Raw genomic sequence first — 63524 nt, 5'->3', positions numbered from 1 at the left:
GGTGACTATGTACTTTTAAAGGTATCCCCTTGGAAAGGTGTAGTCCGATTCGGAAAAAGAGGGAAACTTGCGCCTCGATTTGTTGGACCTTTTAAGATTCTGGAAAGAATCGGAAAAGTCACCTACAAACTCGAATTACCGGAGGAACTCAGCAATGTCCACCCGACTTTCCACATATCGAACCTTCGGAAGTGTGTAGCCGACCACGACGCAATAATACCGCTTGACGATCTTCGGGTCAACGAGACACTACACTTCGTGGAAAAGCCTGTCGAAATCATGGACCGACAGACCAAGCAACTCAGGCGCTCTCGCATCCCGATTGTGAAGGTCCGATGGGAAGGCAAACGAGGCGCGGAGTTCACTTGGGAACTCGAAAGTGACATGAAGGCCAAGTACCCGCAGTTGTTTAGATAGATCTGAAGCATCAAATTGGTAAAATCACACGGCGATGTACGACTCTCAGCCTAATTTCGGGACGAAATTCCCTAAAGGAGGGGAGACTGTAACACCCCGTGTTTTCCAAAAGTCAAAGTCAAAGACAAGTGTTGACTGTGATTGGAATTAAAGATAAATGAAGATTATTTTTATTTTAGTTTCATTTTGATTTTCATATTTTGTTGAGTAAGTGTTGTATAATCAAGCTAATCGATCGACCATTTAACCGCGAATCAATGACCGACAGTGAATAGTAGGAAGTAACAATGCAATAAAGCTAATCAATCAATAATCAAGGCTAATCAAATCAATCATCGAACTCAAGTGTGGGGATTTTAGTACTTTTATACGTGTGCGTGTGCCTTACGTGTTAATTGTGCATGTTTACTTTTATGTTAAAGTGTGTGGTGAATCAATCAAATCAATCGAGACTCGAAGGATAATCAAACTCAATCGAAACCGACTTTGAAAATAGGTTGTAAGGATGCTTGTATGTTAGATATAGTAGTTGGAACTAAAAGTAATTTGAATAGAAACTCTATCCTACTCTACTCCTCATCCATCGAAATCGAAATATCGAAAATCGTCGCGAAACGCTCAAAATAGGAGACTCTGATCGAACAGGGCAACCTGATCGAGCAGGCTAGCCGATCGAACAGGCTGTTCGATCGAGCAGCCCACTCGATCAGGAATGCTGCTCGATCAGGAGACCCTTTCCTCTTTTGGAAGCCTATAAATAGGGCTGTCTTTGTCAAACTTTCCACTTTTGGAAAAGCTCTGACCGACCAGCCTCATCTTCTCACTAAATCTCAGATTTCTCTCAATCCGGTAAGTGTTTCACTCAAATTCTTGTACGTTTTTGTTTATTAATCGATTCTACACCTTTCTATCTTTCAAAACTTGGATTTCGACCGTGAAATCACCAAGATCTAGGAGTTCTTGGGTGATGTCATCATGGTATTCTTCAAGAACACTAAGTTTTGACAACATTCCACTATGAAAAGCTTAGATCTAACCGATTTCCACATAAATAACCTAAAATCTACCAAAGATCTTAACATTTCACGGTGGAAAAGGATTGGAAGATGGATTTCCATTTATCTTTCAACTCTTTTACACTCAAACTGGTGAAAACGAAGCTTGAACCGATTTATAAATCGTTCTAAGCAAACACATGGTTCAAGATTCGGATTCTACCACGAGATTTACCGATTTCGGGTTAAACGTTAGACTTAGGTTCTGAAACACCCACTGACCGGACTTGGGTGATTCCTGCCCGAGTCAGTGAGTCAAGTAAGGACTAAGGCTTTATGGTTCAACCGTAATCAAACTATCTCCAAAATCACACCAAGTAACGGGAATAACCAAGTGTTAAGAGATAGGCTAACCAGGTCAGAATGCTGGCCGAACGGTTAGGCTGTCCGATCGGACAGCCCAACCGAACGAACTATACCAGCCGATCGACCGGGCTAACCGATCGACTAACACCTGGGCCCACAAACTCACAAGTGTAATATTGACGAAGTGATGTTCGACCGATCGAGCCACTCAATTGTAAACATTACTCATCGAATCATGAGATATTACACTTTAACACTTAACCTTTTCGAAACATTGGAATGTCACCCGATCGAGCATGCCACCCGATCGAGTGACACCTGTCAAGTCCTTAATGCTAACCGATCGGTTGGGCCAACCGATCGAACGAACTGTTCGATCGGCCAACTTGAAAGGTAATGCTGCAAAAACTTCAAAAGTTCAAGCCATCATACACAAACACATCCTTCTCATTAAAGGAAGAAACAATCCACTTGAAATAACCAGCTGATCGAGCCAGCCGGCCGATCGAATGGGGATGTTCAAACGGACTTTCAAACCAGTCGAACAGCTCATCCGATCGAACCAGCCGTCCGATCGAATGGTCTACTCGATCCAATACCCACTGTTTACTTTTCCGCGTTACTCATCGTTATGTTATCGAACTATTCAGGCTAACCTATTCTCAGTGCTCCCTTCAATCCACATCAATCACTGTGAGTATACTCGATCCCTTTTTGCTTTCAGCACTTTTGGGTGTTACATACGTAAACTATCAAAATCACAATCAACACAAACTATTTGAACGCTAACCTATTTGCATGTGCTACTTGTCTAAATGATTGCTGTTTATTATGTTTACACGTGGAGTGCTATCTACCTGCTTTAGCAACGTAGTACTATAGGTTGGACTCAGCACCCGTTCACACGGGGGTTGCTAAGGACAATTACTTGCATGGATTACGGTGGTAATCATGTATTGCGAACTGTCTCGGACAGTCAACCCGCAGTCGTTGGTACCGATGGTCCCATGTCGATAATTTACATGCATCGTTTTCCCTTGTGTACGTGCTTGGTTATGCGTAAACTATTCGAATTCTATATGCTATATCAAACTTGTGTACTCACCTTTACATTATATGTATTGACTTTTATTTTAACGTATGTGACAGGTGTTTAATGTTTTAGCTTGCTAGGGAAGCGAGGCATTAATAAGCTTCTAGGAGCCCGCAACCTATGACCCGTGTCCACGAACCTGATCCGGGGTTATAGTTATCTGTAGATCTTGCCACTGGCACCTGTAGCCAGAGGGGTCCACAAATAGGGGTCTTAGAAACATCAAAACAATATTTAATTCGGTTTGTACTAAGTAAAATCTGAGTTTCGGAACAGTGCTACTTGTTTAGTTGTTTTCTGTAATGATTAATTTAGATATTTGGGATACGGTATGGGACGTATCTATAACTGAATATTATGAATAGTTGTTGTGGAAACTCCTGAACAATCTGTTTCGCTCAGTGCCGCGCCCCGATGATTCCGCCATCGGTTGGGGTGTGACAACGGCCCCGTGTGGAATTTAGGGATTATGAAGTTTTGTCTAATTTTTTAAGGATCGCTTTATTATCAGGGGAGGGGGTTCTTTACTGGTCGGACAACACCGAAGTGTCGTATGAACCTTAGGCTCTTGTGTGGGATATGAAAACGCAAGAGGTTATCGAAAATGAAGAAATCAAAGCTATAAATAGGTAGGCGGAACCAACCATTATTTGCCATTTCCAGACTCTTGTTAAAGAAGGTGTGAGTCGACTCGCTCTGGTCCATAAAGTCGTTGGCGTAAGCCGCTGTAAAGTCCTTCACTGCGTGGTAGATGTAGGGACGACTATGGTCCTCGTGTTCACAAGGGTTTGAGGTAGATGCGATAAGCTTGGTGTTGCCTTCTCCTGAATGTGTTTCCATCGAATCGTTTTTTGATTCATCCCCCTCTTTATTGTCCTCTGATGAATATCGTGCCTTCATCATGGATTCTATTTTTTTAGTTTTTGGAGAATTCTCTCTTCTATTTGACCTAATTCTTCCAAAGTTATGTCTTTTAGAAAAGAGGGTTGATGGTATTCAGGTGGATGGTAATTATTATTTAAACTCCCGTCCAACTTAAGGTGATTGTCACAGGAAAACGATGGGTCTATTATGTACTGAGGATCAAAATTTAGAATGAGACATTCTAAATCTTGACGGAATCCACCACATAATTGGCACCATTCACCGCAAAAGTGGCGGGGGTAAAAATAATCATTAACATCCATATTCACCGGACGAGTTTTTCACCGTTTGGGTCGAACGGTCCTGTTTTCTAGAATCTGCTCATAGACACGGCCTCATGCTGCAGCTTCAGTCTGGCAGAAAACAGAGTTTTATGTTACTGGAGTGAAGCACGGTCCCGTGTGTGATCAGGCATGGCCCCGTGCTGTGTAACGCTCCGCATTTTTGAACCTTTCTTATTTTAGCAAGTCGTGTTGTACCTTCCATATTTAGACACTTGAACTCTCTTTGTAATCTACTTTCGTTTCATTTGTAATTCGAGACTATTGATCATAATGAAAACGAAGGTATTTTATTCATGTTTGTGTTACACTTATGTGCGATTTTCACGTTTGAACGATATATTATCATAGACTCTCGATTCGTTATTACGCTCAATGCTCGTTAAACTAGTTGAAACTCGTAAAATAGTGAAACTCGAAAGTTTCGTGAAATGAATAATCATTTAAAGATTTTTATTCGTTATAAATAATTATTCAAATTTTTTAAATTAATTAAATTAATTAATTTTGTGTTATTTAAAAATTTTATTTTTATAGTAATCTAGTTAGACTCGTTAGATTTTAAAGTTAGTAAACTAACATAGTTAGTTTAAACTATATAGTTTTTTTTTTTTATAATACATAACTTGGTTAGTTTAAGTTAAGAGGTTATTTGAGTAAATAACTCAAACTTTAATTATAGGGACTGTTGGTGTAAATTCATGAAAGTCCCTTGTCTCTAATGCAAAAATGAATTAAAACATAAAAACGTGAAGACCGCGGGACTCGAACCCGGGTACCCCGCCTCACATGCACACGCCTAACCAGCTGGGCTGGGACTTCTTATTGAAATTAACCCAGCCTAGAATTTATTTAACATCTCATCAAAACAACCTGATCAGCGCGCACAAGGGAGATCAGACTCGTTCCAGACGCGATTTTAAGCGGGAATTGTGATTTTTTTTGTGTTTTAAACATGATTTATCATTAATTAACCAACCACCAACTAACCCAAACCTTCTCCTATAAATACCACACTAATCCAAGTTCTAAACACTTTACAAACTCATCTAAATCTCTCTCAAATCATCCAAAAACGTAGCTGCAAATTGGTGTTCGAGCAGATTCATCCTACTTCACAAAAGTGAGCATATCTCACTCGTTTCTTGTCCGTTTTTGCTCATTCTTTTTCCTACTTGCTTGGTTAATCATGTAGTTTGATTCCTTGACTTCTCATTGGAGAAATCAGACCTGGAATTGCTCCGAAATTGACCAAAAACTTTCTGTTTTGTTTCAAACTTATGCAAACTTCATCCAACTTGTGTGAAACACATCTCAAACCAATGTCCTAATGCTTACAACCTCTCTTATGGTTGGTTAGGCTTAAAAACATGGTTGAGACATCTAAATCAGAGGTTAAAACCTCATAAACTTTCTGTTTTAATTAGGGTTTTACCCACAAGTAATGTTCAAGTGTGAAACTTGTTGAATGTGAGATGGTTGGATTAGCTTGGGCTATCCTTCATAAGAATCCACTCATTACTTGATGTTTTACTATAGATTAGTTGTTGTTAATACCTTGATACTTGTATGTTCATGACCCTCCTTGTTGTTTATAACAACAAGTGTAGTGGTGAACAATAGAGGTGCCTAAATGGAAGCTTGTTCTTCCTACCTCATGTATGTATTCTATGACACAAAGAGGTACCTAAATGGAGACATTAATCTCCTACCTCATGCTTGAATCTTAAGACTTGTAAAACTATATAATATCTAAGTTATTCTATATGTATACATCTAAGTAACCAAGACTTGATGATGACTTAATAGTTACATGTTAAGTGGACGTTACATCATCTATGACCATGCCCTTGTTACGACTCTAATGGATCTTAGAATCCATGAAATCATACCAACTCTTTTGAGTTTCAATAGTGTCAAGAACAAGAGTTATGTGTACAAGATGATTATTTTCACCTATGTTACTTTCTATATATTTTAAAAACTCCGAATCTATAATCTTCCGTTACGCCAAACTCACACACCTACGTTTCCTTGTGTAGAAGGACAAGGTGCTCCGAACTAATTCATCCACCAACCTACTCTCGGAATCTCAAGTTCAAGACTTGTAAACCGTGAGTATACTCGATCCCTTTTTCCCCTTTACACTTTGGGATGCAACATGTATACCTATCCAAAACAACTTTTATGCTTAAACAAAACATACTCTATCTATGAACGTGACATGAAACTATTGTGAATATTTGTTATGCTTGTATGCTCTATGAACGATTTGGAACGTTATATGCTCATTAACTTTGCTAGCCCACCTTAACAAATATAGCGCTATAGGATTGACGCCCCGCCCGTTATTCTTGTGGGTTTTGTTAAGTTAAACTTTACCATCCCGCTAAACTTTTGGGATTAGGCTTTATGCGTTGTAATCTTGGGTTTGATCATATTGTACGCCAAAAATTGCATTACTAGTAAACTTATTCATTATGTAACATGTTGGATATGAGTTTTTATTCTATTATGCTATGTAGTCAAACTTGTATACTCGCCTTTGCTTTTGCATTGAACTCTATTTTAATACATGTTGCAGGTTAATTGTTGAGGTGATACTTCAAGATGAAACGAGATTTAGGGTGGATTAGATACACACCTAGATTAATCTATCTTTTATTGTTATGCTTTGTTATGAAACAATGTTGTTATTTCCATTTAAATCTTGTATGACGTTTAGTATTGAAATGAAATTTGAATTTAATTAAATATTGTCACATAGTGTTATGAAGTCTCTTGCAATCTATACACACTTCGTCTCATCCCGATGTTTCCGCCATCGGTTGGGGTGTGACAGATTGGTATCAGAGCCATAACTATAGGGAATTAGGAAAATTGCCATGCTTTTGCCCTAATCTATAGTTCTAGGAATTTTGCCTCTTATTTGTTGTTTAAAACTTTGTACTCTACCATGCATGCTTCCTAGCTATACTTTTGATTAAATTTATGTGCCTTTCCTAAGGCTAACACGAATACACTTATGCTATTTCTATACTCTTGTAAGACCAACGAGAAGAATTTACCAAAATAGGCGTGAAACCCACAATTTGGTAAACGACTCTCATTCTACCTCTAATCTATTTTTGCACGAAATTTCACCATTAAGCTAGGAGTGACATCCACAACTTAATGGTAATTTCCATTTCAACTCTAGTGGACCCTCGTCAAAGTGTCGAAATTTTATTTTGGCCGACGAGTACCAACCACATTTAGGGTACGAAATTGTCAAGTTAGGGGTGAAACCCGCATCTTGTCGATTAAGTCCCATTCCTCGATTTTTATTCTCGCCAAAGTCCCGAATGTTTCAATCATTTAGAGATGTGCAGTAACCGGAAGGGTAAGATACCGTTAGTCGCTTCTCGATGAGAGTATCTTACTTATAGGCCAAAGCACAATATCTCTAAATCGAAAGAACTTTCGACCCACTTTGGAATAGTCGACGTTTCTCTACCCGAAACAATCCGATGTTTTATTGAGCCTCTCTTTTATGTATCTCAATTTATATGTGATTTTATACTTGAACGTTCATTCATTTCAAAATGTCGTTTTAAACATTTCGCACGCTATCGCAATCACAAACAATAATAATCCCTCGTGAACAAACTAAATTTACAATGCCTTCATTCATTCATGTTATGCTATGTGGAATCCATGATTATGCTATATGAGATGTTTAAACATTTATGCTATGAAACTTTTATGCAATGAGTCTTTTGTGCCATGAACTCTATATGCTATGTGAATAACTATGCTACGTGAACAAATTTATTTTCTTAATCAAGCATTATGACCAAGTCTCACCTATTCGTTCTTTTGAATCTTAGATGTCTTCTCGTCTCTCCAATGCGTCTAGGAAGTCAAAATCTCGCTCTACCAAGAAGATGATGGCTTTCATGGCCGATCAATTTGCGCGTGTCGTTCCAAAGGTCATTTCCGAGATTCGTGCCTCTGAAACTCCTCATTCTTCCGTCGACTCTAAGGTCGAGATACGCAAGCCCGCCTCGTTCAACTTTAAGCACTTTTCTTCGTGCAATCCCAAGCCATTTACTGGCAATGATGGGGTGACTGCTATGCTTGAGTGGTTCGACAGCATAGAGGTCACATTCATCAATAGCGATTGCCCTGACGAGCTCAAGACGCGCAGCGCGACTGGGGTATTCCAAGCCCGAGCTCTCGAGTGGTGGTCCAATGAAAGAAACATACGTTCGAACGAGCTGGCTTATGCGTTGACCTGGGAGGAGACTAAGGCCCTAATGATGGATGAGTTTTGTCCTCCGCATGAGCAAAGAAAGTTAGAGGAAGAATTTTGGGTTCTAAAGCAGATTGGTGATGACAACCTAGCCTACACCACCCATTTCAAGCAACTTAGTTTCATTGTCCCTCACCTTGTTTCAACCCCTGATCGCAAGAATAGCAAGTATATCAATGGTTTGCCCCCTACCATGCGAGACACCATCGAGGCAGCCAAACTCGATAGCATCGAAGCCATTTACCGATTAGCCGCGTCTTTGAACAACAATTGCGTTCGCGATAAGCAAGCCGCAAACCCCGTTTCTTCTAAGCCAGCCCATCAAATTACCCAACAATCAAATAGCAATAGGGGAAAGAAGCGAAAGCAATCCAACCCCGTTTGTAACGCGATTGTGCCGCCTGTTAACCCAAATCCTGTTGCTCCTGTTGATGCCCCCAAGCCGTACACTGGGATTCACCCCAAGTGTGCCACTTGCAACTACCATCATCCCGCCAATGCTAGGTGTCGTCGTTGTGGCAGTTGCCATCGCTATGGGCACGATACCGCTTTCTGCCGCCTTTACCAGCAAGCTCCTCCAGCGCCTCCAGTTCCACAAGCTCAACAAGCTCTGCCTGCTCCTCAGAACACAAGACCACCTAGGGCATGTTTCAAATGTGGGGATGTTAATCATCTTCGTCCCCAATGCCCTCAATGGATCCAAGAGCAGCAGCAACCGCCTCGTGGACGCGTCTTCAACCTAAACGCAAATCAAGCACGCAACGACAATGATGTCGTTAACGGTACGTTTCTTGTTAACCACCTTTATGCTTCGATACTATTTGATACTGGTGCGGACAAAAGCTTTGTGTCCTTAGAATTCGAATCATTGTTAAAATGTGCACGCTCTAAGCTACCTAAGTCGTTTTCCGTTGAAGTCGCCAATGGCAAGTCTATCCTAGTCGATTCCATTCTCCTCGATTGTCGTCTTATTCTTAACGAGCACGTCTTCTCTATCGACCTTATACCCATGCAACTGGGTAGTTTCGACGTCATCATAGGCATGGATTGGCTTCAAAAGAATCATGCTGAAATCGCTTGTCACGAGAAATTCGTTCGCTTACCTCTTCCCTCTGGTGATGTTTTACACGTTTATGGAGACCGACCTTCAAGGGGACTAAAGCTGATGTCCTGCACACAAGCAAACAAGTACTTACGCAAACAGTACTTTGCCTTTTTAGCCCACGTTGTGGAAGAAAAAGGCAAGGGAAAGAGCCTAAGTGATGTTCCAGTGGTGCGCGATTTCCCTGACGTCTTCCCTGAAGATTTGCCCGGTCCTCCTCCTCCTCGATCCGTTGATTTTCGTATTGATCTCGTACCTGGCGCAACTCCTGTTGCCAAGGCTCCTTATCGTCTTGCACCTTCCGAGATGCAAGAATTATCTTCGCAACTTCAAGAACTCCTCGAGAAGGGTTTCATTCGTCCAAGTACCTCTCCCTGGGGTGCTCCCGTGCTCTTCGTTAAAAAGAAAGATGGTTCCTTTCGCATGTGTATCGATTATCGTGAGCTCAACAAACTCACCGTCAAGAATCGTTACCCTCTTCCGCGTATCGACGACCTCTTTGATCAACTTCAAGGCGCTACCTGTTTCTCCAAAATTGATCTTCGTTCTGGTTATCATCAACTTCGAGTCCTCGAAGAGGACGTTCCCAAAACCGCTTTTCGTACTCGCTATGGACATTACGAGTTCGTAGTTATGCCTTTTGGCTTAACCAACGCACCCGCTGTGTTCATGGACCTCATGAATCGTGTTTGTAAACCTTACTTGGATCGCTTCGTGATCGTCTTTATTGACGATATCCTCATTTATTCTAAATCTCGAGCCGATCATGAGCGTCATCTTCGTCTTATACTCGAACTCTTGCGTAGTGAACGTTTATACGCTAAGTTCTCTAAATGCGAGTTTTGGATCAAAGAAGTTCAATTCCTTGGGCACGTTGTTAGTGAAAAAGGAATTCATGTCGACCCTTCAAAAATCGAAGCCGTGAAGAATTGGACCGCGCCTAAATCTCCTTCTGAAATCCGCTCTTTCTTAGGATTGGCGGGTTACTACCGTCGATTCATCTCGAATTTTTCGAAAATCGCTGTTCCTCTCACTTCGTTGACTCAAAAAGAGAAACCTTTTGCTTGGGGTCCTGAGCAAGAGGAATCTTTTCAAACTCTCAAGGACTTGCTTTGCAACGCTCCTATCCTCGCTCTCCCTGATGGGAATGATGATTTCGTGGTGTATTGTGATGCATCGAATCGTGGTCTTGGTTGTGTGCTCATGCAACGAGACAAAGTCATCGCTTACGCCTCTCGCCAACTCAAAATACATGAGAAAAATTATACTACCCACGACCTCGAGCTCGGCGCAGTTGTTTTTGCGTTAAAGATTTGGCGACACTACCTATATGGTACTAAGTGTGTGGTTTTCACTGACCATAAGAGCCTGCAACACATCTTTGACCAAAAAGAACTCAATATGCGACAGCGACGTTGGGTGGAATTACTTAACGACTACGATTGCGAGATTCGCTACCATCCTGGTAAGGCGAATGTCGTGGCCGATGCACTTAGTCGTAAAGCTCATGTAGATGTCATTCGTTGTTTTCATATCTCGAGCGATCTTCACGATCGTATTCGTGAAGCGCAATACTCGTCTATCAATGAAGGTTCCATGGCTGTAGAAATACGTGGAGCTTCTGAAAGTCAACTCGTTTCGAAACCTGATGGTCTTCTCTATTGTTGTGATCGCGTCTGGATCCCAGATCGCGATAATCTTCGTGATCTCATCATGAACGAAGCACACAAATCTAGGTACTCAATTCATCCTGGCGCTGACAAGATGTATCATAATCTACGTACATCCTATTGGTGGCCCGGCATGAAGAGAGACATTGCTGTGTACGTTTCCAAGTGTCTTACCTGTTCGAAAGTCAAAGCCGAGCATCAACGATCTTCTGGTCTACTCGAACAACCTGAAATCCCCGTTTGGAAATGGGATAGCATTGCGATGGACTTCATAACTAAACTCCCTCGTACACCTGCTGGTTACGATAGCATTTGGGTGGTCATTGATCGTTTGACCAAGTCCGCTCAGTTCATTCCCATTCGTGAGGATTTCAAGGTTGAACGACTCGCTCGTATCTATACCAATGAAGTCATACGCCATCATGGTGTTCCTCTCGACATCATTTCTGATCGTGATGGTCGATTCACTTCGCGTCTCTGGCAAACTTTTCAATCCGCTATGGGTACTTATTTAAATCTCAGTACGGCCTTTCATCCTCAAACAGATGGACAGACTGAACGTACTATCCAAACCCTAGAGGACATGCTCCGTTCTTGTGTTATCGACTTTGGTGGTAGTTGGGATGTGCATTTACCTTTGATCGAGTTCTCGTACAACAATAGCTACCACTCTAGTATTCAAATGGCTCCTTTCGAGGCATTATATGGTCGCAAATGTCGTTCTCCTTTAAGCTGGCACGAGATTGGTGATAAGCATTTTTCTGGCCCTGAGATCATTCAAGAAGCAACGGATAAGATTCTCCAAATCCGTGACAATCTACTCAAGGCTCGAAATCGTCAAAAGAGCTATGCTGACAAGGGACGAAAACCAATGGAATTCAACGTTGGGGACCATGTCCTACTCAAGATATCTCCTTGGAAAGGAGTGGTTCGTTTTGGTAAAAAGGGAAAACTTGCCCCTCGCTATGTTGGTCCTTTCAAGATACTCGAAAGGATTGGTAAGGTGGCTTATCGACTCGATTTACCTCAAGAGCTCAGCAATGTTCATCCAACGTTCCACGTTTCGAATCTAAAGAAATGTCTCGCTGATGAAGGACTTCAAGTTCCTCTCGAAGATCTTCAAATCAACGATACTATGCATTTTGTGGAAAAACCAGTGGAAATCGTTGAGCAAGAAGTCAAGCTATTAAGGCGCAGCAAGATTCCTATCGTCAAGGTTAGATGGGAAGGAAAACGTGGCGCTGAATTTACATGGGAACTCAAAAAGGATATGAAGTCGAAGTACCCTCATCTCTTCCCTACGTCTTCCTAAATTTCGGGACGAAATTTCCTAAAGGAGGGGAGACTGTAACGCTCCGCATTTTTGAACCTTTCTTATTTTAGCAAGTCGTGTTGTACCTTCCATATTTAGACACTTGAACTCTCTTTGTAATCTACTTTCGTTTCATTTGTAATTCGAGACTATTGATCATAATGAAAACGAAGGTATTTTATTCATGTTTGTGTTACACTTATGTGCGATTTTCACGTTTGAACGATATATTATCATAGACTCTCGATTCGTTATTACGCTCAATGCACGTTAAACTAGTTGAAACTCGTAAAATAGTGAAACTCGAAAGTTTCGTGAAATGAATAATCATTTAAAGATTTTTATTCGTTATAAATAATTATTCAAATTTTTTAAATTAATTAAATTAATTAATTTTGTGTTATTTAAAAAGTTTATTTTTATAGTAATCTAGTTAGACTCGTTAGATTTTAAAGTTAGTAAACTAACATAGTTAGTTTAAACTATATAGTTTTTTTTTTATAATACATAACTTGGTTAGTTTAAGTTAAGAGGTTATTTGAGTAAATAACTCAAACTTTAATTATAGGGACTGTTGGTGTAAATTCATGAAAGTCCCTTGTCTCTAATGCAAAAATGAATTAAAACATAAAAACGTGAAGACCGCGGGACTCGAACCCGGGTACCCCGCCTCACATGCACACGCCTAACCAGCTGGGCTGGGACTTCTTATTGAAATTAACCCAGCCTAGAATTTATTTAACATCTCATCAAAACAACCTGATCAGCGCGCACAAGGGAGATCAGACTCGTTCCAGACGCGATTTTAAGCGGGAATTGTGATTTTTTTGTGTTTTAAACATGATTTATCATTAATTAACCAACCACCAACTAACCCAAACCTTCTCCTATAAATACCACACTAATCCAAGTCCTAAACACTTTACAAACTCATCTAAATCTCTCTCAAATCATCCAAAAACGTAGCTGCAAATTGGTGTTCGAGCAGATTCATCCTACTTCACAAAAGTGAGCATATCTCACTCGTTTCTTGTCCGTTTTTGCTCATTCTTTTTCCTACTTGCTTGGTTAATCATGTAGCTTGATTCCTTGACTTCTCCTTGGAGAAATCAGACCTGGAATTGCTCCGAAATTGACCAAAAACTTTCTGTTTTGTTTCAAACTTATGCAAACTTCATCCAACTTGTGTGAAACACATCTCAAACCAATGTCCTAATGCTTACAACCTCTCTTATGGTTGGTTAGGCTTAAAAACATGGTTGAGACATCTAAATCAGAGGTTAAAACCTCATAAACTTTCTGTTTTAATTAGGGTTTTACCCACAAGTAATGTTCAAGTGTGAAACTTGTTGAATGTGAGATGGTTGGATTAGCTTGGGCTATCCTTCATAAGAATCCACTCATTACTTGATGTTTTACTATAGATTAGTTGTTGTTAATACCTTGATACTTGTATGTTCATGACCCTCCTTGTTGTTTATAACAACAAGTGTAGTGGTGAACAATAGAGGTGCCTAAATGGAAGCTTGTTCTTCCTACCTCATGTATGTATTCTATGACACAAAGAGGTACCTAAATGGAGACATTAATCTCCTACCTCATGCTTGAATCTTAAGACTTGTAAAACTATATAATATCTAAGTTATTCTATATGTATACATCTAAGTAACCAAGACTTGATGATGACTTAATAGTTACTTGTTAAGTGGACGTTACATCATCTATGACCATGCCCTTGTTACGACTCTAATGGATCTTAGAATCCATGAAATCATACCAACTCTTTTGAGTTTCAATAGTGTCAAGAACAAGAGTTATGTGTACAAGATGATTATTTTCACCTATGTTACTTTCTATATATTTTAAAAACTCCGAATCTATAATCTTCCGTTACGCCAAACTCACACACCTACGTTTCCTTGTGTAGAAGGACAAGGTGCTCCGAACTAATTCATCCACCAACCTACTCTCGGAATCTCAAGTTCAAGACTTGTAAACCGTGAGTATACTCGATCCCTTTTTCCCCTTTACACTTTGGGATGCAACATGTATACCTATCCAAAACAACTTTTATGCTTAAACAAAACATACTCTATCTATGAACGTGACATGAAACTATTGTGAATATTTGTTATGCCTGTATGCTCTATGAACGATTTGGAACGTTATATGCTCATTAACTTTGCTAGCCCACCTTAACAAATATAGCGCTATAGGATTGACGCCCCGCCCGTTATTCTTGTGGGTTTTGTTAAGTTAAACTTTACCATCCCGCTAAACTTTTGGGATTAGGCTTTATGCGTTGTAATCTTGGGTTTGATCATATTGTACGCCAAAAATTGCATTACTAGTAAACTTATTCATTATGTAACATGTTGGATATGAGTTTTTATTCTATTATGCTATGTAGTCAAACTTGTATACTCGCCTTTGCTTTTGCATTGAACTCTATTTTAATACATGTTGCAGGTTAATTGTTGAGGTGATACTTCAAGATGAAACGAGATTTAGGGTGGACTAGATACACACCTAGATTAATCTATCTTTTATTGTTATGCTTTGTTATGAAACAATGTTGTTATTTCCATTTAAATCTTGTATGACGTTTAGTATTGAAATGAAATTTGAATTTAATTAAATATTGTCACATAGTGTTATGAAGTCTCTTGCAATTTATACACACTTCGTCTCATCCCGATGTTTCCGCCATCGGTTGGGGTGTGACATGCTGTGCCTGCAGAAAGTGGAGAAAATGCAACAAAAGAAGAAAACCCTAAAAAGAAAAATAAAGAAGATTAAAAATGATTAGGCCGTCGATTTTAAACTTTCTTAAAATATTTGTATCCCCGATAACGGCGCCAAAAATTTGACATGTTGGAGCGTAAATACAATATTTTAAGCACTTTCTTTTTCGTTATAGTAAAGAAAAAGAAAAGTTAAAAGAATATCTTTAAAACGGTATTAACGTGTTCATTAAAAAAACTATTTAGAGGTAAAAAAGTAATTTGGTGAAAAAGAATACAATAATTAAACTACATGGGTTGAAGTTTACAATAAATGATGAAATAGACTAAAAGGCGAAAAAGTCATTATTCATCTTCTCTTAAGTTATATAGAAATGATATCCATAAGACGGAGTAAATAATTAAAGAATAGAATAAAGTTATTTTTTAGTTAGAATAAAAAATTACAAAGATAGAGAGAGGCTCGCGTACAATACACTAATTGTGTACGAAGTATACGTGAGAACGAGATTCGTTGATTTCCAATGATCAAATACTAAAATTTAAGCGGTGATATTTAGGTAAATATCATGTTCAAACAATTGAAAAAACAAATACAAAAAGAATATTCGGGTCTTTTTCCTTTGAACTATTTTCCCTCTTGATTTTCAAACGACTATAACTTTTTCATACGATAACATTTCTTTAAAAAAAATACACCGTATTAACCAGCATTTCATTGTTTTTAATTTGAGTATGTTATTGCTATAGTTTTCTTAATTTTTATTTTTTTATTTTACAAACTATAAAGTTATGTGATTGTTTAACGTTACGTGATTATGTTCTAGTACATAATTACATATTGGAACATAATCAAGAAATACCTAAATCACGTACCATATGTAACAAATTCTCAAAGTAACATTGCATCTAGAATCACGTACCAAAATGATCAATGAATGTTTAAATCATGTACCATATACTCAAATGTATATGGGTAAATCTCGAATCACTTACCATGTGTGCAAAGCACTCAATGTAATAATCGTGTACCATGTGTTGAAAGTAGTAACAAATACTCAATGTAATAATCGCGTACCATATGTGCAAAGCAGTAATGAATGCTTAATGTCGTACTGCATCTATAATCATGTAACGACTTATATTACAGATCTAATCACGTAATAGCATAAAAACAACTAAGTTCTCGTTAATTTGAATGTATAATCACGTAATAAGCATAACTTTAGTAAAAGAAAACATTATACAATCAAAAAATCATGATAACGTAGTTACGTACTGATACAAAATCACGTGACATTACACTTGTTACATATGGTACGTGATTATAGTTGTAAGATCACATTGAGCTTGTGTTACTACTTGCACATATGGTATGTAATTACATATCGGAACATAATCATAAACGTTACACAAATCACGTAACTTTATAGCTTGTAAAATAAAATTTAAAAGAATTAAGAGAGCTATAGCAATAGTCAGCTCCAATCAAAGAGAATGAAATGCTTGTTGATACGGTGCAATTTTGTGTTTTAAATATTTATTGTATGAAAAAGTTGTAGACGAGAATTAAATGATATTATAAAATATATATATTTATGGGGCGTTTGGGATTTGCTTATTTAGTCAGCAGCTTTACCTCCATGTTGAAATTTGACCATTTTTTTTTTTTTTTTTGACCATTTTTCACATTGCATAGCAACCCTTGTAAAATTCTACATACCAATGCCACTATACTTTCTTCATATATCATGAATAATGAATCAAAAAACCATTAATTCACCCCAAAAAAAAAAACAAAAGCCCCTACACATATATGAACATTTATAAATGAACCCCAACCCAAAACCAATATGTTTCAACAAAAAAAAAAAAAAAAGTTAACTTCGTGTTGCCGCCAAAGCAACGCGAGGACTCAAAACCGACGATTTCTTCTGCAACATCTGTTTCAAATGTCTAATCTTTGCGTCAACCCGTGCAGTAAACCCGATCTTTGTCTCTTGTCTAGCTTTCGACCTTTCACGCGTCCACATATGTCGATCTTCAACGTCTTTCTTATAATATTTGATTTCTTGAATGACATGATGATCCATTGGATTAAAAGATCTTTGGAAAGAAATATGAGCCAAATAAGGAAGATTACACGCAACCATCACTAAAAGCGTGCTCAACCAGAATATCGGGGCGGGAGCGAGTGCTTCCACAAAGATTTTATACGCGTTTCCAGAAAGTTCTGGAGGCATCATCCCGTATAATATTATAAACACATACCATGCGATGATGCTGAAACCGATCAGAAAGTGTTGTATCCATGTGAAGTGGCTCATTGTGAGGGAGATTTGGCAGTTTACTGCGTAGATAACACATGTGAACATTGCTGTCCCCACCACGGTCATGTCGGCTGTCTGCCCGCCTGCCCGAAATGCTTGGTCGTAGAATATTATGATGTTGAGAAAGAAGACGATTAGGGAACAGTAGAGCCCGTTTCCCATCCACCCGAAAATCCGGTACCAGTCAAAAAATAGGTTTCTTGGACCTTGTTGATATAAGGCTGGAAACTGCAGTAGTATTGAACAGGTGTAAATGTTAAATAAAATATTAGAGGTAATGATTTGGAGTAAAAATTACACACCGTTTACACGACAATAACGGGTTAATAAGGGTTTTATTTTAATGATAACGGGTCAAACAGGGAAAATACAATATGTTTACAGCCTTCTATATCAGTTCATTAAACAGAAAAAGATTATTATTATTATTTTAACAATATAATTATATATGGGTGGGGTTCTAGAGTGAACACTAGTATATTTGCAAACTGAGTGAACAAATCCTGGCCATTGATTTACACACGTGTATGGCTAGGATTTCATCATCAAATCCTAGCCATTGATTTACACAAGTGTATGGCCAGGATTAGTTCACTCAGTTCGCAAAATACACTAGTGTTCACTCTTGAACCTAATTATATATACTATAAATATGCTATTTTGTCACATTAATCAACTTTGGCCCCTTAACTTTGGTAATGACATGTTTAGCCCCTTAACTAAAACAACTTTAGCCCCTCAACTTTAATAATGACATGTTTAACCCCTCAACTTTAATAATGACTTGTTTAGTCCCTTAACTAAAACAACTTTAGCCCCTCAACTTTAATAATAAACAACTTTAGCCCCTCAACTTTAATAGCAACATGTTTAGCCCCTCATCTTTAATAATGACATGTTTAGACCCTTAACTAAAACATGTTTACCCTCTTTATCTGATATTGTTATCAATAAAATCCAAACCAAATCGTATATTTGGAGCAAAAAGCTAACCTGTAAGCAGATCTCGGAAGACACATCTTGTTCAAAAACACCGAGTGCAATCACAGGCAACGATGTAAGAACAACATTGAATAAAAGCATATACCAATCATCATACACAGATTGGCCCGAGAAGCCTGTGAATGCCTCAAAATAGAACAAGGTAAGCCCGAAAGCGATGTTTTTGTAGAAGAAATAACAGATCTGTGTTTGCACAAGAATCATTTATCATTAATAAATATAAAATCACATTCAAAAAATAAATCCAGTTATACATATGTACGCATGTCGTTACCATCTGAGCGATTCTCTTATAGCACCAGTGACCATGAACAACCAGAAGTCTTTCAAGAAACTGGAACTGTGCAATAGAAAAGTCACTTGCCATCACAGCCTACAAAAAAAAAAAAAAAAAAAAAAAAAATCATCAAGTTTGTAAAAAGCCATTTTACACAACAATTTCTAGAAACATGCCTATTATGACAAACCTGCATCCCTTCCACACCACTTATTCCAATACCGATATCTGCTTCTTGAATCATTCCGACGTCATTTGCACCATCTCCAATTGCTAAAGTCGTTTTTCCAGAGCCTTCTTTCACCAGTCTCGTAACCTAATTTCAAAATTACATCAATATCGTATGCCCGACCGATGCATTAAGTCCAATACAGATGATCAGGGGCCATTTCAACACATTTATATAAAAATGCACGTTGTATTTTGTTGTTATCAGGGTTTAGGGTCAAATGGGTCAACTCGACCCGTTTTGAAGTGGACCAACCGGTTGATCTAGTCAACAACTCCGTTAATGATCTTACCAAGGCCTTCTGCTTAGGAGAAACACGACAGCATATTACAGAAGCACATTTAACTGCTAATTTAAAAAACCGAAGCTTCATATCTTCCTCCAAAGCGTAAGTTAAAGTCTTCCCATCGATAATCAACGCGAATGCAGCATGTGGGTCCCTTTCAAGTTTTACCATTTGATATGCATTCGTCAGTTGTATTTTAATGTTCTCCTTTACAGCCTGATGAGTAATTAATAAAAATAACCAATTAACTGCCTTTTACATAAAAACGACATTAATGTTGCAATGTTAACTACCCACATTCTTGGAATCTTGGTTTAACAGGTCGACATTTGTTGATATACATATTTGTTTCATACCCTGCCGAAGCAAACTGCATGCAAACCTGCATCAACCAAGCAACATTAATATCTTTGTTACGCAAACAACCGAAAAACAGTCACGATTATCGATACATTACCCAATGTTGATTGCAGTTTCCATTTTATCGCCTGTTAAAACCCATATCTTAAGACCAGCTTGTGCCAGTTTATCGATACACTGAGGCACCTATATAAGAAGAAGGAAAGTCAAACAAACAAACTAACGATCCGACCCGTTTTACCCATCTTTCAACCCAAAAAAAAGAAGGATGTGTTCTGACCCTGATCCAGCCCGTTTAGACTCAAATAAAGAACATGTTTGGTTACCCAACCCCCAAGAAAAGTTGAGTTATAAAGGTGTACCCCTTGCTGGAGCTTATCCTCGACAGCAGTTGCACCAACAAGAACGAAATCCTTTTCCATCATGTCAGAGACCCGTTCAAGCATTGCCTCCCTGTCACCGCCAATTGCGGTTTTGGCTTTAATAAATTCTTCATTCCATGAAATGTATTCCGATTCGTCAAGTTTTTTATAAGCAAGTGCAAGCGTACGCAAACCGGCTTCCCCGTAATCATTCAAATGTTTTGTCGTTGCCTCTTCAAACATTCTTCCATTTTTTGATAAACGATCAAAAATGATGCTGCAAATTAATCAATAATAATGTCAATAATAATATCATTTTCGATACGCGTGTCAACCGGTAACCAACCTATCAGCGCCTTTGCACAATAAAAGAATCTGTCCGGTCGTCTCGTCCTGAACAATAACAGACATCCGTTTTCTTTTGCTTGTAAAATCCATAAGATTCAGAAGTTTGAACTCCCTGTCAAAAGAATATTACCCATAAGATGCCGACCGATAGCAACAATCGCAGGTGGCTATAACCTCCTAAATCACTTTATTTTAAATACCTTTTTTGTCGTTATAATATAGTTTTTGTAATTTTATTTTATGCACTAAAACAATATTAATAATATAACTAAAATTAGAATCATATCCAGACCTTTCAACAAACTCTTGAGACGAAAAATTCCGCTCACGGACGAATATACTCGATTGCGTTCTTCTACAAAATTCAAACCCAAATTCTCTTGCAGCCACAAGAAACGCACCTTCATCAGGTGATTCTGCCTCATAACTATAACTATCCGTTTCTTCATTAAACTCAGGAATCGCCGTGTGACAAAGAGCAAGAACCCTAAAAAACAACAACAAAACATCTGGATTCGCCTCTCGGGCCCAATTACCGTTCATTAACCGATTGTCTTCAAAACTAAACCCCTTAATTGATATTCCTGAACTTTCTTTCGAAACTGTTACCGCCTCTAACTCAATCTCTGATCCGTTTTGTCCACTAGACCTCGCAAAATGACCATCATGCCCTTCATAATCCATAGCCATTTGACTAGCGGCAGCTAGCTCGACTTCACTTGACCGGACGCCATATGGGATTCCCGCAATCGAGCATTTCAAGAAATCCATTTGATTACACGTTAAAGTCCCGGTTTTGTCAGATAAAATCGTGTCCACCATCCCTAATTCTTCATTCAAATTTGACGTCCGGGCTTGAGCAGGAGTGCCCGTTTCTTCATCATACATGTTTAGATCTTGATTTATAAAAAGCGCTTGTAAAACTTTCACGAGCTCGATAGAGACATAAAGTGAAATCGGTATCAAGTACCCGTAAAGTATTAAAGCGGTAATCAAATGATAAAAACCCGATAATGCGGCATTTTTGGGATCATATAAACCCTCGTCGTCCGGGGCCCGCATGTACCACCAGCTCGGCATCTGTGTTTTTGTCTTGATAGCAAATCCCGTTGAGCTTATTAGTGAAATTAACACCAAAAGGGTAAAAAGGACATAAATAATTTTGTCCATTTGTTTCTCAATCGTACTCCTTTTCGAAGGTGATTTTGTAGCATTTTGCATCACTTTACTATCGTGGCCCGAAAATATCACCACCCCGTAAACATGGCCCGTGTTTCTAAGCTTTGAATCCCTGAGCAAAATCTGACTAGGATCAAGCGGATACACCTGGCGTTCATATTCAAAATTCCCGACAAACGTATAAAGATTCGGGTTCGGGTCCTCACATTTAATCGTTCCTCTAAAATCTTTAAAAGTGGAATCATCATCTAAAGATAAAGTTGATTCTAAGGATCTTTTAACTTTTAAATTCGTCTCTCCGTCTAAATTCATAGTTTCAACATAACAAATCCCATCTTCGTAACTCGACGATAATAACAATAAATCGGCGGGAAAAAACTGATCCTTTTCCACTTTTACCACATCGCCAACGCGTATATTCATCCACGGTTTTAACGAAAACACGCCGTCTCCATTATGAACCCTAACTTTCCTCATATTTACCTTCATGTCCTGCATGAACCGGTGCCAATTCTCAACCGCTTCTTTAGCCATACTGAGCCCGATTACAAACGCTAACGGTGCAATCATGCTATAAGCCGAAAACGGCGAAACGGGCGTCAATGATAAGAATGCAGCAAAGAGGAAATACACATTAGCCACACGTCTAAATTGCTCAAAGAGGGCTTTGGGTAAAAATGTTATCGCGTTGTACTTTGTGGTTGAAATGTAATTTTTGCAGTATTTGAGTGGTTTCTTTTGGTGCAACTGAGGTTGGTTACAACAAACGTGACGAGAAAAACCTGGCCCGCGAAACTGATGAGGTTCATCTGGTGAATCAACGGGTGGTCTTATGCATCCAAACGTGTAAAGACTACTTCTCTTTATCTTAGCCCGTATTCTCCCGTGGGCCATTTGTGTAATATTTTCTCACAAGAATTACCAAAAGCACATCCCTTAAAGAACGGTCCGTGTCCTTGTATGTGTGTTAAAAGCTAGAAGAACAAGCCCACAAATGAAAAAAAAAAAAAAAAAAAAAAACAGAAAAAGCCTGCAAAAATATGAGTAAAGAGCGAAAAAATTATTTACATATAACCAAACAATACAATATACGTCATACAACTAAAAAAAAGTGTAAGCATGTTTTTGTTTGAATAACACATTTGTATAGGGCTGTAAACGAACCGAACGTTCAGCGAACAGTTCATGAACCGTTCGGCGGGAAGTTCGTTTATGTTCGTTCGTTTAGTAAATGAACGAACACGGACAAGAAATTTTGTTCGTTAAGTTAAACGAACGAACATGAACAGAGGTTGCGTTCGTTCGTTTATGTTCGTGAACGTTCGGTGATGTGTTCGTTTATGTTCGTGAGCGTTCGGTAATGAGTTCACTCATGTTTTCTTGTTAATATTTATTTGTGTTAGTTCGTTTAAAGATTTTTATATGTTGTATTTTGTTTTATTATTTCTACTTTTTAAAATTTTGAAACCCTAGTTATCTTATATGCCTCTCACACCATCCCTCTTTTCACTATTTCAATTTTAGTTTTTTGTTAAGGCTTAACAAACTCTTAGTTTTGTGTTTATCATGTTTTTGATAATCACGCCAACTTTGTTCGGATAATTATGTTTAAGTTTTTTTTTTTTTTTTTTTTCGTAATGTTTGTGATGAAAATGCAGATTTTATTCTAAAATGAATATTGTGTTCATAAACGTCGTTTGTGTTCAGTTATGTTCATGAACATTTGTTAGAGTTCATTAGCATATGGTAAGTGTTCGTGAACAGTTCACGAACATGTTCGTTTCCTTAATGAACGAACACGAACAAAAAATCTCGTTCGCTAAGCGTTCGTGAACAGTTCATGAACAAACTTGTTCGTCCTTGACGCACGAACACGAACACGGCCTTGTTCGTGTCCGTTCGGTTCGTTTACAGCCCTACTGATTTGTAACTTACATGATGAAACATAAGAATATAATACAACAAGGTGGGGTTTTGAATTTACACATGCACAAACTAAAAACATTGATTGATTTCAACCAAAATTGCCACACAATAAGAAGAAGAAGAAGATAAATTTGGGGGAAAAAGAAAATGATGAGCTTCTAAAGAAAGAATACAATATAAGTGAATAACAAACAGTACCAGAAGATCATACACTCCATAAACCTTATTTTATATAAACATACATACATACATACATTGCCCATGAGACACCCCCGCTAGCTAGCTAGCTAATTAAACAAACAAAATCTGTGGAGAAAATAGGAAATTTAAGAAGCCCCAAATAGATCGTTGATTACAATAACAAGAGGTGGATGTACCTTGAAATGAAGAAAAGAAACCCAGATGAGATCCAGCTGGAGTGGGATCTTGGCTGGCGATTAAGAAGGTGGTTCAGGGGAAAAACAAGAAACAAGAAGAAGAAGAAGAAAGAAACCCCTTTTTGTTTCTTTTTAATTTAATTGAATTTTGTTTTGTTTTGTTTGTATAATGTAATGTAATGTGTAATTAGAGAGTTTGTGTTTATCTACACTCCCCCTAAATTCTGGTTTCTACAACCTAATAACTATTTATTGTTTTTTTTTTTTTTTCAAACGGCAAATTTAGATCATGAGTAAAATTTCCGTTTTGTTCCCTGTAGTTTGATCACTTTAACGGTTTTGCCTCAAACCTTTAAAAATAGTTATTTTACTCCTTGATCTATTTAACTTATCTTCATTTCACTCTCAGCCCCTAACTCCGTCTAAAAAGTTTGTTAAAAATAAGGGTATTATGGTAAATCTATAAATATGTATTTAAATTGATTTTTTAAAATCCATTGTTAATTCCTTAAATCTATTTTTTATTGATATTCAATATAAATAAAATATATAAATACATATGATCATTATTTACACAAAATTGAACTTTTAGCAGACCATCCCCAACCCTCACCACCACCACCACTACCACCACCACCACCACCACTACAACTCCACCAGCCGACCACCCCAACCCACCTTACACATTCTCGCTATCTCTTGATGGTAACCACCACCCCCATCGATGCCTGTCAACACCCTCTTCTAACCCAACATCTCTTCCAAAAATCAGATCTGAAATCAGATAATCAGATCTGCACGACACTTCTCTAAGGGATCTCACATATTGAATCATTTTTCAATCGATTCCATGGGGCTCTTTGCCAGGTGCGATTAGGGCTTCAATTTGCAGGTTCATCGGTGGGTAATGGTGGCAGTTTGGTTCAATTTGCAGGTTTTTAAGCGGGTGATGGTGGTGGTGGCGGCTTGGTGGTATTAGTGATGGTGGCTTTGAATAGGAGAGAGATGGCGAGATGGTGGTGATGTTAGGCAAGTGGCGGCTGGATGGTGGTGATTGCCGGTTAGAAGAGGGAGAGACCCATCTATTTCGCTCAGATCTGTTTGTGATGGTGGCAGCAGCAATTGGCGGTGGTGATGGGGTTAGATGGTGGTGGGTAGGCGGCAAGTTTAGAGAGAGAAAAGTGAATGGTGGTGGTGGTTTTTCACTTGATGATGGAGATGAGAGGTTACAAAGAGAAAGTGGGTATACCTTTTCAGCAATCAAATCAGCCACCGCCTTCTTTAATTTCTCGATTTCAAGTTTATCTTTCTCATTGGTTTTCTGCAAGTTTCCTTCTAGAAACAGTTGTAAATCGAAAGAGTCATTCTTTTGATCATTAGTCTTAGATCAGCTAAGGTTTGTTGTGGGTTATATATATATATTAATAATATACATTTAAATGTAAATTACCAAAGTACCCTTATTTTATACTTGAAATTACTAAAATGCCATTTCAGTTAACATATAATATGGATGGAGTTAAGACTGTGGAGCAAAATGGCGACAAAACCGAAACATCAGGGAGTAAAATGGTTATTCTTAAAGGTTTGGAGCAAAACCGTTAAAGTGACCAAACCACAGGGAGCAAAACGGAAGTTTACTCTTAGATCATTTACGGAACGTGTCATTAGTGGACCACCCGATTATAGGCATGATGTCTATACATCGTTCAGTAGCAAACCCAATAAATATAGGAAAAACCCCTTTTGAGAAAGTAGATATTAGTCTAATTATATATTATAAATTTGTAACACAAATTAGCTGGTTGTACCCCATGCTTAAAGTGTGTTTTGTGGATATTATTTATTTATTTATTATTTAACATTAATTAGCAACATTGATTATATAATAACATTACCTAGCAACATTGCTTGTACTCTATGTAATTGTATTGGTATAGTGGTTTATAAGAAAACTGTGGGTTATTTTTGGGGTTTGGGGTGTTATTGTGAGTGACAGCTGGTTTGTATAACCTGATGAGTGATGACACACATACTTGGTCTTCCTTTCACCTTCCACGTGTCCCACCATTCTCATATTTATAGAACTAGCGGTAAGACCCGTGTGCAAACACGGGTCGTTTCTTAGAAAACCATGCATAACACATATTGACAGAACATATAGATATGTGTAGAGATATTTTCCCAAAACGTGTTATTTATTATAGCTAAAAGACAACTATATAAGTAAATATAAAAGATTTTAACAAACTTAATAAAAGATGTCTAACAAACTTAAAGTTTAGATTGTGCAAACACGAGTGGTTTCTTAGAAAACAATGCATAACAAATATAAACGATGATTATAGTTATATTTATATAGACTTATAAATAAAATAAATAAATAAGTCAGTCAGTAAATACTTAAAGTTTAGAGTATAAAAACTTAAAGTTTAGATTCTGCTGAGTCTTGTTTCTCTTCTGTAAATGTCTGAAAAACCATTTTGATGATGTAATCTTCTTGGGCCTTGTCTTCTTTTGTTAATTCATCCATCTGCTTTTCTTTACTTCTTTGATAAAGGATGCTAGCATGTGGAGCAGTGGGTCTCCTGATTGGCAATTTTTGTTGTTTGACTGGAACCACTACTTCCGGATAATCAGGCTTTTTAGGAGCAGTGAGATCTCTCTTCCTTAACTCTTCCAACTTTTTGTAGGTAGCAAACACCTTTTCTTCTCTCCACCTTGTAACCTGCTTTCTTGACCCATAATCAGCAGTTATCAGCTCTTCTTTCATTCTTTTCAGTTTCAAGGTCCTTTCTTGTACATTTTTCTTGTAATTGGCCCAAACTGGAGGAGTTTGCTTTACGTTGTCTTGAATCATCTTTTGAATTCTGACTGTCTCCTCTTGCAGTTCACTGATGGTCCATTCTTTGTATTGATACTTTTCTGCCATGTACTTCTTGTATGCTATTATGTATTCAAGATAGTAATTTCTCATGCTTTCATCATATTTTTCTGATTATTTCTGACAAAAGACTTTTGAGAGCTGCTCTAAAGTTATAACTTTACTGAGCAGATATTGATAATTTGTTTGAATCTCTTTGTCAGACTTTCCCTCGGTGTCTCTTTTAGATATATCCTCTGCTTATTGGGCCTTTATTTTGAGATATTCTTCTATATTTCTTGGCAAAGGATAACCTTGAACAGATGGGAGTTTCCTCTTTTCAGGATCATCTTCAGAGTAGAAAGATTTGATTTCCTCCCTGACTGTTGGAAGATCTAGAGGATATTGTACTCCTGCAGGGTCAATGGCAGTGTTTTGATTGATGAGTTGAACTAAAGATAATGGAACAGGGTTTTGAATGGTGACAAGGGACAGTGGTTGTGTAGATGTTAGAGTTGGGGAAATGTCATCTTCCACTACATTGTTTGTTATCTTTCTCCTTTTGTGCTTTGGAGAAGTTGGTTGTATTTATGGTTTCAGCAGCAGAGATTGAAGTAGTTGGTATCTGATTAGCACCTGTTGAAACAACTGGTTTTCCAACCACTGTGGTCAGTACAACAGTTGATGTGTAAATTGTTGTTTTCTGCTTTTTGGCTGCTGGATTTTGTGATGGAGATATTGTTTTTGGTATGACAGTGGATTGACTGTGGGTTGATGTAGTAGTGATGGCAGTTGTTGAGATAACATCTGTTGAAACAACTGAAGTACCAACAACTGTTGATACAACATGAGTTTTAATATCTGTTGGTTTGGAGGTTTGGTGACAGGAAATTTTGGGAATTTGAGGAGTTTGTTTGGTGGTTTTGGAAGGTGTGGTTTTGCGTTGACTTACTTTTCTGGTAGGCTGTCTTCTTTTAGGTTTAGAAATACCCTGCTCTTCTTTTTCCATCAAAACTTTCTTTTCCTCTTCAAATTTTTTAGATCCTTTCATGTTTGCCTTTAATGCAGCAAATGCATTTTCAGTCTCATCAACCTTTTTAGAACCATCTGGTCTTGGGATTTCTACCACAAGTTTGGACATTCGATCTGCTGGCATGTATAAACCATCTTCTTTTCCCTTCTTCCCTTTAGTTTTCTCCCACTTTTTGACATCATCAGGATTTTCAACGAAGATGATTGAAGGAGGAGCAGTGCCAGTAGTTTGAAGTAGATGAGCTTTAATGGCTTTGATATCTACTTAAGTATCTTTGTACCTAGCTTCCATGACATTTCTGACCATTTGAAGTTGAACTTCATGCTGTTGATTTGCATATTGTCTTTGTTTATGAAACAGAGGTTGAAACAGATGCCATAGCTCAGCAGCAGATGGATCAGATGTTGCGGATGGTGCAGCAGTGGGTGTAGCCTTTTGAGCTTGTAACAACTGTTGCAGCATAGTTTTGATTTCTCCAACAGATGTGTCAAGTTTATCAACCCTCTCCTTCAATTCTTTGTACTTTAAACCATCACCCAAGTTAATGGGATCATCTGATTTCCCACCAGTGGTGGTTGTATCAGTAGTTGACTTAGGAAAAATTTCCCAAAAATCATCCACCGATGCCCCTTGTTCTCGGTACTATGGACTTCTTTCTTCAGCAAAGCTTACCATTTAAAGGTAACCAGCGTATAATGGAAACACACCAGTGCATACTATGGTTCCCAAAGAAGAAATTGCCTTCAAGGGAATCTCACTAATGAAACTACTGTCCAGGTGTAAACCAGTGGGTTTAACAACAGTAGTAGATGCTCCACATAAACTACTGACAGGAATTACTTGTAATTCTTGCAGTGTAGCTTTCTCAACTGTTGGTGGGTTAACAGAGATAGAAACACCAGACTCAGTCACTTGTTGTGGTATATTCTCATTGACAGGTGATTGAGAAGAACCGATTTTTATCTGAGCTATATCCAGTGCATCCAACAGACGTATCATTGATTGTGGTGTCACTGTTGATACAACCTGATCCTTTTAAGAGGATGCAGGAGGAGTTTTAGGCTCAGGTTGAGATCTTTCTTCCATCTGCTGTGAGGAAGTAGCAGCAGTGGTTTCAGGTAACTTTTGTGTTGTCACAGGTGTTACCTCTGGAATCTCGTCTTCCAAAGTCACCTTTTTGGTGGGTTTGGAGGGCTTTTAGATAGTTTTCTTTTTGGTCTTTTTGGTGATTTTTTGTGTGGGTTTCACAGATGTGGTTGTGCTTCTGTGATTACTAGGAGAAGTGGGCTCAACAACAGGGGCCTGAGGAGCAGTTGTTACTGCTAAATTCTGCTCAGGTACCTCTATTTGGGTTTTTAAAGGTTTTGACAGCCTTGTGAATGTTTCAGAAGTTAGACTGTTTATTTGAGTAGGATTTCCTTGAATAAGCACATGTGCATTATCCTTTGAAAATTTCTTTTGAAGATAAAAATTTAAAAACCTTGTAAACAATAAAAATGATTTTTTATTAACATTCTTAACCATATCATTGAAAATTTTCTGAGAGTAGTTAAAATTTTGTTCAGCCATGATAGCATAGCCCAGGTATTGAATTTTCAATGGTATTTCATTAAAAGCTGTTGTTTTATTTGACACACACATCAAGAGGGTATGGAATAAAAACCTCGGAGCAGGAGGAAAACTGCCCTTTACTAAAGTATCCTTTTTCATTTCTTCTTCATACCCTCTCTCAGAGAAATCAGTTTGGTACTCTATTTTTAGGAAAGAGCTTTTACCTGTAAGATCATTGATTTCAAAAACGTTTGGAATGGTTTGAGGTGTAATGACCACTGGAATTCCCCTTATTGATGAAGTAATAGCTAAGGTCTTTTTGTCCTTAGTTTCAAGCTTTGCATTTTTCCAGAACTCTCGTTGGGTATCCACGTAGATGGTTTCATTGCAAGTCAACAAAGTTTTGTACTTTGAAGATGAAAGTGCATCAATCACGGAATGAAAACCTGTGTTTTTACTTGTTTTTGCAAGTGTACTCACGTAGTTATTAAGGATTTTGAATGGCAGATCCATGATAAATCAAAGGTAGTTAAGAACGAAGGAAGAAGATGAGTGATTTGAGAGAATACACTTTGGAATGTGGGCCAGACCATTTGAATACACAAGACAGTGGTCTGAAATCAAATTAAAGTGATTTATATATTAGGCTTTATGATGTAATAATGAGATAAGAAAAGCCTTGTTGGACATGCTCTTACGCTAACACATCAGTTTTTCTTATGTCACTTGGATTTCTCCTTTTATAGAAAGTATAGATTATAGAAAACTCACAAACAACAGAGACAATAATTATAGATATCCAAAAAATGAAACTCAAATAATTAAGAGTGAGAGTCCGTCCGTCCGTCGCCGATGCTTCATACTCTGGTAGCAATGTGGTTGTTGTCGATGTTGGGTTTTTTCATCATACCAACCCTCAAGGTTGTTGTTTTAAGCTGATATGTGTGTCTAGATGGTTGTTTACTGTTGGTTAATTGTTTAGGTGGGGTGGTGGGAAGTAACGATCTGCCCAGTTGGATTAGTTGGTGGATTGGGTTAAAGATAGAGACGGAGACAAAAAGAGTCGATCAAATGATTTGGTTTATGATTGGGAAGAAGTAGTGGCCTCCACCGACCGTAAGCGATGGTTATGGGTTCTAGCATGAACAGATCCACAGAGGTGGTGATGGAACCGGCGGGGGCTGAAAAATGTTCAAACAACAGTTTAAAGGCTCAAGAGTTTAGCTCAAAAGAGGAAATTATGGCAAATGATTTACAGTAGATGTAATAACATATGATGCAAGATTGGAGATCCATACTAAGAGAAAAGTAATATCTTGAAATCGTTGAAGATTCAGTGTGGGTCTGTAAATTTTGATCAGTTTTCTCTTGGGACTTTCTACAAATAAGTGGAAGGCATATCAGAAAGAAATGAAATACGGAAAGGGAAAATTTGTGTCATTAATGAAATAAATATATATATCACACACACTATATAACAGTAACACAGAGTCTCTCTCCTGACTCAAAACAAAGATTAAATTTAGTAGAATAAACAAGGTGATGTGACGAAAGGAAGGAAAAAAGTTTATAAATATCTCAACATCTTAATTTTTATAATATTGTATACTAGGTTATGTGAAAATCACTTGGTTGCAGAATCCGGTTCCACAATTAACACATCTGATATTATGTAATTTTATTTTTTTAAAGATAACAAAACTGATGCGTTTAAGAATATAAAATGTATTATATTTAAGGATGAAACAATAAGAAAAATGTCAGTATGACAAAATTGTTTTTAAAATGATATATGAAATAGTGATAACATTCATGCCTTCTTTATTAGAAAATTTCTAAGGTGGTTCTTTTTTGATAAATTTAAGAGTAAACTGCCATTTTGGTCCCTGTGGTTTGGCCAGTTTTGCCATTTTAGTCCAAATCTCAAACTTTTTACATCTGGGTCCCTGTGGTTTGCATTTTGTTGCCATTTTGGTCCAAAAGTGATATTTGACCAGAATCACCAAATTAAAACCTCCTGTTTTGTCCTTACCCTCAGGGGTATTTTTGTCATTTTAAATTATTATAACTAAATAAAAGCATCTTCATCTTTCATCTTTCCTCAGATTAAAACCTCCTCTTTCTCTCTCTCTAAAGTCTCCCACCTCTCTCTCTCTCTCTCTTCAATCTCTCTCTGTCTAAATATAAATCTAGTTCAGATGCTTGCTTCTCCTTCCCCATATCGTCAAAATTAAGGATCTTAACAGGTGTCGGCACTTCAACAGACATTGAATTTGTTGTGCACAGAGATTTAGCGGGTGTAGAACAAGAAACAGGGGGGATTATACCTGGGTCATCTGTTGAAGACCATCATGCTCCTCACCTGAAACAATTTCAATAATCACACATTTATATAGACAAAAAAACAAAACCATTCAAAACAACCACCGATCAGAAACATCTAGCAACCAAACAACACAATGTACCCACAATCAACACATGCAATTAGTCAAACAAGAAAACAACACAAACCCACCTCAAAACCCCTGAAAAATCAAGAGTTAAACAAAACCCAAAAACAAAAAGCCACATAATCTGCAGATGAGAGAGAGAGATGAAAGAGAGAGAGAGGCGGTGGCATACGGCGGAGGAACGGCGATGATGAAGATGATGACGTCGGTGGTTGGGTGGCCGGTGGTGGTGGTGGTGGCGGGGTAGCCGGTGACTAGTCGCCTGAGTTTCTTTCTAGTTAAGGTTTTATTTGGGGATGATGATGATTTATTTGGGGATGATGATGATTTATTTGGGGAAACTCGAACCTCCTTCATCAGCATTAATCAACGCTGCCGTTTTTCGATGTCGGTTCTCATCGGTGTCGTTTTCCGATGTCGGTTCTCATCACGGTGGTGGTGGTGGTGGTGTTCGACAGAGAGGAGAGAGAGAGAAAAGAGAGATGGGTGTTTGGAGAGAGAAAGAGAGAGTGTATGTGTGCAGATTATAGAGAGAGAGTTCACGGGGATGGTGGTGTTGGCGGCAGTGGGATGGTGGTGGTGGGGATGATGTGGTGGTAGTTCAGAGAAGAGAGAGAGAGAGAGAGAGAGAGCTAAAGTCGATGATGAAGATGAACTGATTGTATATGTATGTGTGTATATTAATATATATATATATATATATATATATATTAATTTTTGAATTAAGAAAATGTTAAATGAAAAGCAAAATGACCAAAATGCCCTGAACTAAAAGACAAAATAGGAGGTTGCAACAGTCAAAAAAATAAGGTTTTTAAATTTTGGACTAAAATGGCAACAAAATGCAAACCACAGGACCCAGATGTAAAAAGTTTGAGATTTGGACTAAAATGGCAAAAGTGCCCAAACCACAGGGACCAAAATGGCAGTTTACTCTAAATTTAAAGTCAATCAAAGTTATGAATTATTTGTTAGAAAAACACTAAAGGTGTAATTTGAAGATAAAGAGGTTGGGAGAGGAACTTGGAGAGTATACAATACATATCCGAATCAACTCTTTTGTAGGTTGTTGATGTGGAAAAAGTAGTTCAACTAAATAAACTAAATTACCCTAAATTAAGACTCAAGTAATAAAAATCTAGACTCTTTAACCTGACTAAACTACTCACCGGCAAGTGTACCGGTCGACTCTAGCACAGAAAAGTAAGTCCGGATGTCGAACCCACAAGGACTCTAATGAATTACGTTAACGACTAAACTTAGACTAGACACTGACACGACTAAACAAATATTGTGTATGGGGAGGGTTTACTAAAATCCTAAAATTGTGATTAAATTGGAATTAGACTAAGACACGAACGGAAACTAGGGTTTTACTTCAGATGAGATTAAGGACTACCTAGACTTGAATCCAGTTTACCTATGAATGGACTTCTAACGGTTTTATTGTTGTATGGAGCCGGGATCGTTAAATACTAAACCTTAAGGTATTTCAATGCTAAGACTTCCCGACCCTTCTCAGGAAGAAACCTAGGAAACCCTACAAGGCTGTTATGATTACCGACTGTTGATTTCCTCTCAGTCCTCTAACGACTCTAAAAGTGCCCTAATATGACTATCTACCTCTCAGCGCGACAATCTAAGGCAATTCTAGGTTCTAACTTGGTTTACTAGACACAAATGCAATCAGGGAACTAACGTCGACTTCTCTCAAAATCTATTTTAGCTATATACTGCACCGCGACCTAATAACTAACTCGAGCCTCTCAGTGACAAGTTAAGCAGAATATTTACTTCTAGTTATATTTTAATTACTGTTTCTAAGGCTATCGCCCGATTTACCCAAAGATCACCCGAACCCGCAAGGATGCAAATAATCAACACAGATCTATTATGTGAAAGACATCCACCAAAATCTATGTGAAACAGTAAACAATCCAAAATCAAAAGTAAATACGCACATGCACCAAATCAGAAAATCTAAAACACGTTACTTTCAAAGTCAATCCATAATCAATTCAATAAAAACCGTTAAAAGATCCAAACATAAATTAAACCATCATCAAATCTAGGTAGTATCTAAAATTTAGCCAAGAATCATGATGTTCAAAACAAACAAAACAAGTCTAAAACAAGAATTCATCGTAGAGTATTGAAAACGCGAAAATAAGGAACACCGGGAGATAAAACCCGAAAGATCTTCACTCTCACGATCCAAGCTTCGACCGGATGATTCCCGTTAGGCAAAATACTCCAGAATGCTCAAAATCACCTCCGAAATTTGTCCTTGGGTTTCTTGATTCGTAATCAGAGTTCTATTCAGTTTCTTGGAAATCAAAACATCAAAACCCTAATTTTCCCGGACATAGTACCCGTCGCGTGACGTCTAGGGGGGTCGCGTGACATGGCGCCTCCCTAGCTGATTTTTATTATTTTTTATTCTAATCTGATTTCCAGCCTTCCCGACGAGCGTACGAATCCCGATTTTCTTCCAAACTGCTCGGTTTTACTCGTTTTTCAACACTTTAAGCTACAGGACCTGAAATCAAAGCTTAACGTCAGCAGTATCGCAGTTCTAACCTAAACTAGACTCTAAACGACTGAAAACTGACCGAAATATACTCTATAAACATATGTACTTTACAGTACATCAAACATCCCCACACTTACTCTTTTTTCGTCCTCGAAAAAGAATTATGCAACGGAATCAGAGATAAATATTCACTTGGGTCGACAATTATATGTATAATTAATTAAAACCAAGGCTTGCGTTAGCTGCGATTGCGAATATACTTTATCCACTTTAAACCCGAATCCAATCCTAAACCCTTATCATGTGAATTTAATTTAAGTGCGGTCAATCCACCTAGGGTCTCACACTAGAATCAACAGTCCACCTACTCCCACCTCAAGCTTATAGGACTAAAAGAACGATCATTTGACCAATTCCCAACCGTCTTATATCAAAACCAAGAGAGTTTACAATCACAATTTTTTTTTCTTTTTCCATTTTTTTTCTCTCGCTTTTCTTTTTTTTTTTCCGTGAGACTAGACGGTGCTTTCCCTAGCCAAGAGGCAATCCGGCTGTAGAGTCGCTATCCCCAACCACAGATTACTTAGGTTTCGGTACTTATTTATTTATTCTTTTTTTTTAGCACGGTCGATTTCACACACCCTAGAGGTAATTCGGCTGTAGAGTCGCTATCCCCAACCACAAACTACATAGGAATGCGTTACTTTCATTTAGTTTCTAGCCCACTTTTTATTCTATTTTTTTATGATCAAAAACTCTAATGGTTTTAACTTATAACGGTGCCCCTTATACTATTATTGGCGGTTTTAGTTTCCCATATCTCCCAGGCGAAAACCCACTAGCGGATCGACAATTAAGGTATATTAGCTCAAATGGACTTAAAACCAAACCCGGGCCTATCCGCATATCCCTAACTAGACGCAAGCTCGATTCATTTAAATCTCATATTATTATTATTCGAACCCAAGCAAAAATTTTTCTTTTCTATCATTTTCCGCTTTATTTTGCAAACTTCTTTAAATCGAAAGACATTTTCTGATTTTTTCAATTTTTTTTGGATTTTTTTGTATTTTTTATAATAAAGACTCGATTATTTACATGTATTCCCATCCCCACACTTAGAGATTGCATTGTCCCTAATGCAAGAACGAAAACACGACTCGACACTACCTAACTACTACTAAATAATGACCTAAATAAAAACTAAACGACGAAATAAAATAAAAATACAACAACAACAAGAAGGAAAACGACTTAACTGAATATGTGAGACTGTCAAAGTGCCAGTCGTTTCAACATAAGCCCTCCAATACCGAACGTGCTCAGCAAACAATACCAAACTCTCTCTCACACGAACGGAAAGCGGCTCCACATCATCAACCTAACATAAGTACCATACCAAGCATACTTCTACAAACGTTTATCGTAGCATCATCCGAAGTTCAAACAGAAAATAAAAATATGTCCTACGAGTACAACCATATCGAACTACTGAAACAGCATAAATAAAATAAAACATGAAAGGATATATATGATGCTGCAGTCTGCTACATCACTCCTCCTCAGAATCCTCCTCCATCTGTTGGGTTCCCGAACCGCCAGCCTGCTGCCAACCAAACTGACCACTATACGCATAACCACTCTGACCCCCTCACTGGTCATACCCCGGATACTGACCATAAACATACGGGGTCTGCTGCTCGCCTCCATAAACTGGTGGAGGTAATAATCTGTGACAACCGGTAATTTACGCCCTTAATTACGTGATTAACAGGCGATTACCGCGATAATAAATGGTACTTACGACGCTAATTAACCTAGCCAGGCCCTTGGAGTGCCCAGGAACGTTTGTTCAGCTATACAGTACGCGTATGAAGATTCGCGTGGAATCTGCGAAACATCAAATGACAACGGACTGAAACCGTACAGAAAACTGACGACACCGACAAATATGGATGTTACACGAATATTTATTGCTTATGAAGTGTTGGTCGCGATATCAGGTCTCGTAGGAAATACGGGCCACTCACACGTGAGATGGGCTTGTGGGCTCTGGGCCCAAGCCAAAAACCCACAAGCCTAAACCCGTACATAATACACAAGATTGACAAAATCTTGCCCAAATCTTGTCAAAATCTACACAAGATTTATGAGATCCACATAAGATTTATAGAATCTATTTAAGATTTGTAAAAATCTATTTAAGATTTGCATAAGATCTCTTTAGATCTCTAACCATGGAACGAAACCGAGACACATTAGTCATTACCCAACTAATTGTGTATAAAAAAAAACCCACACATCTCCTAAATACACACACAAACTTATCCTCTCTTTGTCTGCATAATTTTCACACACCTACAAGCTACCAAACCAAATACAGGTATTCAACCTCTCTCTCTCGGTTATATCTTCACAAACCAAACACACAAACTTCACAATCTGCTCGTGACAAGAACCCCAAACCACACACACACACCCTTGGCTCCTCTCCCTCACTGATGTCCGGCGACCAGAGCCGCCGTTCCGGTGGTCCCCTCCGACGAGCAACCCCCCCCACCTCTTACGAGCGACAGGACCGACCACCACCACCACCACAGTCCGGTGGTGGTGCGACGGAGGAGACAAACAGAGGAGAGAGAGAGAGAACAATCGAGAAGAGAGAAGGAATCGGCGAAGGAGAGAGACGGAGCGCAGGTGACGGTCCGGCGGTCCTTGTCTCGGACCGCCGGTCGATTTGTTTATCCGGTGGTGGTTTCGTTCTCCGACAAGATCTCCGATGATGCTTGTGATGTTCTGATTTGGGTTCGAGTTCAGTCAGTGACGGTGGTGTTGTGGCCACGAACGGAAGAGAGAGAAAGCTGAGAAAAGTGAGAAAACCGGCGGTCGGTACCATTGACCGCCGGACATTGTCTTTATCCGGCAAAGTTCACCGGTTTCGGGTTGTTCAAGTAAGTTTCGGTTCAATTTTGGCTAAGATTGTGCTCAGTTTCGAGTCTGGTCCGGATTCCTTTTGTTTCATCTCAGGTCTTGATTCAGATCCGGAGTGGTTCGAGTCTTGTTCGGGTCTCGCGACACGGGTCGAACGATTCGGGTTTTTATCCGAGTCTACTCGGTTAAACCGAGTTCACTCGGCTCGGGCCGGGTTAAGCAGTCAACAACAGTCAACGGTTCGGGTCAACAGGTTCGGCTTGGTCAACATAAGTTGGCGGCGGTTCGCGGTTCTTGATTCAGGAAGACTCGGTCAAACTGAGTCAACTCGACTCGGTCAACTCAGTGACTCGGTCGACTCAGTCGACATTTCGACATGAAGATGGTAAAGATCAACGGCGCGTTTTATTTCGTTACTTTCATAATTTTATATATATCACGTGACAAACGAGCTCGAACCGACATGATTATAGTTTACATTTTTATTAAATATTGACGAATTTGATTATATTGGTTGAATATTGTTGAGTTTGATAAAATACGACAACCTTTTTATTGTCGGGTTAGTCCAAAAACAGAGGAAACTCTGCCCGTTTTTCGAGAAAATCCGTAAAAACAACACGCGTTTTATTATATAACGAAAAACAACGATTCGGAAACTATTTACAACAACAAACATAGTTGTTTTGAACTTCGGAAATTCGACGAATCCTTTTATAAAAATAAATATAGTTATGTAATTATTTTCGACAGCAAACAAAACAAATCCTTTTATAAATAAATATAGTGTTATATATTTATTTCGGATATTAAACAACACGGATTCGCTCTCATAAAAATAAATATAGTATATATTTATTTTAAACATACAACGACTCGATGAAATTTTTATAAATATAACTTTTATATTTATTTCAAACGCCGAAACGACATATACGTATATTTTGGCAAATATATACAAGACACAACATATATAATACAAGTTTATTATATATTACTTTCATACGAATATTCCATATACATAAACGACTTCTCGGAACTTAACAAGTTTAACTTAATCATTTTCATTGAGTTAACAACTTACGTCAAATCGTTCAGTTGACGATTCGGTAGAGCTCGGTAACACGTAGTTACCGTTTTTGCTTAGAAACTTATTAGATATTCCATGTTAGGAATATTGTAGAATGCACGCTAGCAAGTCTCGTTTTGGAAACGACATCGCGAAGTCGTAATTAGCTAGCTATGCACAGGAATATTCAGGTGAGTTCATAACCCCACCTTTTCACTGTTTTACATATTTCTAAATGTTTTCGGGGTGGAAAGACATGCACATTTTACAAAGCATACAAGAATTACACATTTATAAACCATTTTACAAGCAAGTTTTAACAGACACAAATGGTTTACGAAAAGCTTATGTTTTAATACGGGTTTTTCAAACAAGCGTATTTTTCGAAATATGCATACACACAAATTCTAGTTTTCTAAACTACGGGAAAATACAAATACAAGAGCTTACAATACATGTGTTATGGTATGATGGAGTACAAAAACATTCAAGCGAAACATTCTAGATCATGTCTCGAATAGGGTACCATAAGCACCATTAATCAACGTATACATTCAGACCGCGGAACAAAAGGTTAGATCTAATGGGTTTCAGGCAACCCCACTCTTGGCCTACTTCTACCAATGAGTGCTTCTGTGTCTCAGTCAAGGTGACAAAAATGCCTAGGTTTGGTGGCTTCCTATGTCGTGACACATGTTAGTGGCCTTGCAAACCACTAGCGATCTCAAACATTCATAGTACTCAGTTACAAATACATTCTACATGATACATACAAACATTCAAAGTGCTTAGTTACAGATACATTCTACAAGTTACATACCATGTTTTCATTCAAGTATTTAAACATTCAAGTATTTTAAACATTCAAGTATATAAACATTCAACAATACAACAAAAACCGGTCATTCAAAAAGATTTTTTTCAAATCTTTTACAAACAAACTATGAACTCGCTCAACTTTATGTTGATTTTTCGCATGTTTCTTTCTCAGGTTGCATTTCTAAGACAAGGCACAGTTGGAATAGGAGGACCATGAAGAGTCGAGTACTTAGTGGCGTTCATCTTCTAAAAGGCTTAGCTTATTTGCTTCCGCTGTGCAATGAGGATACCAGTCCAGTCACGCCAATGCTCTGATAATTTCAGGGTGTGACAGATTGGTATCAGAGCTATAGGTTACAGCGAACAGGGTTTTCCATAGGAATACCTAGGCTCTAACCTCACTATTCTCTGGGAACTTAGAATATTAAAACCTGAATGCATACAGAACGCATGGTACTCGAATATGGTCTCCAACCGTTGCCAAAAAACAAACAGTCAAGATTTTGTTTTCAAACATACGCTAAAGTGGTGTTTTACACACGGTACACAAAACAGTCGCATACAGTACACAAAACTCTGAGAATTTAGGAAACATGCATTTAAGACCTTCGGAAACTCATGTAGAAGTTCATTAAAGGTCACCACGTAGGTACCACGTTTATTAACTCGGACAAACGTCATTTTTATGTCATCTATGCTATTTAGCCGAGCAGGTAACCTACGCAAAACGAAGCACGAGCGTGCAAAAGTACACGAAAACTCGATCAACGGAGGTTGAAGTATGTCACATACGACTATCAAGGCGATGCCTTAGAAAGGACACGATGGCGCAATTCAGCAACGACGCTAGATCCTGTCAGCACGAAAACTATCGATCAGGAAGCGGCAGTTTGGCACGCGGTCCTGCAAACGACACGAGTCATGCTAAGGAAAAGACGCAAGTCACCGTATCCCCCCTATCCGAATAATGACAAGTACGCTAAGTTTGACATTCCATGGTAATGTCACCTAACAACTGGTTATCACATGCAACCCCATGTAAAGTCCTTAAATTTCTTTTATTGAAATTTCGACTTTCACATTCACTGAGTAGATTTTCGCATCTCTACTCCTCTTAATGGTCATTGCATCACAATCACTTCTTCATTATAGCGAATGTTCATTTGCTTCATTTCTTGAAAATTTATATGTTACGCATGCATCGTTTGTTACGCATGTGGTTTCGTTTCGAATAAAGCGTTTCATTGAAGCTCAAATATTGTTTCGCTAAATCTAATTGTTGATTTGTGATTCGAATGACCTGTATTATTGTAATGGTTGGCTTCTTCGTTATCAGGTCAACACATTTCCTTGAAATTCCTTTCTTTTCAAGTACATAGATGGTTTTCGTTGTGACCATGCCGAAAGTTTTCTTGTCGATACAAGTATTTATTGTCGGTTTGCGCCGAAGTCAAATTCAATTGTTTGAACTTGTTCATTTCACATATTCAATTCAAGACATCATGTGATGTATTGGAAACATCATATTCGAATTCGTTTTAACAAGCGTTTCATTGTTCTGAGTCGTAGTAGATTTGTTTGGTCTACGACTCCATTAAGTTGTTTGTTGATTCGACACCTTGTGGTGTCGGTACAGACTTGTAGCTTGGGCTAATCATGATTGAGCGTTTTATGCAAAACACAGGTGATACTTGTTCGGTCACCGCTATATTTGAATTATTTCATCCACTACGACACCTTGTGGCGTCGGTAGAACTTGCAGCTTGGGCTGATCATGATCGAGCGTTTCATGCAAACTAGTACATTTGAGCTTGTTGAAATCTAAATTCATTTATTGGATGCAAGCATTTCTAGAATTCATTTGCGTCTTGTGATACGTCCTTGAATTCACATCATTCGAATAAGTCTTGATTCGATTTCATGATTGTTCACTTTGGTACTATTCGTATTTTCTACGCATAACGTAACTCTAGGGAGTTAACGTAGTCTAAATTTCGAGGACGAAATTTTATTAACAGGGGGAGAATGTGACAACCGGTAATTTTCGCCCTTAATTACGTGATTAACAGGCGATTACCGCGATAATAAATGGTACTTACGATGCTAATTAACCTAGCCAGGCCCTTGGAGTGCCCAGGAACGTTTGTTCAGCTATACAGTACGCGTATGAAGATTCGCGTGGAATCTGCGAAACATCAAATGACAACGGACTGAAACCGTACGGAAAACTGACGACACCTACAAATATGGATGTTACACGAATATTTATTGCTTATGAAGTGTTGGTCGCGATATCAGGTCTCGTAGGAAATACGGGCCACTCACACGTGAGATGGGCTTGTGGGCTCTGGGCCCAAGCCAAAAACCCACAAGCCTAAACCCGTACATAATACACAAGATTGACAAAATCTTGCCCAAATCTTGTCAAAATCTACACAAGATTTATGAGATCCACATAAGATTTATAGAATCTATTTAAGATTTGTAAAAATCTATTTAAGATTTGCATAAGATCTCTTTAGATCTCTAACCATGGAACGAAACCGAGACACATTAGTCATTACCCAACTAATTGTGTATAAAAAAAACCCATACATCTCCTAAATACACACACAAACTTATCCTCTCTTTGTCTGCATAATTTTCACACACCTACAAGCCACCAAACCAAATACACGGATTCAACCTCTCTCTCTCGGTTATATCTTCACAAACCAAACACACAAACTTCACAATCTGCTCGTGACAAGAACCCCAAACCACACACACACACCCTTGGCTCCTCTCCCTCACTGATGTCCGGCGACCAGAGCTGCCGTTCCGGTGGTCCCCTCCGACAAGCAACCCCCCCCCCCACCTCTTACGAGCGACAGGACCGACCACCACCACCACCACAGTCCGGTGGTGGTGCGACGGAGGAGACAAACAGAGGAGAGAGAGAGAGAACAATCGAGAAGAGAGAAGGAATCGGCGAAGGAGAGAGACGGAGCGCAGGTGACGGTCCGGCGGTCCTTGTCTCGGACCGCCGGTCGATTTGTTTATCCGGTGGTGGTTTCGTTCTCCGACAAGATCTCCGATGATGCTTGTGATGTTCTGATTTGGGTTCGAGTTCAGTCAGTGACGGTGGTGTTGTGGCCACGAACGGAAGAGAGAGAAAGCTGAGAAAAGTGAGAAAACCGGCGGTCGGTACCATTGACCGCCGGACATTGTCTTTATCCGGCAAAGTTCACCGGTTTCGGGTTGTTCAAGTAAGTTTCGGTTCAATTTTGGCTAAGATTGTGCTCAGTTTCGAGTCTGGTTCGGATTCCTTTTGTTTCATCTCAGGTCTTGATTCAGATCCGGAGTGGTTCGAGTCTTGTTCGGGTCTCGCGACACAGTTCAACACGGGTCGAACGATTCGGGTTTTTATCCGAGTCTACTCGGTTAAACCGAGTTCACTCGACTCGGGCCGGGTTAAGCAGTCAACAACAGTCAACGGTTCGGGTCAACAGGTTCGGCTTGGTCAACATAAGTTGGCGGCGGTTCGCGGTTCTTGATTCAGGAAGACTCGGTCAAACTGAGTCAACTCGACTCGGTCAACTCAGTGACTCGGTCGACTCAGTCGACATTTCGACATGAAGATGGTAAAGATCAACGGCGCGTTTTATTTCGTTACTTTCATAATTTTATATATATCACGTGACAAACGAGCTCGAACCGACATGATTATAGTTTACATTTTTATTAAATATTGACGAATTTGATTATATTGGTTGAATATTGTTGAGTTTGATAAAATACGACAACCTTTTTATTGTCGGGTTAGTCCAAAAACAGAGGAAACTCTGCCCGTTTTTCGAGAAAATCCGTAAAAACAACACGCGTTTTATTATATAACGAAAAACAACGATTCGGAAACTATTTACAACAACAAACATAGTTGTTTTGAACTTCGGAAATTCGACGAATCCTTTTATAAAAATAAATATAGTTATGTAATTATTTTCGACAGCAAACAAAACAAATCCTTTTATAAATAAATATAGTGTTATATATTTATTTCGGATATTAAACAACACGGATTCGCTCTCATAAAAATAAATATAGTATATATTTATTTTAAACATACAACGACTCGATGAAATTTTTATAAATATAACTTTTATATTTATTTCAAACGCCGAAACGACATATACGTATATTTTGGCAAATATATACAAGACACAACATATATAATACAAGTTTATTATATATTACTTTCATACGAATATTCCATATACATAAACGACTTCTCGGAACTTAACAAGTTTAACTTAATCATTTTCATTGAGTTAACAACTTACGTCAAATCGTTCAGTTGACGATTCGGTAGAGCTCGGTAACACGTAGTTACCGTTTTTGCTTAGAAACTTATTAGATATTCCATGTTAGGAATATTGTAGAATGCACGCTAGCAAGTCTCGTTTTGGAAACGACATCGCGAAGTCGTAATTAGCTAGCTATTCACAGGAATATTCAGGTGAGTTCATAACCCCACCTTTTCACTGTTTTACATATTTCTAAATGTTTTCGGGGTGGAAAGACATGCACATTTTACAAAGCATACAAGAATTACACATTTATAAACCATTTTACAAGCAAGTTTTAACAGACACAAATGGTTTACAAAAAGCTTATGTTTTAATACGGGTTTTTCAAACAAGCGTATTTTTCGAAATATGCATACACACAAATTCTAGTTTTCTAAACTACGGGAAAATACAAATACAAGAGCTTACAATACATGTGTTATGGTATGATGGAGTACAAAAACATTCAAGCGAAACATTCTAGATCATGTCTCGAATAGGGTACCATAAGCACCATTAATCAACGTATACATTCAGACCGCGGAACAAAAGGTTAGATCTAATGGGTTTCAGGCAACCCCACTCTTGGCCTACTTCTACCAATGAGTGCTTCTGTGTCTCAGTCAAGGTGACAAAAATGCCTAGGTTTGGTGGCTTCCTATGTCGTGACACATGTTAGTGGCCTTGCAAACCACTAGCGATCTCAAACATTCATAGTACTCAGTTACAGATACATTCTACATGATACATACAAACATTCAAAGTGCTTAGTTACAGATACATTCTACAAGTTACATACCATGTTTTCATTCAAGTATTTAAACATTCAAGTATTTTAAACATTCAAGTATATAAACATTCAACAATACAACAAAAACCAGTCATTCAAAAAGATTTTTTTCAAATCTTTTACAAACAAACTATGAACTCGCTCAACTTTATGTTGATTTTTCGCATGTTTCTTTCTCAGGTTGCATTTCTAAGACAAGGCACGGTTGGAATAGGAGGACCATGAAGAGTCGAGTACTTAGTGGCGTTCATCTTCTAAAAGACTTAGCTTATTTGCTTCCGCTGTGCAATGAGGATACCAGTCCAGTCACGCCAATGCTCTGATAATTTCGGGGTGTGACATAATCCTGCAAAGGGTGGAGGAATCGGAGCATCTAGTGACATACCCGACATCATGTACCTAAGCATGTCGTCCTGTCGGTGGTGGCTCTGCATGGTCCACTGGTGGTCAACCCGTATCCTGCTCTCAATCTGATCAAACCTCTGCTGCGTGTAGTCAAAAATAGCCTCAGGAGTGAACGGGTCGGGTCTCGGCAGTCTAACTGGCTGCTGTGGAGGAATCTCACGCCTCTGTCGAGGTGCCGGCTGTCGTGGCGGAGGAGCACCAACCTCGAAGTTCCACTCTGGCGGATCCGAGTGTGTAAGAATACCTACCAACTGTAGGTTCGCAACATCCCCGGCAACGGCGCCAAAAACTTGATGTGGAAAAAGTAGTTCAACTAAATAAACTAAATTACCCTAAATTAAGACTCAAGTAATAAAAATCTAGACTCTTTAACCTGACTAAACTACTCACCGGCAAGTGTACCGGTCGACTCTAGCACAGAAAAGTAAGTCCGGATGTCGAACCCACAAGGACTCTAATGAATTACGTTAACGACTAAACTTAGACTTGACACTGACACGACTAAACAAATATTGTGTTTGGGGGGGGGGGGGGGGTTTACTAAAATCCTAAAATTGTGATTAAATTGGAATTAGACTAAGACACGAACGGAAACTAGGGTTTTACTTCAGATGAGATTAAGGACTACCTAGACTTGAATCCAGTTTACCTATGAATGGACTTCTAACGGTTTTATTGTTGTATGGAGCCGGGATCGTTAAATACTAATCCTTAAGGTATTTCAATGCTAAGACTTCCCGACCCTTCTCAGGAAGAAACCTAGGAAACCCTACAAGGCTGTTATGATTACCGACTGTTAGATTTCCTCTCAGTCCTCTAATGACTCTAAAAGTGCTCTAATATGACTATCTACCTCTCAGCACAACAATCTAAGGCAATTCTAGGTTCTAACTTGGTTTACTAGACACAAATGCAATTAGGGAACTAACGTCGACTTCTCTCAAAATCTATTTTAGCTATATACTGCTCCGCGACCTAATAACTAACTCGAGCCTCTCAGTGACAAGTTAAGCAGAATATTTACTTCTAATTATATTTTAATTACTGTTTCTAAGGCTATCGGCCGATTTACCCAAAGATCACCCGAACCCGCAAGGATGCAAATAATCAACACAGATCTATTATGTGAAAGACATCCACCAAAATCTATGTGAAACAGTAAACAATCCAAAATCAAAAGTAAATACGCACACACACCAAATCAGAAAATCTAAAACACGTTACTTTCAAAGTCAATCCATAATCAATTCAATAAAAACCGTTAAAAGATCCAAACATAAATTAAACCATCATCAAATCTAGGTAGTATCTAAAATTTAGCCAAGAATCATGATGTTCAAAACAAACAAAACAAGTCTAAAACAAGAATTCATCGTAGAGTATTGAAAACGCGAAAATAAGGAACACCGGGAGATAAAACCCGAAAGATCTTCACTCTCACGATCCAAGCTTCGACCGGATGATTCCCGTTAGGCAAAATACTCCAGAATGCTCAAAATCACCTCCGAAATTCGTCCTAGGGTTTCTTGATTCGTAATCAGAGTTCTATTCAGTTTCTTGGAAATCAAAACATCAAAACCCTAATTTTCCCGGACATAGTACCCGTCGCGTGACGTCTAGGTGGGGTCGCGTGACGCGGTGCCTCCCTAGCTGATTTTTATTATTTTTTATTCTAATATGATTTCCAGCCTTCCCGACGCGCGTACGAATCCCGATTTTCTTCCAAACTGCTCGGTTTTACTCGTTTTTCAACACTTTAAGCTACGGGACCTGAAATCAAAGCTTAACGTCAGCAGTATCGCAGTTCTAACCTAAACTAGACTCTAAACGACTGAAAACTGACCGAAATATACTCTATAAACATATGTACTTTACAGTACATCAGTTGTGAACACTACAATCCAAAGGGTGTTGGGTGGTTGTTGTGGACGGCGGAATATAACAAACCCTTGCTATGGGATTACCAATCGGGTGGTGTCATGTGAGATTAATTATTTGTGATCGAGTAATCCATGTCATGTGGGATTGTCAGTGAACTTGGTGGCTAAGAAGAAATGAACATGATAAAGAGGGAACCTACTTTTTTTTAGTTTTAGCGACAAGGGTAATATGGATAGAACGTCTCATTCTTCTGTTCTATTTTCTGTATGTGATTTAACTTCATAAAAATTTTCTACTAACTTGTTGTATCTAGTTTAACTTAATATTTTTTTTTCTGCCTACTTACTGATAAAGCTTGATTGTACGTGTATAGTGAGTGTTGCTACAATATGCCTTATGTGATCCTTGATTGTTCCGAATAAAAACCCTCTTGCGAGTTGCAGTATCGTAATGAGCCAAAAAGATACCGGTTTTAGTGTGGTGGTCAGTGGCGACGGTGTGATATTGGTACTGTTTGGCAAAGTTTCTCGCCCCCGCCGCAACACGGGGCCCCTAATTCTAGTTATCATTAATCACTTTAAAGATACCATTGTATATATGCGTATCTATTTTATATTAGTTAAGTGTCATTGTAAATAAGCCACTAACTAGTACACGGAAACGGAGAAAAAAGTATGTATATTCGGTGAAAATTTCACATGTTTATATTAAAGGTAACGACCCAATGATGGCTAGTGAAGTTACTTTAGATTCAACTCACTCGTTTTGAGGACAAGGAGTTTTAAATGTCGCAGGTTCGATCGTATTCTTTCTTTCAGGGGCGGTCCTGTTTGACGCCTTCGAGCAAACAGTTGAATGTCACCTTTGTCGCAGCCCCCGACCCTTACCCCGGTAGCGGACGCCGCGAGAACACAGAGCGGGTGGTATCGGTGTTTATTAATTTGGCAGCGGAATTTAAAACATCAAGATCGTAATTAGAAAATAAATCTCAGAGTTTCAAGACATCAAACTTTTATAATAAATAAATGGGATAAAACCCAGGTTTCACTGGTAATACATTTATAGGGATAAACCCTAATTATTGAAAACATAATCTCCTTTTTACTTAGGCAACTTTTATAGCCACTTCTTTAAGCTTTCAGTGCTTCATATCTAGTTTCTCACAGCTTCACATTAAGTTACCTGAAACGCGTTTTAAAAATGTTTTATCAGCAAGAAATACTGGCGAGTGCATCCCAGTTTAATCAAAAATTTTTTTTATAACTTTACAGTATTGAGAGCGATTACAATGTTTATATCTACCAATATACTCATTCAGTATTTGTCATGTTGGCAGTTCCATGATTGTGGTCATGTTACTCATTGGCTAACTCATTGTCCAACAGTAACGGATTACTAGTAGTGTATACAAAACCCCACATACCGGCAGCAATTGTAGAATACATAGAAATCAATGTAAGTATAACTGAAAATATTTGAGGTTTTGTAAAAACAGTTTGGTAGAAAAAGAGAATGACTCACGTTGTTGATTTAGGTGTTTCCATAGTTTCCTGATGGTTCCTGATTATTTTCTATTAAAAATAAACAATTCACACGTGTTAGTAAGATAACCCAAATCACATTAGCCTTACAACATGAGACAGAACTCCAACTGAGTCAGGCAGAGCCTTGACATGCGTTACGGAGCCCTAGATCAATCGGGTAGGGTAACAAATTAGTGATTGGGGGTTAAAATACTTACAACGAGGTAGAGCTTCGTGTTTTAGGGGTATTATACCGAGCAGCGTTTAGCTATTATAAGGACAGAGAGAAGAAAAGAAAATGAACGATGAAGACCGAGGCCGATCGACTCCTTTTATAGGCTGAATTCTGGTTCCCTCGCGCCCCGTGACCCACTAAGGTCTGGGCTTCGCGCCCCGCGAGAGACCTAGGATAGGGCTTAGGTTTGTTTAGTCACAAGTGTAGCTTCGCCATGTGTCGTGCCACGTGGCACGTTGGGAGGCCGCCAGGTACATCTCGGTCGCTCCCCGCGACTCATCTGGTGAACTTGTTCGCGGCCCGCGAGCAACCCATAAATTTGTTTTATTTGATTTTTATAAAAATTAAGGTTATACTGGTGTAATCTAGCGTATACGAGTATATTTAGGGCGTTTAGGGGTGTTTTTTAGGGTTATTATATCCTCCTCACCTTGTTTTAAATCTCGTCCTCGATATTCACTAGAACAAGTGTGGATATTTCTGTTTCATTTCTGACACGAGTTCTCATGTGTATTCTGGTCCTCTCTTTGAATCCCATTTCACTTTGACCAGAACTAATCGCTTGTGTTTGAGATTCTTGATCTTTCTATCTTCAATCTGTAGTAGTTTCTCTACAAGCTTAAGTTTTTCATACACATCTATGTCCTGAAGAAGTACTACCACTGATTGTCACACCCCAACCAATGGCGGAAACATCGGGATGAGACGAAGTGTGAAGATTGCTAGAGACTTCATAACACTATTTGTGTTAATATTTAATAAACCGATTTCATTTCATAATTAAATTGTCAACAATACAAGGAAATTCAAATAACAAGTTCAAAAGAAATACATAACAACATAATCAAAATTGATACAACATTTAAACCTAAACGTCTATATGTGTATCTAGGCATCATTACTACTTCATTTCATAGCATCATCGTCATCAACCTGTAACATGTTAAAATAAAATTCAATGCAAAAGCAAAGACGAGTACACAAGGTTTAAATAGTATAGCATAAGTATAAAGCATTTTACTCGAATCCACATGGCAATTTGTAAGCAAGGTAATTAGCATGCATATTATTACGTCTAAACCCAAAGTGTCCACTAGTATTTAGCATCCCTCGCCACAAAAGTGACGAGACCGTATAGTATAATGACCTAACAATCCCCCGTCGGGTGGTGTGCTACTCCTATAGCGCTATAATTGTTAAGCGAGGGTATAACATAGTAATGGCATAAAGCATGTATTATCTAGCATAACAAGTAGCATGTATATCGGATCGAGTTCACAAAGTATGTTTAAGTGTGTGTAAGTGTAATTTTCGTATGGTAACATGTTACAACCCAAAAGTGGTTTAAAATGTAAATGGGTCGAGTGTACTCACGGTTTTGCAAGTCTTGAACTTGGGAATCCGAGAGTAAGTTGGTTGTTGGATTAGCTAGTTGGAGCACCTTGTCCTTCTACACAAGGAACAAAGTGTATGAGTTTGGGGAAATCGGAAGATTAAGGATTCGAAACTAAAGCGACATGAAAATATTATATCAAACTAATCATCTTCACACATAACACTTGTATGACACTTGGTAACCACAAGGGTTTTAATGATTTCATGAGTTGAACACCCATAAGAATCATAACAAGGTTTAGGTCCTTAGATGATGTTCTACTACTTTGACAAATGAACATGATTTCAACATCAAAGGTTCGAGTGTACATAGATATTATTTAGGTTGTATAGTATATTATTAAGTCCAAATGTTCAAGTATTTCAAGTGTGAGGTAGAAGATTACATCTTCATTTGGGTACCTCAAGGTGTGTCATAGAAATCATGTAGGAGGTAGGAAGAACAAGCTTCCATTTAGGCACCTCGTATATGTTCACCACTACACTTGTTGTAACAACAAACAAGGAGGGTCATGAACTAAGATTAATACAATAATGTAAACAATCTATGCTATGAGAAATCATCAAATCATGTGGGGATTTTATGTTGGAAAAACCCGAGTTGTTCCATAATCACTCCTATATCAAGTTTGAAACTTGAACATGATTTGTGGGTTAAAACCCTAATCAAAACAGAATTTATTTGAGGTTTAACCTCTGATTTTGTATGTCTCAACCTTGTTTTTAAGCCTAACTAACCATAGAAGTGGTTATAAGCATAAGGATATAGGTTTGAGATGAGTTAGACTCAAGTTGAACAAGTTTAGTGAAGAATAGATGAAATCATAAATGAACAGTGAACTTTGGAGCCTTTTTGCCAGAGTTCCAGGGACTTATTTACTGTGAAAAACCCATGGAATCGAAGGTAAGGTCGATCCAAGCACATAGGAAAAAGAATGGACTAAATCGGACAAGTATTGAGTGAGTTATGCTCACTTTAGTGAAGCTTGCTGAATCTGTCCGAAATTCTTATTATAGCTGCGAATTTTAGGGAGTTTGAGAGAGTTTTGAGAGTGAGATTTGAGTTTGTAAAGTGGTAAGGAGGCTGAGATTAAGTTGTATTTATAGGAGGAAGAATTAGGGTTAAGTTTGATTGCAATTAATAGGTTTAGTTGGTGGATGAAACAATAAAAAAAAGAATTTTTCACAACATATAGTTGCGGCCGGAAAGTCAACAGCCCTTAAACATTTTCTTTCCTATTTTTTTGTCAATCTAATACATATATTTGTTATTCCCATTAAATATTTAAGATATGCAACATTGATTTTATGTGAAATAAGTCAAATATGCAAGATAGTTGAAGGTTTAATGGAACAAAAGAAGTTAATTGTGGCTGCTTACTTCCGATCGCTGCTATCCATTAGTATTATACATATATATATATATATATTTTCTTAATAGTAACAATCAACAACATCAACGTAAAAGTTGATGTCCTTTTATTATTTTCATTATAGTAATATTATTATTATTATTATTATTATTATTATTATTATTATTATTATTATTATTATTATTATTATTATTATTAACATATTATTATTACTATTACTATAATATTAGTAGGACTATTATTATTATTATTATTATTATTATTATTATTATTATTATTATTGTTATTATTAAGATTAACCACGTATCTAATAGTTAACAAGCATGTATAAGTTATGAGTACCAGTATGTCGAGTATCGGTCACGTGTATACGTTCGAGATTGGTAACGTATAACCCAAGTATTGCGACACGTATAAGCATGTATAAAAAAAATCGAATTTCATTACGATCGAAGTCTCGGATTTACAATGGTTTGAAACGAAATATGAAATACAAAAGGAACAAGCTTCCAAAAATAGAAATGCGAACAAGACTTGCTATAAATGGAAAGTATAAATAAGCAGGGCGTTACAGTCTCCCCTTCTTTAGGGAATTTCGTCCCGAAATTTAGGAAGAAGTAGGGAAAAGATGTGGATACTTCGCCTTCATATCACTCTCGAGTTCCCAAGTAAATTCAGCGCCACGTTTTCCCTCCCATCGAACCTTGACGATAGGAATTCGACTGCGCCTCAATTGCTTGGCTCCTCGGTCCATGATTTCGACCGGTTTTTCCATAAAGTGAAGTGTTTCGTTAACTTGTAAGTCTTCGAGAGGAACGTGGAGTCCTTCGTCAGCTAGACATTTCTTTAAGTTGGACACGTGGAAGACAGGGTGTACATTGCTGAGTTCCTCGGGCAGGTCCAGTCTATACGCAACCTCGCCAATCCTCTCGAGAATTTTGAAAGGACCAACGTAGCGAGGTGCGAGTTTCCCTTTCTTGCCAAATCGAACCACACCCTTCCAAGGGGATACCTTGAGAAGCACGAAGTCACCTGTCTCGAATTCCATAGGTTTGCGTCCTTTGTCAGCGTAACTCTTTTGTCGGCTCCTGGCTTTCAATAAGTTGTCTCGAACCTGTAAAATCTTGCCCGTCGTCTCTTGTATAAGCTCGGGACCGGTGATTTGGGCTTGACCAATCTCGTGCCAGCAAATAGGCGAACGGCACTTGCGACCATACAATGCTTCGAAAGGTGCCATTTGAATACTCGCGTGATAACTGTTATTGTACGAGAATTCGACCAAGGGTAAGTGTGAATCCCAGTTGCCACCAAAATCTATTACGCATGAACGAAGCATATCCTCTAAGGTTTGGATAGTACGCTCGGTTTGACCGTCAGTCTGAGGATGGAAGGCAGTGCTAAGGTTGAGTTTAGTACCCATAGCAGATTGAAAAGTTTGCCAGAGACGAGACGTAAAACGAGCATCACGATCAGAAATGATGTCGATGGGAATACCATGACGACAGATTATCTCCTTCATGTAGACCTTAGCCAATTTCTCAACTTTGAAATCTTCACGAATAGGGAGGAAGTGAGCTGACTTGTTCAATCGATCAACGATTACCCAAATGCTGTCATGACCAGCAGTAGTGCGAGGAAGCTTAGTGCTAAAATCCATGGCAACGCTCTCCCATTTCCAGATAGGAATTCTTGGTTGTTTGAGTAAGCCAGAGGGACGTTGATGTTCAGCTTTCACTTTGGAACATGTGAGACATTTTGAGACGAAGGTGGCTATATCCTTCTTCATTCCAGGCCACCAATAGGATGTACGCATATCATGGTACATCTTGTCGGCACCAGGGTGAATAGAATACTTCGTGTTATGGGCCTCCTTCATCAGGAATTTGCGAAGATCATCACGGTTGGGAATCCAGATGCGATTGAGATAGTATAAAATGCCATCAGATTTGGACATGAGACTATTTTCAGCACCACATTGCATCTCGTTGTAGAGGTTACCCTCATTAACGGATGTATACTGAGCGTTACGTATGCGATTTTGAAGATCGTGGACGAGTTGGAAACAACGGATACTTTTGACATGAGTTTTACGACTAAGGGCGTCGGCTACTACATTTGCTTTACCTGGGTGGTATTTGATTTCGCAATCGTAGTCGTTTAACAATTCCACCCAACGACGTTGACGCATGTTTAGTTCCTTTTGGTTGAAGATGTGTTGAAGGCTCTTATGGTCGGTGAAGACCACACATTTAGTACCATAAAGGTAGTGTCGCCAAATCTTCAATGCAAAAACGACTGCACCAAGTTCAAGGTCGTGGGTAGTATAGTTTTTCTCATGAATTTTGAGTTGTCTTGATGCGTAAGCGATAACCTTGTCACGTTGCATAAGGACACAACCAAGGCCGAGGTTTGAAGCGTCGCAATACACGACAAAATCATTGTTACCATCAGGAAGCATTAGGATAGGAGCATTGCAAAGCATATCCTTGAGCGTTTGAAAAGATTCCTCTTATTCGGGACCCCAAACAAAAGGTCTCTCTTTTTGAGTCAAGGAGGTCAAAGGAACAACGATTTTTGAAAAGTTGGAGATAAAACGACGATAGTAACCAGCAAGACCAAGAAACGAGCGAATTTCAGACGGAGATTTAGGTGCGATCCAATTTTTCACAGCTTTGATTTTAGCGGGGTCAACGTGAATTCCAAGTTCGTTGACAGTAAGACCAAGGAATTGAACCTCTTTTAGCCAAAATTCACACTTGGAGAATTTGGCGTATAGACGTTCAGTACGAAGGAGTTCAAGGATAAGGTGCAAGTGTCGTTTATGCTCTTCTTGCGTCTTGGAATAGATGAGAATATCATCGATGAAGACGATCACAAAACGGTCCAAGTATGCTTTGCACATGCGGTTCATTAAATCCATGAAAACAGCAGGTGCGTTGGTCAAACCAAAGGGCATGACCACGAACTCGTAATGACCATAACGCGTGCGGAAAGCGGTTTTAGGTACATCTTCTTCGAGTACTCGAAGTTGATGACACCCAGAACGAAGATCGATCTTTGAAAAGCAGGTCGCGCCTTGCAATTGATCGAAGAGGTCATCAATGCGAGGAAGAGGGTATCGGTTTTTGATAGTAAGCTTGTTGAGCTCACGGTAGTCAATACACATACGAAATGATCCATCTTTCTTTTTGACAAACAAAATGGGAGCGCCCCAAGGAGAAGTACTAGGGCGTATAAAGCCTTTGTCAAGAAGCTCTTGAAGTTGACTCGAGAGCTCTTGCATCTCAGTGGGTGCTAAACGATAGGGGGACTTAGCGACAGGTGTAGCACCAGGCGCTAAATCGATGCGAAAATCGACAGAACGAGCAGGAGGCGGACCAGGAAGATCGTCGGGAAATACATCCGGAAAGTCGCGTACAACAGGAACGTCGCTTATGCTTGGGCCTTTGTCCTTCTTTTCCACAATGTGGGCGAGAAAGGCGAAGGTACCCTTGCGTAAGCACTTGTTTGCTTTGATACACGACATAAGCTTAAGGCCTTGAGAAGGCTTTTCACCATAGACGTGTAGAGAATCACCGTTTGGAAAAGGAAGGCGGATAAACTTTTCAGAACAAACAACTTCAGCACGAACTCGCCTAAGCCAGTCCATGCCTACTATGATGTCAAAGCTACCCATTTGCATAGGTATAAGGTTGATCGAAAACGTATGATCGTTGAGAATCAAGGAACAATTGGAGAGAACGGAATCGACAGTGACGGTTTTACCATTAGCGACCTCGACAGCGAAAGATTTTGGCAACTTAGAGCGTTTACACTTGAGCAAGCACTCGAATTCTAACGACACAAAACTTTTATCGGCGCCAGTATCAAATAGACAAGAAGCATAAATATGGTTCACAAGGAACGTACCAGTAATGACATCATTCGCGTTTTGAGCTTGAGCAGTAGTGAGAAGAAAGGCTCGGCCTCGAGCGGGTTATTGAGCCTGTTGTTGCTGCTGCTGCTGTTGTTGCTGTGGTTGTTTTCGTTGAGGACAGACATCTGCCATGTGGTTGACATCACCACACTTATAACATGCTCGCACACGAACGGTTTGGTTCTGAGGTTGATTGGGAGCAGGGTGTTGAGCTACCATAGCCTGGTTTTGATCGGGCTTCAGGTTGTTGCGACAACGGTTGGCAAAATGCCCTAGTCTGTTACAGGTGAAGCATTTGCGACAGGGGGTGCCAGTAGGATGATGGTAAAAGCATTGGTTGCATTTGGGCCACGACCCAACGTAGTTTCCTTGTGGTCCAAAGGTTTGGGATTAGCGGCTGGTACGGTTTGTAAAGGTTGTGGGTTTGGCGGAGTGACGACCGCACAATTTTGGCTCGAAGCCTTCCGCTTCTTGCCTTGGTTTTTCTTTGACGGTTGGGAGGGTTTGAGCTCATCAGGAGCGTCAATTGTAGCTTGGCGTGCATTCTTCGTTGAAACCTTGTCAAAGGTTCCATGAAGAACGCAGTTGTTGTTAAGTTCGGTGGCTATACGAAAAGCATCTTCGATGGTTTGGGGATTAGCAGAGGCAAGGTGGTTTGTCAGGGAAGGTGCAACACAACGAACGAATTTGGCTATGGTCTTAGGAACGGTCTCAACTTGTCCAGGGCAAAGAACACTGAGTTGTTTAAAGCGCGTAATCAGGCCATCCATGTCACTCCCCTTCTGAGTAAGGTTCCAAAATTCGTTCTCCAATTTTTGGAGTTCATGAGGGGGACAGAAGTGGTCTTTCATAAGCTGTTTGAGATCGTCCCAAGGCATAGCATGTGCGACCTCGTTTCCTCTTTTGTTACGTTCAGTCGTCCACCACTCGAGTGCCTTTTCACGAAACACCCCAGTTGCATTCAAGGTTCTTAGTTCGTCAGGGCAACCACTTTGCAAGAAGGTAAGCTCGATGGCATCAAACCAGTTCATCATGGCAGTAGCGCCATTCTTGCCAGTAAATTCTAAGGGTTTACAAGCCATGAATTGCTTAAACTAGAAGGTCGGTTTGGGTTTGTCTGCCTTTGAGTCAACAGAGCCATGCGGTGAATCGGTTTGAATCTTGCTAACGATGTCGGGTAGGACTTTAGCAAATTGCTTGGCCATAAATTTCATGCAATCTTTTTGAGACAAGGCGGTGGAAGTCGAACCCTTCTTTGACTTGCGTCTCTTGGAGGAACTAGACGACATCTAAAAGATTGAAAAAGAGAAGGAAAGGATGAGACTTGATCATTAGTTGAAAATAAGGTTTGTGTATGTAAAAGCAAGTAAATGTTCATGTATCAAGTAAAGTTCACATAGAGCATAAGTTTCCACATGCATTCAACAAGTATAACACATAAGTTGCGTAAAGAGGGTATAAATTTAGTTTGTTCACGAGAATTATTATTGTTTATGATTGCGGTAACGTGCGAAATGATTAAAACGACATTTCGAAATGAATGAACGTTCAAGTATAAAATCACATATAAATTGAGATACATAAAAGAGAGGCTCAATAAAACATAGGATTGTTTCGGGTAGAGAAACGTCGACAATTCCAAAGTGGGTCGAAAGTCCTTTCGATTTAGAGATATTGTGCTTTGGCCTATAAGTAAGATACTCTCGTCGAGAAGCGATTAACGGTATCTTACCCTTCCGGTTACTACACATCTCTAAATGATTGGAACATTCGGGACTTTGGCGAGAATAAAAATCAAGGAATGGGACTTAATCGACAAGATGCGGGTTTCACCCCTAACTTGACGATCTCGTACCCTAAATGTGGTTGGTACTTGTCGGCCAAAGATAAAATTTTGACACTTTGACAAGGGTCCACTAGAGTTGAAATGGAAATTACCATTTAGTTGTGGATGTCACTCCTAGCTTAATGGTGAATTTCGTGCAAAAATAGACTAAAGGTAGAGTGAGAGTCGTTTACCAAATTGTGGGTTTCACGCCTATTTTGGTAAAGTTGTCTCGTTGATGTTACAAGAGTATAAAATAGCATAAGTGTATTCGTGTTAGCCTTAGGAAAGGCGCATAAATTTAATAGCAAGAAGTGTAGCTAGGAAGCATGCATGGTAGAGTACAAAAGTTTTAAACAACAAATAAGAGACAAAGTTCCTAAAACTATAGACTAGGGCAAAAGCATAGCAATTTTCCTAATTCCCTATAGTTATGGCTCTGATACCAATCTGTCACACCCCAACCAATGGCGGAAACATCGGGATGAGACGAAGTGTGAAGATTGCTAGAGACTTCATAACACTATTTGTGTCAATATTTAATAAACCGATTTCATTACATAATTAAATTGTCAACAATACAAGGAAATTCAAATAACAAGTTCAAAAGAAATACATAACAACATAATCAAAATTGATACAACATTTAAACCTAAACGTCTATATGTGTATCTAGGCATCATTACTACTTCATTTCATAGCATCATCATCATCAACCTGTAACATGTTAAAATAAAATTCAATGCAAAAGCAAAGGCGAGTACACAAGGTTTAAATAGTATAGCATAAGTATAAAGCATTTTACTCGAATCCACATGGCAATTTGTAAGCAAGGTAATTAGCATGCATATTATTACGTCTAAACCCAAAGTGTCCACTAGTATTTAGCATCCCTCGCCACAAAAGTGACGAGACCGTATAGTATAATGACCTAACAATCCCCCGTTGGGTGGTGTGCTACTCCTATAGCGCTATAATTGTTAAGCGAGGGTATAACATAGTAATGGCATAAAGCATGTATTATCTAGCATAACAAGTAGCATGTATATCGGATCGAGTTCACAAAGTATGTTTAAGTGTGTGTAAGTGTAATTTTCGTATGGTAACATGTTACAACCCAAAAGTGGTTTAAAATGTAAATGGGTCGAGTGTACTCACGGTTTTGCAAGTCTTGAACTTGGGAATCCGAGAGTAAGTTGGTTGTTGGATTAGCTAGTTGGAGCACCTTGTCCTTCTACACAAGGAACAAAGTGTATGAGTTTGGGGAAATCGGAAGATTAAGGATTCGAAACTAAAGCGACATGAAAATATTATATCAAACTAATCATCTTCACACATAACACTTGTATGACACTTGGTAACCACAAGGGTTTTAATGATTTCATGAGTTGAACACCCATAAGAATCATAACAAGGTTTAGGTCCTTAGATGATGTTCTACTACTTTGACAAATGAACATGATTTCAACATCAAAGGTTCGAGTGTACATAGATATTATTTAGGTTGTATAGTATATTATTAAGTCCAAATGTTCAAGTATTTCAAGTATGAGGTAGAAGATTACATCTTCATTTAGGTACCTCAAGGTGTGTCATAGAAATTATGTAGGAGGTAGGAAGAATAAGCTTCCATTTAGGCACCTCGTATATGTTCACCACTACACTTGTTGTAACAACAAACAAGGAGGGTCATGAACTAAGATTAATACAATAATGTAAACAATCTATGCTATGAGAAATCATCAAATCATGTGGGGATTTTATGTTGGAAAAACCCAAGTTGTTCCATAATCACTCCTATATCAAGTTTGAAACTTGAACATGATTTGTGGGTTAAAACCCTAATCAAAACAGAATTTATTTGAGGTTTAACCTCTGATTTTGTATGTCTCAACCTTGTTTTTAAGCCTAACTAACCATAGAAGTGGTTATAAGCATAAGGACATAGGTTTGAGATGAGTTAGACTCAAGTTGAACAAGTTTAGTGAAGAATAGATGAAATCATAAATGAACAGTGAACTTTGGAGCCTTTTTTCCAGAGTTCCAGGGACTTATTTACTGTGAAAAACCCATGGAATCGAAGGTAAGGTCGATCCAAGCACATAGGAAAAAGAATGGACTAAATCGGACAAGTATTGAGTGAGTTATGCTCACTTTAGTGAAGCTTGCTGAATCTGTCCGAAATTCTGATTATAGCTGCGAATTTTAGGGAGTTTGAGAGAGTTTTGAGAGTGAGATTTGAGTTTGTAAAGTGGTAAGGAGGCTGAGATTAAGTTGTATTTATAGGAGGAAGAATTAGGGTTAAGTTTGATTGCAATTAATAGGTTTAGTTGGTGGATGAAACAATAAAAAAAAAGAATTTTTCACAACATATAGTTGCGGCCGGAAAGTCAACATCCCTTAAACATTTTCTTTCCTATTTTTTTTGTCAATCTAATACATATATTTGTTATTCCCATTAAATATTTAATATATGCAACATTGATTTTATGTGAAATAAGTCAAATATGCAAGATAGTTGAAGGTTTAATGGAACAAAAGAAGTTAATTGTGGCTGCTTACTTCCGATCGCTGCTATCCATTAGTATTATACATATATATATATATATATATATATATTCTTAATAGTAACAATCAACAACATCAACGTAAAAGTTGATGTCCTTTTATTATTTTCATTATAGTAATGTTTTGGTCAAAAATTACCGAAGCAATTAAGTGATCAAATTAGTTAAGTGAGGTAGTGTGCTAAAAAGTGTGTTGAAAATATGCTGGTTATGTTCTTTGGAAAAACAGTGTTCAGGATACGGCTCAGGGTATTGAGCTGTATCTACGATCAAACAATGAGCAAAAAGGTAAAGTAACTGACACGAGACGTACGAGGAAAGCCCTTGATCAATCTAGATCGCCGGCATAAAACCTCGGGAGCTGACAATCGCAGCTGCCTAGTTCTTCTTATTGCTTTAAACTTCAGGATACAGTGCAGGATATAGATCAGATCGCTAAGTGTTACAATGAATTTGTGAAGCTTGCGAGAGAGCAAGTGTTGAGAGCGTAGAGAGTGTGATTGTGATGTCCTAGTTGATCTGATATACCCACTATTTATAGTAACGAATTACAAACTAAAATTCCTATAAACATGGGATGCTCCGAATATTCCAGTGTGAACGTTGTAGACCGAGTAATGCGGCTTCAACGGCTTCTTGTGAATGACTTGGACCGAGTCTTCAGCAGAAAAGGTCTTCATGAACGTTGCTAGCTTCTAACCCACGTACCTGCATTCAATCCGTTAGTGATCCTGAGGATACCATTCAGGATGTTACCAATATCCTGAGTCAGCATCCCGGATGTAAACAGATACAATATAAACAAGATATATATCAAGATATTTTCCAGGATATGGGCTCAGAATTTCACCCATAACAATTGTCCCCAAAAATGTTACCGTTTGACATCCTGCACTAACGGTTACATTTTTCACGGTGGCCGAGGTAATTAAAAGATAAGACCATTGATGTGACAGCTTTCAACCACCCGGCCTATATTTACTCATCATGCCCTATATCTTCTCGTCCTTATCTCTCTTTTAACCACAATCGACAAGGAAAAAGGTAATATTCTCTCCCTCATCTTCGTATTCATCTTTTATCTTACTCCGACAAGAATTCAGGCGACCAAATGCCTAGGCAAACGAGGTCCAGTTCAGGCGACTCGGCTCCCACATTCATCCAACAGAACCTTCTCCAAGAGCCGGAGAAGGAAGCATGTACCTTCGATAGTGCCCATCTGTCAGCCTTGAAATCCTCCGGCATCTTCCTGGAAGGGACCGTGTTTAGACCGTTTGACCGGGAAATCCGGTCGGACATGGTCTCCAGCGAGTGGATATGCTTTAGCGCTTTCCCTTTTACCCTAGGGCTACAATTCCCCTTTCCAGATTTCATCACCGAGTTCTTTAATATCACCAAAATCTCTTTCAGCCAAACCATGCCAATGCTCTGGCGTGTTTTATCCGTTCTTGACCAAATCAAGAGAAACCACATTCCTGATCTTTCTGTCCATGAGCTCCCCCTAGCATACCGACTTAGATGCCACGGCTCTTGTCGATTCTTGTTTTATTCTACTTCTGGTGACCCATTGATACTTCGTGCCACCAGGAATGAGGATGGTTGGCAATCCAAATATTTCTTTGTAAAAAGGGATTCAATCCCTGGGGGGAACGGATTATCCGATGAGATGGTTGAAGAAGGGTAGGATTTAGGGTTTAAAGATAATCCTGCCTCTTATCCTGCTTAATATCCTGAACTGACCAACTTTCTCTGTTGTGTATGCAGCTGATTTCAGGAAAGTTGCACCTCCCCTCGCTGATTCTCAAAAAAGAATAGACGCCATTAGACTCCTTCCAGAGGCAGAGAGAAGTTTCAACCCATCTCCACCAACTCCAAGCCCTCTTTCAAGCGCAAACATGTCTGGTAAGGATCCTGCAAAATATCCTGTACATACATGTTTTTATTTGATATTATTAGGAGAGGTTTAGAATTTTACTCCCTGTGTGCAGATTCCAGCAAAGTTCCAGTCTATCTAGACCTCGACGAACTCGACAACTATCCAACTCCAACCATAGTCAAGAAGGAGGCTCATGCTGCCACCAGCTCCAAGCCACTCCCAGCTCCCAAGGCCAACCCAAGGACTCGTGCTTCCACAGCGAAAAAGAGGAAGGGCCTTGAGGTCAGTGCTCCAAGCTCAGGAGGGTTCTCCTATGACGATCTCAGCTTTACCGATTCCTTAGAGCCAATGACATCCTTCCTTAACAAGGTAATATCCTGACGCATACTCTGCATATATATCCTGCACATATATCCTGCCTGGATATCCTAACAGGATATCCTGATAGGATATCTTGGTCTATATATATATATATATATATATATATATATATATATATATATATATATATATATATATATATTCTAACTCGTACCTGTTATTGGTGCACAGGGCCTCCAGCATTTGCTCCACTTGTACAATGATGCATGTGGTACCGTCGCACTCCATGAAGCCAGGATCAAGCAGCTCGAAACTACTATTGCCGACCAAGGTGCCATTGCTGAAGCGAATAGTCGGCACTATGAGGATAAGCTGAAAAAGGTCACTCAGGATGCCGAGCTCAAATTGGCCACCATGCAAATGGATCATGATCAGGCCATGATCAATTTCCGGGAAGGAATCAAGACTTCTGCTATTGTCTCCCTGTTACAAGCACGCATCAAGATGGCCTATGAGGCCAAGGAGACAGGTCTTGTTTGTCCATCCTGGCCAATTGAATCCTGGGTGGCCAAGTTGAAGGAGCTTGGAGGCAAAGCTGTGCCACTCCCATCTGAAGCCGGTGAATCTTCCAAGTCAGCGGAGGTGGCAGATCAGGCTGGAGACAAGAAGGATGCCGGAGCGGATGCTGGACAGGATGCTGGTGCTGAGAAGCCGGGGAAAGCAGGAGAGGATGCCGTTGTGTGAGGGCAGCTGAGTGGGCGATGATGGATATTGATGCCTAGGCCGGAGCCCACTTTTTTAGGTTTAATGGTTGATGTCTTGAACAATTTACTTTTCTTGTCTGTTAAACAATTTTAATTTCCTGCATGTAGACAATATGATGGCCAAAGGTGGAGGGATCCTGAGTTTCAGGATGAAGCCCTTGGTCATCAGTTAGTATGGTTTATTTTGAACACTTTTAACAATTGAAGGTGGAGGTATCTTGGGTTCCAAGACGAAACCTTCATTTGTTAAGTAAATATGTTAGGAAACTAATTATGCTTTTGGTGGATGGGTCTCGGTTTGAGACGAAGCCAAGAGCATAATCTTTTGCTATGTTAATAATATAACCCTTTTTTGGCTTTATCATTGTTGTCGTTGATATATAAATTTCACTTGTGAAAATTGTTTTGTTTGAACGTTTTTCAGAACATATTATAAATGTATCCCGGTAAATATCCTGAAAAATATTCTGATTAAAATACAACCTATTAGTTGTCTAAATAAAAAGGAAAGATCATACCAGAGATTCTTAGTGAATCAATTTCAATTCTTCGTTATAAGCCTGTCCCCAGTGCATACTTATAAACTCGAATCCATCCTCAGAATAGTATGACGTATGTCCCCTGTACTTAACATAGAAACACAACTGTATTCATATTTTTGACTCGAATGAATTCCAAATACCCCAGGGCAAAACCCTTGATATCTTGAAATGAACCCTTAGTATACTGGGGATAAACCCTGAGTTTCATGCGCTACAGGCGGGAGTGTATAAACTCCAAGACTTAGAAAGGTGAAAACCTTTAAACCTTAGAGAGTATGAAAATACCCTTTCGTGAGAGAGGGTGATCAATCCTCATATACCTTTAGAATTCAGGATATAGCCAACAGTAACGAAATTGTCAGCCACTTTTACATGGACTGGTCCCGCCACCTTGAACTATCCCTGAATAACTTGCGCTCCAGGCGGGGTGTTTAAACCCAATTCGGGAGAAAGGTGAATACCTTTAAACCTGTGAAGGGATTAGTATCCCTTAAACATGAGAGAGGGGGCCAATCCTCTAATCTTCTGAGTTATCCTGAGTACACATCCTGGAGCCATATCCTGGAGCATATGCTGCAAAACAATCGTAAACTAAGGTGGGTGTTAGCTTGGCTAACACCCCTCCGATGCCTAAGTCAGTATTGGGTTCAAGATAATAAA

At 38.8% G+C, this 63524-nt stretch overlaps 1 protein-coding gene across 2 annotated transcripts; it reads right to left on the bottom strand.

Annotated features, from left to right (window-relative positions):
- Positions 1 to 16914: 16914 nt before the first annotated feature.
- LOC110908859 (probable phospholipid-transporting ATPase 4) lies at positions 16915 to 24016 on the bottom strand. Of its 2 annotated transcripts, none has more exons than XM_022153857.2 (11): positions 23875 to 24016; positions 20685 to 22545; positions 20391 to 20504; positions 20045 to 20321; positions 19780 to 19868; positions 19620 to 19704; positions 19329 to 19538; positions 18998 to 19123; positions 18805 to 18903; positions 18522 to 18713; positions 16915 to 17756 (listed from the first exon to the last, which is right to left on the bottom strand). In XM_022153857.2, the coding sequence occupies exons 2-11, from the start codon at positions 22463 to 22465 to the stop codon at positions 17079 to 17081; spliced, it is 3651 nt and encodes a 1216-aa protein (XP_022009549.1). In that variant the 5' UTR covers positions 22466 to 22545; positions 23875 to 24016; the 3' UTR covers positions 16915 to 17078. The 2 variants fall into 2 exon arrangements, with proteins under 2 accessions (XP_022009549.1, XP_035839527.1); XM_035983634.1 differs by having other exon boundaries at positions 20685 to 22601; positions 23875 to 24015.
- Positions 24017 to 63524: the final 39508 nt, after the last annotated feature.

The sequence above is a fragment of the Helianthus annuus genome, chromosome 2 (genome assembly GCF_002127325.2).
Source record: "Helianthus annuus cultivar XRQ/B chromosome 2, HanXRQr2.0-SUNRISE, whole genome shotgun sequence".
In the NCBI taxonomy this organism is placed as follows: domain Eukaryota; kingdom Viridiplantae; phylum Streptophyta; class Magnoliopsida; order Asterales; family Asteraceae; genus Helianthus; species Helianthus annuus.
The sequence above is the reverse complement of the archived record's forward strand: the minus strand, read 5'-3'. Positions and strand labels throughout refer to the sequence as shown.

Bases quoted from the DNA above. Each gene is read 5' to 3' on its own strand.
- LOC110908859 (XM_022153857.2), bottom strand. From the start codon at position 22,465: ATGGCCCACGGGAGAATACGGGCTAAGATAAAGAGAAGTAGTCTTTAC. The intron at 18,904-18,997 runs GTTTGTCATAAT...TTTTTTTTGTAG, and splicing joins GTGGTGTGGAAGGGATGCAG to GCTGTGATGGCAAGTGACTT. The intron at 18,714-18,804 runs GTAACGACATGC...GTGCAAACACAG, and splicing joins ATAAGAGAATCGCTCAGATG to ATCTGTTATTTCTTCTACAA.